Consider the following 72,089-nt stretch of genomic DNA (forward strand, 5'->3'; position numbering starts at 1 on the left):
AAATAAAAGAGCTCAGCATAAAAAAACAAAAAACGAATAAGTAGATAAATAAATATTTTATGTTTTACCTTGCCGCTTGAAGTTGTCTATCCATTTCATTAATTCTGTATAAAAGCAACACAGATGCATTTATCTTAAAAATGCCCCATCAGATCACAGTCATTACAAAACTAGAAGAAAAAAGAAACATCAAAGTCTAATGTACTTTTGTTGAATTGCTTCAGTTTCCTTTTCCTTGTCTTTTAGATGAGATCTGTGTTATAAAAGAAGAAGCAGCTCAGTATAAATTAAAGCAAAACTTATAGACTATAAACATTGGTATCAGATCAGACCATGATCTCAATGACTGTTTCTGCTCAATGTTCAACAGTTCAACTGTCTACCTCAACTGTTGGTGCTTTTGTTCATTAGTTTCCAGCTTCCAAATCCTACAAAAGATGAGAGAGATTCATAAAGTGTTATTTATTTTTGACATATCAGAAGATTAAGCTTTTTTAAAACTCAAACCAATGATTCTTTTACAACATAAGTGATAGAGAAGATTCTCAGTCATCATGGTCATAGTCATTCCAAAAAAGTTAAAAACCAATCCACTGGATTTGGTTTCCAAGTTTAAAGACATTCTGCTTCCCATCCAGCAAGATTTTTCAATTCAAAATATCAAAAAATTAGTGTTGAGTTCAAAGCTTTATATATGAGAACTTGTTCTGGCTCAGAAAACATGAAAATTGAACCAGAAGAATGGGTCTGTCCCTTAGGAATGGTGAGTCATTTTGGGTTCTTTGTTAGCCTGCAATACCCAATAGTGGGCTATGCCTCTGAAAGGGGGGTCGTTAGTGGCAATTGTAAGCTTGGCTGCCCAGGCAAGATGTTTTGTTCCCTGCATGCGGGTGGGGGGTTCAGATGATACCGGGAAAGAATCAACTCAATCGCTGAATTGTAGGATTTTGAAAGCTGAAACCTGAGTCCCTCCCCCTGTTTAAGGTTGTTTTTTCTTTCTTAACATAAATGGCTTCCTACACACCCCTTTCAAACTACCTGTCTTCTTTGTCCAAAATGTAAACATTCTGGTCCTCAAATGAGGGTCCCTTGTTCTTAAGGTGTAAGTGGACAGCAGAGTCTTGTCTGGAGGAGGTAGCTCGTCTGTGTTGAGTCATGCTTCTGTGGAGATATTGTTTGGTTTCTCCAATATAAAGATCAGAGCATTCTTCACTTAACTGAGCTGCATACACCACTCCGCTCATCCTAGTTCTGGGAGTTTTGTCTTTAGGATGCACTAGTCTCTGTTCAAGGGTCTTGCTTGCTTTGACATGTACTGGGATTTTCTTTTTTTTTTGGAGAAAATCCTCCTGAGTTTCTCAGAGACTCCAGCAACATATGGGATGGCAATATATATATATATATATATATATTTTTTGCGTTTAATTTTCAGAAAATCAAACGCAAAAACATTATGGACATTAAACTCAACTCCATTCCATTTATTTACATGTATAAATATACCATGCTGATCAGGATCCAGTCTGCGTTTTTAATGCAACCTTAGTGCTAAAACACGAGGACATGCCAGGATCATACCCAGTTTGTTTTTTTGCACCAGCCCACCTATTCACTGGACTGACGGCAGCTGCAACAAATATATATATATATATATATATATATATATATATATATATATATATATATATATATATATATATATATATATATATATATATATATATATATATATATATATATATATATATATATAAAAAAAAGCCTGGAATTTCTTAGAAGTTATTTCGAGGTATGTCATTTTAATTTTCATCTTATCTCATCTGGACTAAAATAATTCCCCTTTGTAAATTAATGAAGATTTTAAGCAATGTAGTAAATCAGTAATTCAGGACAATTTTACTATGACATGTTAGAATTAATAAATGTTACCTACCTTTGTTTGAGTTCTTCATTTTCCCTTTCCAAGTATTTTAGTGATGATCTGTGTTTGGGGAAAAAATAAACACTCATTAAAGCAAGACTGATAGAATGAACAAACTTTGGCCTCAGTTAGATCATGAATTGAATTACCGTAGTTTGTTAATCTTCAAAGTGACACTAGAGGTCCATTCATTTTGAAATTTTACTCTTAATGTATTGGTAATTCTGCTTTCAAGTCTATAGTTTTCTTTGACGTGTAATGTTCATTTTTTATACTGTAGAGCACTTTGGCCAGTGCAGTAAGAAAATTCAATATAATGTTACAGTTGACTTTTAGAATCTAAAGAACTTTTTTCTGATATCAAGCTTTTAGAGTTTTTCATTAATATTTGATTTTGTGAAAAACAAAGTACCTTTGCTGTAAGGCTTCAGTTTCCTTTTGCTCTTTTAAAGTCAATCTGTCAGGGGGAAAAAACATTAACATTGATATTAGGCTAAATTGTAACATGATTTTTTTTAGGAGAAAAGAAGTAACTGGTGCTTCTTTAAATTTACTGAAATTTTTATTGTATCTGATTACAGGAAAGGAAAATGAATGTTTTATAATAATGCATTCAAGTACCTTCTCTGAAGGGCTTCAATTTGTTTCTCCTTTTCTGCTAGAGTATAGCTATAAAGCAAAATCAACAAATAAAAAAAGAGCTCAGAGCAAAAAAACAACAACAAATAAGTGGATAAATTAATATTTGATGTTTTACCTTGTCGCTTGAAGTTGTCTATCCATTTCATTAATTCTGTATAAAAGCAACACAGATGCATTTATCTTAAAAATGCTCCATCAGATCACAGTCATTACAAAATTAGAAGAAAAAAGAAACATCAAAGTCTAATGTACTTTTGTTGAAGTCCTTCAGTTTGCTTGTCTTTGTCTTTTAGATGAAATCTGTGTTAAAAAGAAGAAGGAGCTCAATCTAAATAAAAGCAAAACTTATAGACTATAAACATTGGTATCAGATCAGACCATGATCTCAATTAATGTTTCTGCTCAATGTTCTACAGTTCAACTGTCTACCTCAACTGTTGCTGCTTTTGTTCATTAGTTTCCAGCTCCCGAATTCTACAAAAGATGAGAGAGATTAATAAAGTGTTATTTATTTTTAACATATCAGAATATTAAGCTTTTTTTAAAAACTCCAACCAATGATTCTTTTACAACATAAGTGATAGAGAAGATTCTCAGTCATCCTGGTCATAGTCATTCCAAAAAAGTTAAAAACCAATCCACTGCATTTGGTTTCCAAGTTTAAAGACATTTTGCTTCCCATCCAGGAAGCTTTTTCAATTCAAAATATCAAAAAATTAGTGTTGAGTTCAAAGCTTTATTTATGAGAACTTGTTCTGGCTCAGAAAACATGAAAATTGAACCAGAAGAATAGGTCTGTCTTTTAGGAATGGTGAGTCATTTTGGGTTCTTTGTTAACCTGCAATACTCAATAGTGGGCTATGCCTCTGAAAGGGGGGTCGTTAGGGCAATTGTAAGCTTTGCTACCCAGGCAAGATGTTTTGTCCCCTGGGGTTCAAGTGATACCGGGAAAGAATCAACTCAATCGCTGAATTGTAGTATTTTGAAAGCTGAAACCTGAGTCCCTCCCCCTGTTTAAGGTTGGTTTTTCTTTCTTAACATTAATGGCTTCCTTCACACCCCTTTCAAACTACCTGTCTTCTTTGTCCAAAATGTAAACATTCTGGTCCTCAAATGAGGGTCCCTTGTTCTTAAGGTGTAAGTGGACAGCAGAGTCTTGTCTGGAGGAGGTAGCTCGTCTGTGTTGAGTCATGCTTCTGTGGAGATATTGTTTGGTTTCTCCAATATAAAGATCAGAGCATTCTTCACTTAACTGAGCTGCATACATCACTCCGCTCATCCTAGTTCTGGGAGTTTTGTCTTTAGGATGCACTAGTCTCTGTTCAAGGGTCTTGCTTGGTTTGACATGTACTGGGATTTTTTTTTTTTTTGGAGAAAATCCTCCTGAGTTTCTCAGAGACTCCAGCAACTTATGGGATGGTAATATATATATCTATATATATATTTTTTTTTGCGTTTAATTTTCAGAAAATCAAACGCAAAAACATTATGGACATTAAACTTAACTCCATTCCATTTATTTACATGTATAAATATACCATGCTGATCAGGATCCAGTCTGCGTTTTTAATGCAACCTTAGTGCTAAAACAGGAGGACATGCCAGGATCATACCCAGTTTGTTTTTTTGCACCAGCCCACCTATTCACTGGACTGACGGCAGCTGCAACAAATATATATATATATATATGTATATATATATGTATATATATAAATAAATATATATATATATATATATATATATATATATATATATATATATATATATATATATATATATATATATATATATATATATATATATATATATATATATATATATATATATATATATTAAAAAAAGCCTGGGATTTCTTAGAAGTTATTTCGAGGTATGTCATTTTAATTTTCATCTTATCTCATCTGGACTAAAATAATGAAGATTTTAAGCAATGTAGTAAATCAGTAATTCAGCACAATTTTACTATGACATGTTAGAATTAATAAATGTTACCTACCTTTGTGTGAGTTCTTCATTTTCCCTTTCCAAGTATTTTAGTGATGATCTGTGTTTGGGGAAAAAATAAACACTCATTAAAGCAAGACTGATAGAATGAACAAACTTTGGCCTCAGTCAGATCATGCATTGAATGAGTTTGTTAATCTTCAAAGTGACACTAGAGGTCCATTCATTTTGAAATTTTACTCTTAATGTATTGGTAATTCTGCTTTCAAGTCTATAGTTTTCTTTGACGTGTAATGTTCATTTTTTATACTGTAGAGCACTTTGGCCAGCGCAGTAAGAAAATTCAATATAATGTTACAGTTGACTTTTAGAATCTAAAGAACTTTTTTCTGATATCAATCTTTTAGAGTTTTTCATTAATATTTGATTTTGTGAAAAACAAAGTACCTTTGCTGTAAGGCTTCAGTTTCCTTTTGCTCTTTTAAAGTCAATCTGTCAGGGGGAAAAAACCATTAACATTGATATTAGGCTAAATTGTAACATGATTTTTTTTAGGAGAAAAGAAGTAACTGGTGCTTCTTTAAATTTACTGAAATTTTTATTGTATCTGATTACAGGAAAGGATAATGAATGTTTTATAATGATGCATTAAAGTACCTTCTCTGAAGGGCTTCAATCTGTTTCTCCTTTTCTGCTAGAGTATAGCTATAAAGCAAAATCAACAAATAAAAAAGAGCTCACAGCACAAAAATGTAATGATAAGTAGATAAATGAATATTTATTGTTTTACCTTGCCGTTTGAAGTTGTCTATCCATTTCATTCATTCTGTATAAGAGCAACACACATGCATTTATCTTAAAAAATGTCCCATCAGATCACAGTCGTTATAAAATTAGAAGAAAAAAGAAACATCAAAGTTAGCTTACTTTTGTTGAAGTGCTTCAGTTTCCTTTCCCTTGTCTTTTAGAAAAGATCTGTTATAAAAGAAGAAGCAGCTCAGTCTAAATTAAAGCAAAACTTGTAGACTCTATAAACATTGGTATCAGATCAGACCAATATCTCAATTAATGTTTCTGCTCAATGTTCTACAGTTCAACTGTCTACCTCAGCTGTTGCTGCTTTTGTTCATTAGTTTCCAGCTCGTGAATCCTACAAAAGATGAAAGAGATTGATAAATTGTTATTTATTTTTAATATATCAGAAGATAAGTCATGCGCGCTGGGAGATCCTGAGCACGATCCCAAGCGAGTGTGGAAGGAGCTGGCGCATGTGGAGGGCGATTTTTCTCCTTTTGAAGCAGCAGTTTCTTGTGCATGTGTGTTGTGAAGAAGTAGAGTAGATAAATCATGTGCAGAAGTAGTTTAACATACATGCAAATATGTTTAGTTTGCTTGGGGGGTGTATAGAAATAAATGTGATGCTATAGTATTTACCCCTATTTTGAATACGTAAAGAAGATGATTTGCCAATAGAATGGTTATTTTTACTATTAAAATAAGATAATTAGATAAAATGCACTTGAAGTAAGACAATGCAATTGTTTTTCTATTGTCTTCTTCCATTGGCAAAGTGTCTCACTTACCTCCTCAGGTCAATAAAAAATGCACTTATTTCAAGAAAAAAATGACTTATTTAGATTTAAAAAATGTGGAATGTTTGGTTTAAGTCTGGCTGAATTTGTAAGATTAGTTTAGCCATTAACATTTTATGAGTATGCATGAGAAAGATGGAGAGTGCTGAGGGGACACTGACCTGGTTAAGCTGGAAAGTACAGTGATGTGTGCGTGCGTTTTAAAAGAAGATTTTGCAAAATATTGGGTTGATGGCAAACTAATATTAAGAATTTAAATGCTGAACCTCTTGCTTCCAATGGTAGTTTTTATTGATTGTCTTGTTTTTACTAGTAATGTTTTTGACACCATTTTTGGATTAAATCCATTTTATTTTTACTACTGAATAAGCACAACCAACAGGCAACACAGCATTTATAGCTCCTTTTTATTATATTATTGACTGTATTTTCCGGAATATAAGCCACTACTTTTTCCCGTGCTTTGAACCATGCAGCCTTTAAGAAGGTATGGCTATTCTGTGGATTTTTCCTAACTGCCAGAGGGGGAAGTCAAAGTTGGAAATTAAAGAATAAGGGGCTAATTTTCATTTCACACAAGAACATGATAGCAGCAGGTACAACAGAGAACAAATGTCCTGAATTCACACATTTTGCCTTGTATTTGCAGCATTAAAGCTGCCCAAAAAATACATAGACTGGGCTCAACTTGTGCAGAGTCTACTTTAAATTCCTAAAGCTTTCAGGTTTGACTCACAAACCCACAGGAGGTCCACATAAAGAATACGAACTACAGTATTTTATTTTTCAAAAGATCAGCCACCGAAGAAAAGTCCAACCACATATAAAGAGTATACGCAGAACAGCTGTCAAGAAACGGTGTTGGTATGGAGGACCCAAATGCAGAGACGAGTAGGTTGAGATGAATTCAAGTGGTTTAATTAGGTTCACAGGTAATGAGGCAGGAGGTTAACAGGCACTGTGGCAGGAGTCAAAAAATCCAACAAAAATATCTCAAGAACAAGAATCTAGAAGACATCAGGGAAAAAACCAAAAACTAAGAACCTGGAAGAGACGAGGCAGGCAGACAGACGATTGTTCAGAGGTTGAAGAGAAGTAAGACGAGGATCCAGCAAAAAGGAACTGAAGAGGGAAGGCTCTTAAAGGGGACAGAGACAAAGAGAGAGCTGACGAGGAAATTGGCAACAGGTGCTGGCAGGACAGAAAACAGCAAGGGAGGACAGAGCAGAAAACAGAGCTAGGGATAGAGGACACAAGAGGGCAGCAGAGGACAACAAATGGAAAACCTGGAGGACAGGAACTAACAAGAAAACAACAAAATAATAATTAGACACTTAAACAAGGAGCAAAGTAAGACTGAATACTCTAAATAAACATAACAAAACCAAGACTGTGACAGTACCCCCCACTTAAGGGCGGATCCCAGACGCCCTAAAATGTCCAGAAACAAAAACAACCCACCCAGGGTGGGCGGAGGGGGAACCAGGAAGGAGGGCACGAAAACAAAACAGAGTCCAAAAACAACCCACCCAGGGTGGGCGAGGGCAACAAAAAGTCTCTGGAGGCAGGCGAGGAAGAGTCTCTGGAGGCCGGCCGCGGGGCCGGAGGCGAGGAAGAGTCTCTGGAGGCCGGCCGCGGGGCCGGAGGCGAGGAAGAGGCTCTGGAGGCCGGCCGCGGGGCCGGAGGCGAGGAAGAGGCTCTGGAGGCCGGCCGCGGGGCCGGAGGCGAGGAAGAGGCTCTGGAGGCCGGCCACGGGGCCGGAGGCGAGGAAGAGGCTCTGGAGGCCGGCCGCGGGGCCGGAGGCGTGGCAGACGCTCTGGAGGCCGGCCGCGGGGCCGGAGGCGAGGAAGAGTCTCTGGAGGCCGGCCGCGGGGCCGGAGGCGTGGCAGACGCTCTGGAGGCCGGCCGCGGGGCCGGAGGCGTGGCAGACGCTCTGGAGGCCGGCCGCGGGGCCGGAGGCGAGGAAGAGGCTCTGGAGGCCGGCCGCGGGGCCGGAGGCGAGGAAGAGGCTCTGGAGGCCGGCCGCGGGGGCCGGACGCGTGGCAGACGCTCTGGAGGCCGGCCGCGGGGCCGGAGGCGTGGCAGACGCTCTGGAGGCCGGCCGCGGGGCCGGAGACGAAGCAGAGTCCTTGGTGACCGGCCGCGGGGCCGGGGGCACGGCAGACGTTCAGGTGGCTGGCCGTGGGTCAGGCGACGAAGGGGGACCATTGGAGGACGATGTCTCCGTTGCAGCAGGAACCTCGGAGGAGGACGACGTCTCCGTTTTAGCAGCTCAGCAACAGTCTCTGAAGGGACCGCAGAAACTGTCTCTGAGGGGAGCGCGGACTGCGGCTCAGGAACAGGCTCTGAGGTGGCCGCCGACTGCGGCTCAGGAACACCCCCAGAGGCTACCGCCGACTGCGGCTCAGGAACACCCCCAGAGGCTACCGCCGACTGCGGCTCCAGGACTGGAACAGGGGAGCCCTCCGATTGCGGCTCCGGATCAGGAACAGGGGAGCCCGCCGATTGCGGCTCCGGATCAGGAACAGGGGAGCCCGCCGATTGCGGCTCCGGATCAGGAACAGGGGAGCCCGCCGATTGCGGCTCCGGATCAGGAACAGGGGAGCCCGCCGATTGCGGCTCCACCTCAGGAACGGGGGAGCCTACCGATTCCGGCTCCACCTCAGGAACGGGGGAGCCCGCCGATTGCGGCTCCACCTCAGGAACGGGTGAGTCCACCGACTGTGGCTCCCAATCAGGAACGGGGAAAACCACCGACTGTGGCTCCCAATCAGGAACGGGGAAGACCACCGACTGTGGCTCCCAATCAGGAACGGGGAAGACCACCGACTGTGGCTTCCAATAAGGAACTGAAGAGACCATTGACTGTGGCTCCACATCAGGAACTGAAGAGACCCTTGACTGTGGCTCCACATCAGGGACTGAGGAGACCACCAACTGTGGTTCCACATCAGGGACTGAGGAGACCACCGACTGTGGCTCCACATCAGGAGTCTCAGGAAGAAGCAGAGTGAGCTCAGGGGTCTCCAGACGGCACAGAGCTAACTCAGGGGTCTCCAGACGGCACGGAGCTAACTCAGGGGTCTCTAGACGGCACGGCACTGGCTCGGGGGTTTCTAGATGGCTCAGAGCAGGCTTACGGCGACGCCGTTTCTTACGTTGGGGTTCAATGGAAACAGGTCTAAAGGGTTCGGGTTGACAGACTGATTCTGGTAACAAGCTATCTGGTGTGCAAGAGGGTTCTGGTTCTAGGCTAGCTGGTTTAACTGAATTGCTAACAGGTGTAGGAGTAGGATTAACTGGTTCGTGGACTGGTTCAGACAAAAGGCTAACTGGTGTGCTAATGGATTCAGAGATTAAACTAACTGGTTGGGTTGTGTTTTGTTTCTTGGACTGTTTTTGGCTTCTTGCCCTCCTTCCTGGTTCCCCCTCCGCCCACCCGGGGTTTTTGTTTTTGGACATTAAAGGGGCGTCTGGAATCCGCCCTTAAGTGGGGGGCTCTGTAATGATCTTGGTTCTGTTGTTTTTTTCTTTAAGTTTCTGTTTCAAGTTTAGCCAGGTTTTTCATTGTTTTCTAGCTTTTTTGGTGTGGCTGGATCCTTCTGTCAAGAAACGGTGTTGGTATGGAGGACCCAAATGCAGAGACGAGTAGGTTGAGATGAATTCAAGTGGTTTAATTAGGTTCACAGGTAATGAGGCAGGAGGTTAACAGGCACTGTGGCAGGAGTCAAAAAATCCAACAAAAATATCTCAAGAACAAGAATCTAGAAGACATCAGGGAAAAAACCAAAAACTAAGAACCTGGAAGAGACGAGGCAGGCAGACAGACGATTGTTCAGAGGTTGAAGAGAAGTAAGACGAGGATCCAGCAAAAAGGAACTGAAGAGGGAAGGCTCTTAAAGGGGACAGAGACAAAGAGAGAGCTGACGAGGAAATTGGCAACAGGTGCTGGCAGGACAGAAAACAGCAAGGGAGGACAGAGCAGAAAACAGAGCTAGGGATAGAGGACACAAGAGGGCAGCAGAGGACAACAAATGGAAAACCTGGAGGACAGGAACTAACAAGAAAACAACAAAATAATAATTAGACACTTAAACAAGGAGCAAAGTAAGACTGAATACTCTAAATAAACATAACAAAACCAAGACTGTGACAACAGCTCAGTTATCCAGGATTGATAGAGGAGGAACCACAGAGATGTTCTCATTTTATTATTACTTAACTTATTCATTTATCCATATGGTCCATTGAATATTTTTAAAACATTAATTTCCATCACATTTTCCAAAATGAAACATCCAGAGATATCATGCTAAGTGTTTATAAAATCTACAGCCTCCTAGAATGTCTAAATTGTTTAGCTGTTTTGTCAATTGTAAAAAAAAAACAAAATAAGAAGAAAATAAGTGAAGCTTTTAATCCTTAGCAGTGATGGGACTAACGCCGTTACCTTGTTTTAGTAACGAGTAATCCAACTAATTACTTTGACTGTAACTATAACACAGTTACCATTGCAGACACCCCGTTACTGCGCGTTACTCAGGTCGCACAATGAACCTTTTTTCATGATAGGACTCGTGCGCAGCTGCGTGAAGCTGACACCCCACCCACGTCAAAAAACTCTGCAAATAGACTGAATGGTTAGTGCAACGTTAGTGCAGATTTGTGCAGAAAAAAAATATTGTTTGTGCTACTTTTGTTTAAGAGATATTAAAGATTATTTTTTTAGGTCATCGAGAGGTGCGCGCCTTGTCATGAGAGAGGGGAGGATGAGAATGGCTGATATATAGTGAGATTCCGTCTGTCAGTTGGGTAGGTGGGTGTTTCTGCTGGCGGGTGTTAACGTACAGCACACAAAAAGAGATGGAGAGTGAGGATGACTCCAGCAGCAAAACAACATTTTCCTGATGGAAATACCGGTGTTACGTCGAGCTGCGTTTCCCCATCACATACGGTTTCCCCTGCATCTCCGCACAGCGCAGGCGGCACGAGTCACCGCGCAAGCGACAGGAAACGCGTATGCTCGCTAAAGGCGCGTAACAGTCGCCCTGTGCTCGCACCACAGGAGAACTATGGAGAGCGTGAACGATCAAATGAAAGGGAGAAATCTGGATGGATGGATGGATGGATGGATGGATGGATGGATGGATGGATGGATGGATGGATGGATGGATGGATGGATGGATGGATGGATGGATGGATGGATGGATGGATGGATGGATGGATGGATACTCTGCCTTTTCAACCTACTGTATTTTTTATTTTAAACATTATTTGATGGCCTTTGTGGCAGGGATGGAGATCCATATTTTATGTCACACGCAGAATATACATCTTGATAGATAGATGGATAGATAGATGTTGCCGTATCTATAACAACCCAAACACACAGGATTTCAGAATTAGACATCCCCAGTTATTAATTTCACCAGATGTCATTTACGTTGAGTTGCAATAAATGCTAAACTCTCTGCAGGTTCTTGTCTTTGTCGTCCGCTCTATTCAGCTGGCTTTGAAACACACGGCGAGAAGGTGGGGGCTGGGTGGTGAGGGTTACGGGGGCGAGAAACGCAAAAGTAACACAATAGTTACTTTTACTAGTAACTAGTTACTTTTATTGTGGAGTAACTCAGTTAGTAACTCAGTTACTTTTTGGGAGAAGTAACTAGTAACTATAACTAATTACTTTTTCAAAGTAACGTGCCCAACACTGATCCTTAGCCTACCAAATATTCATATGCAGTAAAGTTTTCATAGGATTATGATTGCAATGGTTCCTGTATTAGTGCCAGTAATCCTGTAATAGTTTATTAGTTCTGCATTGTTTATTTTACTTGAATGGCTCAGAATAATTGATAAACAAAGTTGTGAAATTCTTAGTTTACAGTATATTTAAGATGCAAATATTTTAGTAGGGCCCAATCTTCTTTAATTAAATTCTCTTAAAATCACCAGAATATATACGATATATGTATTTTGTAGGAAAAATTTTCAAAATATCTACAGATCACTTATTGTTATTCAGTTACATTTACTGTTCTATCAAAAATTCCATAGTTTGCCACTTTGTTTCGGTTAAATCCTCTGAAAACCTTCAACCTTTAGTGCACCCATCCATAGAGCCTTTCAATTACAATGGTTACCTGTCCAAACTTGCATACTGACTGTGAAATATGAATTGCCTTTTTCTATTATAAGTTAAAGTAATCTACTGACACTATGAAACAGCAAGTGTGTGTCCAAGTGATGAATTTATTTTTATTTTAAAAGTCTTAAGCCCCCTGAAAATGAAAATATCACTATTGTTTGATGCTGTAGCGGACATATTCTTTACACTGAGACCGGTCTAATGAGGGAGTATTAATATGGCGACCGGTGGCTTCACTTCCACCCGGTGGTATCAACGGGCAATCAGCAATCCAGTGAATAAATAGAGATCAGTGGTCCAAACTCTTTCAAACAATCATTCCAAGGTTTCGTGAAAAGTTGGCAGCCCTGCCCTACAGGTTTGATGGGAGACAGTCCAGTAGATATCAGTGGCTTTTAGCCCTGTGCAGTTTATATATGTACATTTCCAGTTTTTGAAAAATTTTTTGGGCACGACTTATAGTGAGCTGTGCTTTATAGCCTGGAAAATATCGATATTGCCCACTGCTTGTTTTTTTTTTTTTTTTCTGTGCTTTAGTTCTGCTGCTCTGATCTCAGTCAGCAGATCCTCAATCTCCAGACTCACTGAAAAAATACTGCAACCGTTTATGGCATTTACTTAATCATATTTATTTACTTTAACACAACTGTTTAATGTCCTACACTGCTAACATGACACAATTGTGTTAAAGGAATTAAATATGATTAAGTAAATGCCAAAAACAGTTGCATTCGTTTTTTCAACCATTTCTGTTAATGAACACCATCTGATAAGCACTGAAAGTCACAGCCTTTTATGGAAGTATTGTGGCAGTAATTATGCAGATTTTCAATTCTTATGAACTTGCGTTAACAGACGGAATCCATCGTGTTTATAGGGATAATTTACTGAAGATAACAACTTTTGTTGAATTTGGTATGGCGCACGAGTCCACGGTAGTAGAAAAAGTAAGAGAAAGTTATGACAAGAATATAAAAATGTTGCTGCATGACACTCAAAGTTTTGAATTTGTTTCGTTAAGTCCACTAAACTTTTATACAAACAAATCGAAATGCTTCACATCTATGAATAACTGTACCTTCTCTCCAAGTCTTGATTTTCCTTTTCCTTTTCTTTTAAAGCAGATCTGAAAAGTAAAATACACAGAATAAAAGCAAGCTCAGTAAAAAGAGTTGTTAGATCCATCAGTTGTATATATAAAACTCAATGGCAGTTTATATCTGACATTTAAACTTAATAAAATCATTAGATTATAAATAACAAACAATATGCTGAATCAGTTCAACAAAAAATCTATTACTATATAAAAAGAGTTTAAATAATGTTTGAGATTTTTTCTACAACAATGAATTGATCCTATTAAAAAACTGAGATATTTAAAATTCAATTTAGCCTTTAATTTTTTAGTTTTTGGCATGCCCTAATACATTTCAATAATCCAGGTAGAAAAACAAAAACGTAAAAGTCCTCTGGAAGGTTTCCTCTTTGTTTAAAAGTTTCATCTTTTGTCCATAGGACCTCTTCAGTCTGAGTATTCACAGGTAAGTTCAGCCTCATGAGAAGCATCTTTACAAAGTGGAATCAACGAGTCCCATAAGAAACTGGTTGCTCAAATAATCGATTTAACAGATTTTTTTTTTCTAAACTAATTTTAAGTATTTGATGCCTAAAAAATTATAAAACATTCTAAGATTCAGAATCCTAATTAATGTTTCCAAACTGGTTGGTTTGCATTTAAGGACATTATTGATATTAAATGTTGATATACAATAAAAGAATAAAAAGATAAATACTTACTCTTTTTTATGATGGTGCTGTTGGTAAAAGGCTTCAGTTTGTTGAATTCTTTAAGAAAATAAATCAAGACTTTATTAATTTAAAAAATCTAACAAAATATAAATTCAACATGACATTAAATGTATCTATTTGTAGGAAATAACAGAGGCAATAGTGGCTTTTGAAGCTGACAAATACAGAGAATAAAATAATAATAGTAATATAAAAATAAAAGTTAAAAAAAATTAGAACATATTAGAACAAGCTCTGTTGTGTACCTTTGAATAAGTTTTTCATTTTCGTCATTCTTAGTGTCAAGTTCAGATCTGTGGGATGAAAACAACACATCATAAAGAGCAACAGATTGATATGTGGATTAAACAAGTGACACATAAAACAGTCAATCATCTGGATAAGAAACACAGAATATATAACAGAACTATTATCTTGGATTGCATAGATAGTTTGGACCAAACAGGAGGAAGGAAATTCTAAAAATAGGACTGAGTCTTACAGATTAATTTTTTATATGATGACTGATTATGTGTAATTCATTTATAATGTTGAGCAAAATAAAATAGAAAAATTTTTACCTTGTTCTTTGAACTTGCATATTTATCTCTTTTATGCTGTGGGAAAGTAACAGAGACTTTTAGTCTGGAGGTATTTAATTAAAACACATTCATAAAAAGAAAGGAATATAGGAAGAATATCAGTAGCTGACATAATAAAACATGATCATGTTTAAACAGGATGTTGTTCAAGATTTAGACACACCATTATGTCATAAGTAATAAGGTGCAAACTGAGGGTATTATATTGAAATTGTTTTTTGACATACAATAAACTTTTATTTTCAAAAAAGTTATGTTTAAAATCAAAGAATAAATGTACCTTCTCTCCAAGGCTTCATTTTCTTGTTCCTTTTCTTTTAGAGCAGATCTGAGAAGTAAAATACACAGAATAAAACCAAGTCACAACAACAGAAAGGGAATAAGAATGAGGGAAACAAAGAAAGATGTTTACCTTTTTCTTATATATTGCTCTTCTGCATCATTTATTCTGTGTGAAAACATCAGCATAGTGTCAATTACAGCTAGATTCATCAGTGGTGCACATCAAACTGACTGTCACTACCTCGACGCCAGAGTGTTTGCTAGTTTTGGGTACTCTAGCCAAGCTGAGTTTTGTTGAGTCAAACTGAGTTTTTGTCACCTGAGTCGTAACCTTGTTGTTTTTTGTCTTTGCCTCTCGGCAGGAAGTCATCCTGCAAACTTGATTTTTTGGACCTTCTCCCCCTGGAAGGATTGTCTGAGCGTCAAACTGAGCTAAGGATTCAAACAGGTGGTTTGGATAAACTTTTCCCCTAGGATTGTTTGGGCATTCATTTGGGGATTCATTTCTACAAGAAACCGTTCAAGTACCATAGGAAATCTAAGTGGCAGTCAGCTGCTCCGTTCCTCAAGGAAACACCTCAACCTCGGTAAACTCTGTCCACCCTCCAACGAGCAAGTCTATTACTGGAACAAACCACACCTACTGGATTCAAAGAAAGACACCTTTTCTGGAAACGTGAGTCCTGTTGCCTTTATTTCCTTTTACAATCGAAAAACAAATTTCCCTCTGAGCCTGAACTAACCGCATGATCTTCCCCTTCACTTTTCAGTCCCGGTTCGCCAGTGTTCAGAGCAGCACTGGACCTTCTCTACCAGTTCATAATAAACCTGTTAAACCTTCCCCTGTTCTCTCCGTTTGGTTTTCTGCATGTGGGTCAGATCTTTGGATAAAATCATGACAAGTGGTGGAATAAGCCGGAGGGTGAGTGTGACTGAGGACAATCTGAGAAAGACAGAGGACATGGGATGGAGGTGGGTGAAATTTTGCTTGCATACGGGGGAGAGAAGCTGGGCCAGGAGCTAAATAAAGGGGATCTTGAAAGCTGATTCGGAGAAGGTGCGGCCCCAGTAGTTGATTGGCTGGAACTGAACGAGGAACATCGCAGGTGTTTTAGGTGAAGCTGATAAGAGTCTTCCAGATTGAATTTTTGCTTAAGCTTCATTTCTCTGACTCCCCAAGTTAGTTACATTTTACTGTGACATGTTAGACTTAATTAATGTTCCCTACCTTTGTTTGAGTTCTTCAGTTTCCCTGTATTTTAGAGATGATCTGTGGTGGGGAAAAAAAAAAATCATTCATTAAAGGAAGACTGATAGACTGAAAAACCTTTGGCCTCAGTCAGATCAGTTAGTCGATCTTGATTATTATGCTGAGTTCATTGATAAACAATTACATTTAATTAGTTTGTTAATCCACTTCATGCTTTCATTGTGTAGCTTTTTCATTTGACCCGAAACCAAAAATCATGTTAAAATCATGTTAAAAGCCAAACTAGAGGTCCATTCATTTTGAGATTTTTCTCTTCATTATTGATAATTCTAGTTTCAACTCTTTAGTTTTCTTTTTTTAATGTGTTCTGTTCTTCATTTTTCATGCTGTCATGCACTCTGAGCAGCTTAGTATGAAAATTCAATATAAGTGTTACAGTTGACTTTTAGAATCTGAAGAGCTTTTTCTGATATCAAGTATTTAGAGCTTTTATTAATATTAGATTTTTTGAAAAACAAAGTACCTTTGCTGCAAGGCTTCAATTTCCCTTTGCTCTTCTTTTTGAGTCGATCTGTCAGGGAAATAAAACCAATTGAAATTAGTTTTAAATAAATTGTAACATTATTTTATTAAGAACAATAAATGTAACTGGTGCTTCTTTAAATTCACTGAAACTTTTGATCTATCCATAAAGGAAAGGATATTAAAGTTTTATAATAATGCATTCAAGTACCTTCTCCGAAGGACTTCAATTTGTTTTTCCTTTTCTGTTAGAGTATAGCTGCAAAGCAAAATGAACAAATAAAAAAGAGCTCACTAAAAATAAATATATAATATAATTAGTGGATAATTTAGTACTCAATTTTTTACCTTGCCATTTGAAGATGTCTACCCATTTCATCTATCCTGTATAAAAGCAACACAGATGCATTTATCTTGAAATTCCCCATCAGATCACAGTCATTACAAAAATAAAATAAAAGAAACATCAAAGTGTAACATACTTTTGTTGAAGTGCTTCAGTTTCCTTTTCCTTGTCTCTTAGATGAGATCTGTGTTAAAAAAGAAGCTCAGTCTAAACTAAAGGAAAACTTGTAGATTCTAAAAACATTAATTTCACATGAGACCATGATCTAAATAAATGTTTGTGCTCAATGTTCTACAATTCATCTACCTCAACTGTTGTTGCTTTCGTTCATTAGATTCCAGCTCCCGAATCCTTCAAAAAATTACAGAGATTCATAAAGCATTATTTATTTTTTACATACCAGAAGATTAAGCTTTTTTAAAATTCTAATTATCTTAAACAGATACAGTAGAAAAGAATTTGGGTTAATTTTTTTAATTCAACATTTTCTATCAATATCATCAGTTAAATAAATAAGTGAGTCTAATAATTATATCTAGTTTCTTTCTGTTTTCATGTCCACTCAACACTTTGTCTGTACTCTAGATGTTTTTGGAATTTGAACCTTTAACTTTGTTCTGGTTTTCATCTCTGATTATTCAGTGAAGTAAATCTTTGCATGAAACTGTAGTCCACTATCACCGCCTCAAGTTTTGAAAAGATCACATTATATGTCCTATCACTGATTCCTTTTCAGCAATATCATGTTAAAATTTGCTTTTTTTCAAACACATTTAGACACACTGGCATCACAGATCTATTTGGGGCAAATTTGGGACAATTCTTTGAAATAGGTTCTTTTAATCCCCTAAACTTGAGGGATTGCTGTTATACAATTTGCTGGTTTTCTTTAGATAGAAACCAATCTAACTGTATGATCTGGTTGAATTGTTTCTGGAAATTGCATTGAGTTGACATGTGTTGTGAATTGGAGCTTTATAAATAAACAATTTAATTAAATTATCTTTTATAAAAGCAAAAAAAAAAATGTTTCACATCTATGAATAAAAGTACCTTCCCTCCAAGGCTTCATTTTCACTTTCCATTTCATTTAAAGCAGATCTGAGCAGTAAAATATACAGAATTAAAAACCAGCTCCAAACACACACTAGAAATAAAGAAATGAAATAAGAAAGGTTTTTACCTCATCCTTTGATATTCCTCTTCTGCATAATTTATTCTGATTAAAATCAACAGTTCACAGTTATTAGTTAGATCCATCAGTGGTGTACATTAAACACATTGGCTGGCATTTAACCTTGAATATAGTATATATAGTTTTGTATAAAACAAGCAATATGCTGAATAAGGTTAAATAAAAAACACATATTACTAAAACTAAAGACATTAAATAACAGTTGAAACACTTTTATAACAATGAAATGATCTTCAGAAAAGAGTGCAATATTTCAAATTCAATTTAGAGTTCCTTTTTATATACATCTCAATAATGCAGGTAGAAAAATCTAAAGAAAATCCTCTGGAAGGGTTCTTCTTTGTTTAAATGTTTCATCTTTTACAGTATCTCTTTAATTGTAAGTTGATCCTTATGAGCAGTATCTTCACAGAGTGAAGTAAAAGAGCCAACAGAAACTGGCTGCTCACATCATCGGTTTAACCCACTTTCTGTTTTTCTTCACTCTTTCAATATTTTTCAGTATCAGACATAAATAATATGAACATTCTAACATTCAGAATCAGCTATTCCCTAAAGAGTATACATATTTGGTAATAAAATTAAAGTTGAAACATATCAGAGACTCCCAGCCTTAAAAATATACTTTTGTTTAATTAATCTCATAATCCTCACATTTAAAGCATGAATGGGCTTCTAGAAAGAATCTGAAAATAATTTACCTCCTCAAATTTCTTTTTTCAGAGCCCACTCATGGTATCTATAAACGCTGTGGTATGAGAAGGTATGCTAGGGTGAATTACTATGGTCTGAACTGAATAGTGTGTCATCTCGCACAGGCTTCTGTTTTAGTTCCAGTTGCGACCAAAATCCAGCCTGGGGGCCAATTAAGGCCCTTGGACTGATTTTGACAGCCCTCAAATGTTATGTTGAAATAATACAGGTTTAAGCAGCAAGCACAGACATTTGATGCAAGTGGACACTTTTTATTTTTCAATGACAATAAGAGTACTACGGACAAATCGAAAGATTTAGCTACGCTGACAATCTTTTCTTTCTTTTTTTCATTTCATGATAAATAGATCAAATAAAGTGCAATGAATTTTTTCCCAACAAATAAAAATGTCTCCTCCTGTGGAGGAGTTGTTTGTTGTTTATCCCTTCTGACCTGTGGGTCGCTGGATGTGTTAAATTAATCAACTTAGACGAACACCTGTTACACCTGTCAATTATGCCTCTAAACCATTTTGGAAATCTTTTATCAGGTTTATAATGAAACTTAAACTAAAATAAACTTGGCTATAGATTGGTCAGCAAGTTTAGTTATGTAGTTGGTTATTCTGCATCTATACTTTAAAAGTCGTAGGGTAAACGGCCGCTCCAACCGTTGCATTTCCGAATTCTCCCGAGTGGTGCACGACTTTACACAAGTGAATAAAATGAATGCAATCAGTCGATTATCAAGGGGGCGGGATTGTTGTGGCGGAAGGTTCGCAAGCAAGTTTGGTTGTGGCCGGTTTCTCGGAAGCCTCGTTGATAACCAGTTAGCAACTTAGTGCTAATAGGTTCCCAATGGGAAATTACATTGGGACCAAATAGCACTTAGCAACGACACTTCCAAGGAACACTGTGGACAGCGGAAACATGCAAGAGGAAGAGAGTTTAGTACCGGAGGGCGTGGATGAGTCTCCTCCGTCATACATTTTTTATTTACAGGAGGAAAGGAAGTTGGGGACGAAGTTGTTATGGAAGACGAAGTTCTTATGGAAGAGGACGCCAGGGCGGCAGAAGCTTGGTTTGGTGTAGAAGGCTTACAGCCGTACATGTTTGAGCCCTTGCCTCACAACGCTGACAGTTCTGTTAGCTCTACGCCTGCCGAAGACACAGATGTCTTTCCCCGTGAACACTGGGACGGAACTCAATGGGAAAGGAAATGATTCTAATTTCAACCGTTGTGTATATTAGCTGCAACATTTGAATCAAGGTGCTATGACTGTGTAGCAGGATGAAGCCTGCTTCAGGATTGAAGACACCTGGCACCTAATCACCTGAGTGGGTGGGAGCATAAAGGCAGACTCCCTAGCCTTCTCTCTTCATGCCTGTATTTGGTCACAATTCAGTTGAATGTCTTCTTGGTTAATTTGCAGTGGTCAAACTCAAAAGCTGAAATAGTAAGTAATGTTTCTCTTTCTGTAAAAATCTCAATTTGAGTTGGCTAATTCAAGTTGTTTAAATACAGAAGCTGCCTGAAGCCTCCTGACTATACTGGGATGTGGCAGTAATTTACCCTCCCAATGCTACTTGGCAACATAAAAAGGGTATGTACCTGTATTGTTCTGCACCCATGCAGTTCACCATCACAAAATAACAATTATTTGTACATAGCTTGTATTGACAAGTGGATCCTCCTGCTGTGGGGCCGGAAGAGGCTCTCTGGTTGAGGTGGAGTCATCCAGCTCTGGTCTGAAGCTGCTGACGCTCGCTGGAAGCCCTGCTGCTTTGTTTTTGCTTTGTATTTGCTTTGTTTTGCCTCCAGCTTGGCTGGGTGTGACTGCTGTGGGTTTTTTTTAGACCATTTGATCAAACTGCTGATTTTAATAACTGGCTTTATCAGAGGGTAACCTCATTTTAGCACCCATGTGTAAATTGTAGTTTCTTTCTTTCTGTTTCGTATTTGCTTTGTTCAACCCCACCCTTTTGTTTCCAGGCTGGGAGCTGAAGGCAGTGGGGGGGGCATCCAGAGGGACTGGACCAGTGTGCTGTGCGAGTGACCGGTGTTGGGGTTTCTTCACGGATTGAGTGTTTATTCACAAGTGCTTGGGGTGATTTATTTTGATTTATTAATTTGTTTATGCCCAGTTTCCACATTTGGACTGCCCTCCCCCTTGCTGGTAGGCCCCAGCACTGCACTCCCTTTCCTATCGTGCTCCTTGAATTTTACTGGTTGTTTTTAAAGAGAGAAAATAATAAAATTATTTTTTTGCATTAAAAGAAGTCTTGTTCCCCTTGGGTACAAACCAATCTATTTCCTTGGGCGCAATTCCCAAGGTGGCGCTGTGACACCCGCTGGCTACCCTGCTTTGAAGGGCAGAGTAGCAGCTTCACCCTCTCGTGCTGCCACAACTGAAAAAAATTGATTGACAGATGACCTTTGATATATGATTGGCCGAATTTAGGTGTCCAGACTGACGTCTAACTAACTGGCGTACATAAGATGACGGGAAAAAAGATCAAACAGATTTTAAGACAGGATTTGTAAAAAGAAAACAAATTTCCTAAATTTCTAATAAAGAGTACATTTATATACACGTTTAAGCCAGAATGATTTGACATTTAAATATGATTTCGCTACGACTTTAAGGTTTAAAAATATAAAGATTTTTATTTCCTGCATTTGATAATTGTGGTTTTTATATCATGTTTATATGTGCATACCTTGAGCTGAGTAAACTCTGTTTTTCATCCCCTTCTTCTGGAGAAAATCTGTGGAATAAATTTTCGTAAAACGTTACTGGTTGGATTTTTCTCTTTCCCAATGTGCCATTTTCAAAAAAAAAAAAAAAAAAAAAAGGATGATATTGATGAATATCATAACAGGTAATATTAGATTTAATATGTAATGTAATAGGAAACATGATTTGTGTATTTCATATTTTTTGGAGGGTAGGTGGAAGAATAAACATTACATATTTACATGAATGTTTTTTTTTTTGGCAGATTGAAGCATAAAAAGGGCCACCTAAAGGTAAACTTTCATTTAGTGTAAATAACAACATACTAAAATAGCTTGTTATTTATAAAACTTTCCTGTTTTTGATAGTTGGTGCAGAAAATTTATTCTGCAAAAAAGTTTCCAATGCTGGACCCAACTTTAAAGAACCAAACTTTTACATCTCATATTTCTAGCCCTAAAATTCTGTATGAAGATCTTTGGACTGGAGCAACCAACTTCCATTCAAAGAAAATCCAAGGAGGAATAGACTCAATATTCCTTCTTGTTTTTCCCTTTAACTAAACTAATCATGGATTATCTCTGTTTCCTTCTTGGTAAAGGACTTAACTGTTAGACACAATAAACACTCTATCACATAGCTGATGGCATATTTCTAGTTTGCCCCTTTGTAGATGGTTGCAGGTGGGTCAACAATTGTGCTAAAAGAGAGGGGTTTGTCTCTGTCGTAACAGATGCAGACAACTCTTTGGGACACATCTTCTCTATAACTGTTCCTACTCTTTAAATAGTTCAAAAAAATGTATGCTGCCTGACAGTCAGTGTTTTTTTCTATTACAGAATCTATGCATTTTTAATTGTATTTCTACATGAACAGTTGTAAAAATGAAGATAAGCTGAAATATAAATGATTTAAAAACGTTTTTATGTTCTAAGTAAGTCCATTGCAGCTCCTTGTACTTTGATGAACGATCTCATCCAGAGCTGGATGCCATTGCTACAAAGGTATGATATTAAAAAAGTACGTTTTGTGAAATCAGAACCCTATTAAATGAAATCATGTAAGTTGTATGACATAATATTAAACCTTTAATAAGAGTGATAAACACACAATTGTTTTTTTCATATATTAAAGTAATGTTAACTGACTAATCCTGAGATGTTTGTGCCACTATTTAAAGTCACTTCATTTTAAAGAGGAATACATGCATGAAAATGCCCATTCTTGGTCCACTTTAGCCTCAAAAACAGATCTTGTTTATTTTAGCAAAAGGTTAAAAAATAAATAAACAGAAAAATGCTTACCTATTAGCTTCATTCCGTTCAAACTGTTTAAGCCTTACAGAAAAAGCAGATGAATGATATTTGATTACATGTTTATTGTGAATCTGGATAATACATTTTAAAGATGAGAGGCAGATTGGTGCAGCGTCTGCCGTGAAGCGGGCGCTGTACCGGTCCGTCGTGGTGTAGAGAGAGCTGAGTCAAAAAGCGAAGCTCTCGATTTACCGGTTGATCTACGTTCCTACCCTCATCTATGGTCATGAACTCTGGGTCATGACCGAAAGAACGAGATCGCGGACACAAGCGGCCGAAATGGGTTTCCTCCGTAGGTTGGCTGGGCTCTCCCTTAGAGATAGTGTGAGAAGCTCGGTCATCCGGGAGGGACTCGGAGTAGAGCCGCTGCTCCTCCACGTCGAGAGGAGCCAGTTGAGGTGGCTCGGGCATCTGGTTAGGATGCCTCCTGGACGCCTCCCTGGTGAGGTTTTCGGGCACGTACCACCAGGGGGAGGCCCCGGGGAAGACCCAGGACACGCTGGAGAGACTATGTTTCTCGGCTGGCTTGGGAACGCCTTGGGGTTCCTCCTGAAGAGCTGGAAGAAGTTGCTGGGGAGAGGAAAGTCTGGGCCTGCCTTCTTAAGCTGCTGCCCCCGCGACCTGACCACAGATAAGCGGAGGAGGATGGATGGATGGATGGATGGATGGATGGATGGATGGATGGATGGATGGATGGATGGATGGATGGAATAAAATTTTTACGTTATTTGTAAAACTTATTTTTTTTATTTTCCATTTACATTTATTTATGCATTAATCACAAAAGCAACTTATATGCAACTTTTATGCTTATTAAGTTTCAACAAAGTTAAAAAACTGCGAAACCCGATACTGGCCCATGCCTCTAAAAACGGAGTCGTTAGGGTCATTGCTGGCCTGGCTGACCAGGTGAGATGACCACGACTCCCATAAGTAAGGAATGGACCTGCTTTTGTTGGTTCAAGTTGCATGTTTTCTAAACCATAAACAAGCTTTTATTTGTGCGACTCTATAAGCCTGGAACTGAAAGTTCAAAGCAACGAGCAGTGGGCTGCCACTGTGTGGCGCCCGGGAAGCGTGTGTTGGTTAAGAATCTTGCTCAGGGAACCAGAGTGGCTGTCAATGGGAGTGGGACTTAAACTCTAAACCTCTGTGATCCAAGCGCAATGCCCGAACTACTAGGCCGCTGTTCTGTCAGATAAGCATACCTGGTCAGACCAGCATACCCATAGTCAATACCTGTTTATCCCTTTAGTTTTGTACGAAAAATGGACTTCAAACTACCTTAACGGATAAAACAAAAAAACAATTTAATTACTTATTTTTTTGTGTTTTTTGAAGCATCTGGCGATCTAACCTTAAATTTTCTTTGGACATGACTGAAGAGATACACGCCCGTTGAGGAAGTTTAAAGTCTATTTTTTGTACAAGTGTACAGGGATAAACGATGTCCGCCACTCTCCTTGGTAAACACCATATGAAACTCTCCTACTTTCAAACCATTAATGGAGAACTGAGAGGTTTATTTGAACTAACATTTTTCACACACAAAATAATATATATATATATATATATATATATATATATATATATATATATATATATATATATATATATATATATCAAAATAAATAGCATAATGTACTTACCTTTTCACTAAGAGTTTCACTTTTTCATCTTTGTCTTTCAGATAGGACCTGTGAGGTAACAAACATCATAGTAACATACACTGAATCACACTGAATTAATGCATAACATGCAGATTCAGTAGTCAGTAACCTCAGAAACAGATCACCAGGATTAGTCCTGCTTAATTTGTCACTGTTTGGATGGAGTGAAAATTAAATATTTTAAATATTAATACATTTTAAGTAAGATACTTACATGAGCTTGACATGTTTCTGAAAGTCTTCCATCCTTTGTATTCTGAACAAAAATCCAAAATGTAAGTTTAGTCTAAATTGCATCTTAGAGCTGTTTTGATCAAATATAATTTTTTGCTCTCTCTATTGATATTAAAGAAAAAAAACAACATCAGTACAGTAGATGGAGATTACCTTTGTTGGAGTGAAATCGAATCTGATGGATCTCTCCTGTAAAATAAAATAAAATACATTTTTATTTCGAGATTCTGTATCAGCTGAAGCCATTTTAATTATCAAGCTATTTTTGATGAATGAATATCGATATTCTAAACCGTTATGAAATTCACTTTGTATATTTCAAAAAAATATATAAAACATTTTACATTTTTTTTTACTTTTATATTTATGATTTTTTTTTGTATTTTTGTAACTTAGGGTTTGTACATCTGTTGCCAAAATATTATTATGAAAGTATCCTCACAGTCTTAATGAAAAAAATAGGATACACGTAAGAATTTTCTAAAGGAATTTTATGTGTTTCTAATCAAGCCCTGTATGAAATAATTTTTTCAGGTATAATAATCGAATGCTAAATGACAGGGTTTGATTTGCTGTAGACTTATTGTAACTAATGGAAAAAAACTAATTAAGATATTAACCTGTAATTTAACTCTATAATGTGCTTCATTTGGTGATGAAGTTACAGAAACAAATTTACATTTTAATATCTTGAATATTGAACAGGCTGTTTTACCAATCATACTATATGGTATAGTGAGAAAAATAAGTGACTGAACACTCTGCAGTGTTATAAGTTCTCCCACTCATAAATCCTGGAGGGGTCTGACATTTTCATTTTAGGCGTATGTCCACTGTGAGAGACATAATCCAATAAAAAATAAAAATTACAATGAATGATTTTTTAATAATTCATTTTCATGTTACTGCTACAACGAATCAAATTTCCCACTGAGCCTGAACTAACTAGTCTGTCTTCCCCTCGCCTTCCATTTCCGGCTGAGCAGAGTTCAGGGAAACTCTGCACCGAGCTTAACATCTTTAATAAAATCCGTCAAACTTTTCATCCGTGTCTCTCTGTTTGGTTTCACTGAATGTGGGTCCGAGCCTTAGATAAAATCATGACAGTCTTCTCCATCCACCACGTCAAAATATGGAGCCAAGCTATTTTTTGCTCCGCTCCAGTCTTTTGGAAGCTGATCAGGTCAAGATCCGCAACTGCAATCGCACCAAACAGGAAAAGAACTTTGAGAAGATTTGTCAAAGTAAAATGGGGTAATACCTGCTTAGGAACTCTAAATTACAGCATAATTCCTCTATATTCCCAAAAACCGTTTCATTTAATTATTGGATGCAACTATTAGTACTTCAAGATACCAGGAAGCAGATTGCTCATCTCGATCAAAATACTTATTTTTTACTGACAGGCTTAAAAGTTTCAGCAAATCCACTCTAAACAACTTCCAAGAGCGGATCTCACAACTTCAAAAGGAAATTCTTAACGCAGGCATGGATGAAGAGATACAGATTTTGGAAGTAGAGAACAAACCAATTTTGTATGATCCTAGTTATCCCGGTTACAAAGACCCACAATGAAAAGAAAAGGTTTGGGTAGAAACTGCATGCAACCTCATGTTTTGCTCCAATGAATTAACAAATCATAATGAAACGCATGATCTCCTCGAGCTCCAAGGAATTCAGAGTGGAGCAAGACAGGATGCGCAGCAGATTCTGTAGGCGTTTCTGGAGTGGAACAGATATGGAGGATGTGGAATTTCGGGGAGAAGGTGGTAAAATACTTATTTTCCTCACTGTACATTGTACTGAAAATATGGAGCTTCCCTGAAAAGAGTTAGGATATATTGTAATGTGAAACATTTTTACTTCTAAAAACTCTAAACAGTTTGTGAAAACAAAACATTGCAGATATAATTTTAGTCTTATGCTGATTTTGCCAACAATACCTTTGCTGTTTTCCATCACATTCGAAAGTAGATCTGTGATGTAAAAAAAACAACGGCATGAAAATGACTCAAAATCATTTCATAAATCAGACTGTAAGAATAAACAATCATCACAGTCTGGTCTATTGATTTAATTTGTTGAACTTACAATGAAAACCCAATAACTGTTGCTGTTAATCTAAAATTTAACACTAAAACAAGACATACCTGAGGTGATCATTTTCTTCCTGCTGGATTTGGATAATCTGTCCAACACTTTTGATGTAGAAAAAAATTTTTTTGTTAGATATTAAACAGTTTATCTATATTGCTGAGAAAATAAAGGTTTTCATACATTTTGATCATGTTTACAGATGTTGTTTTGTGAATCACTTTAGTTCTTTATCAGCTGCTAACATCGCAGTTCACCACAACAGATAATCTTCTTGCACCCTTCCCCATCTTCTTCTTCTGTCACTCTATATTATCGAATATTTTCCTTTATTACATCTGTTAACAATTTCTGTATTCTGCTTCCCAACACCTCCATATAAAACATGCACTGTATGTTTTTTATCCTCTCTCGCTCTCACAAATTCCCTAACCAATAAAGCCCTGTCTCCAAAACATTTTTCTAAATTATTTTACCCTATGTCTAGATTGTTTTTAAACCCTTTTTCCAGAACCTAACAATAAAAATCTGCCCTTAATTTGATGTTTAAGTAAATCTATCTGAAGAGATGCATGTTGAAAAAGGAAAGAGAATCTCAAAGCTTTTGATCAATGAGCTTAAACATACTGTACATAGAAATAAAATATATATAAAAAATGCCATTAGTTTACTGTATTTATTTAACATAAACAATGTAGTGATCTAACTGTGTTGAAGAGAAGATAGGTTTGCATATCACACTTCAATACATTATTTTCTATTTAAAGATCTGGCTGGGTTATTTTTTTTAGGTTATCAGACCTAAATCAAAGTTAGCCAGATTGAAAATTAGAAGGGTCATACCCAGACTGAATTTTAAAAAGTAATGGACACCGTCCTCATGGGATAACAGGTTTTTTTTACAATAGGAAGGCATCTAGTTGGAAAATAAACAATAGAAACTGTGCAAAGTAGACCTGAATTATTTGCATGCACTACTCTTATCTGCCTCATAAAGTACACATTCATCCATTAACCTAAATGTGGGTCTGTCTAAACCAAATTTAAGCCACTATTTTCTAGAAGTCTTTTTGACTGAATCCACTATTGCAGCTCTCCTTAGAAGTGCCTGTAGGTCCTACTGTCCCCTTCTATCCTCCAACCTTTCCATCTAAAGAAACAGTTCTGATAGATGTTTTTAAGGTTTATCATCAGAATTTTATTATTTAGATGTCAGATCACCTAATTGAAATTACCTTTGATTAAGTGACTTCAGATCCTCATTTTCTTGGTCCAGATTAGATCTGTAAATTCAAAGGAATAACAATACAAAAAAAAACAAAAAAAACAAATGATATCCTTTCAATGAAATAATGCAACACGTGGTGCTTTGCAAAAATTTTTTTGGACCAACCCAATGTATAAAATCTGATTATTAGTGGAGGTAATAACACATCAATAATGACAAATATGTAAATTAGCAGTCAATTTCAGGCAGTAAAAAAGAGAAAGTGTTACCCAATACTCCTTTATTTTTACCAATTTATAGTTTTACATCCTGTTGGTTGGTTGTTCTTTGCAAGTACTTATATCTATTTCATAGTCTTGTAGATATTAAATCACTCAGGGTCTTACCTTATCTTATGATGGTAATCAATTGCTCTGGTTGAAAGACACATAGAGACAAGTTAGTTTGGCTTAATTTTATTGCTTGGCTTCAGTTTATTTGTGGGTTGTTTTTTTGCATCAATGCTCAAACGAGGGATTGTCCCAAAACAGCATTAAACGACCAGCAGATATACAGAAGAATTTAAATGACTTCATTCTTTTGGCAGGGTGGTATTTAGTAGTCCAGCCTCAAATATGCAATTTTCCTGTGAAATAATCTTTTTATCTGTAGGGGTTTACACAGTATTGCTCCATCCTGTTTAGGAGTGTCTGTATGCATTTTCTACTTTCTTTAAAAATTCTTAGCTTGATGTTTATGCGTAAGTAGGAAATTGAACGCACTCCCGGTGTTAAAGGTAAAATAGAAAAGAGTGCGTCTAGAGTGGTTTTATCGTGTTTGATTGTAGATTATCCTTTGTTTTTTCTATATGGCTGGTCTAAATTGCACTAAAAATGCTCCAAGTAATTAAATCGAGAGAATTTTAAGGTATGCTGGGTGCTTGTAGCGATCCCCAGCTGCCACCAGCTCTGCATTCAATCAAAGATCATTTAGCAGCGGTGATTAAACCAGGGAGCATTAATAAAACCTCTATGACTGATTGCTTCGTATTTGTCTTTATTAAAGGATAAAAACTGCATCACAAAGGTGAATAAATATTGACATGCTATGAAAAAATGTCTTCTTCCTGACTGAAGTGACGTCAGGGCATCCCTTAGTAAATTCCTCATTTGTGACCGAATGAGGAATTTTACGTCGTCTGCTATCTTAGTGAATTATTTTATGCTATAAACAACAAAATGCTGCACATTTTTACATTTGTGATGTATTTAATTTTGTAGATACTATCAAATTAGAAACTATAAGTATGTGTTTCTATTTGAACATTAAGACACTGGGAGAATGTTTCACTCTCTGACTGCAAAGGCAGAGGAACAACAAAGAACCTTGGGACTCAAACAATGAACATGCCAATGTTTCTTTGCCTAGCTTTAGAATTAAAGCTTCACACTCTCTTGTACATAATGCCTAAAAGTTGGGAAAGTTATTTGATTAAATAACATGTTTGCTACCAGGGGGTTGAATATAAAATAATTGCATAACAAGTAACAGTGACATCCATTATTTCTTTTATAAACATTTCTAAGCTGTGAGACATTCCTGTGCACATGCGGGTTGCATTGTGGTTGTGAACAATTCAGACAGAAACTTGAAGCACATTAAAAACAAAACAAATAAACAAACAAACAAAAATAATGTATAAATATAAATAATGTATTTTAAATGCAGCACCTGCAAGCATACATTACCTGTTATTTTGGTTTTGGCTCCCATTCCAGGCACAGGTAAAAAACCTAATCAGCCATCTTAATATTCTGCTGAAGCATGATGGTCTGAAAAAATAGTTCAAAGAAATACAATTATTTTTTTTTTTTTCAAATTCTAAGAAAGTCTTAGAGTTATTCTTTTTTAACACTGCTGATGACAATACATATGGGGCAACTTAATCTGTTACAGGTCTATACTTCTGAGGATTTTTTTTTTTTTTTTTTTTTATGAAAATGACTACTTTAAGCCCAATTTTTTTATTTCAGTTTGAATGATTTAGCATTTGGTGGTTTTTGTATTTGAAAAACAAAATCTGAAATAATCTTAGGTAATATATAGACTACCAGTTAAATATTTGCTGCTACTTCTGTGGGTGACCGTGCCTCAGTGGAATTAACTGTCATCTTGCAATTGGAGGGTTGTAGGCTCTATTTGCACATCGATGAGCGTTTAGTGGAAAGGCTCTTTATCCTAAACGTTGTTTGTGAGTGTGATAGAAAGAGTGTGGCTCTGTTATGCCATATTATAAAAACAGCATTTTATTTCAGTGCACTTAACATTGTTATGAAATGAAAATTTGTCCAATCCATACCTTACTTTGACTGGAAGTTTTTATTAATCATAAAACTATCTCTTCATAGCTCTTAGTTCTTACCTTGATCTTTGTTGCTTTAACTCTTCTTCCAGAGCAGATCTTTTAAGTAAAATCCACAATGTTTACAAAGATTCAATTAACTAAAACCCTGGTTCAAAATCTGTCACACACAATTTTAGAAATATAATATGAAAAAAACAAACCTTATCAATTCATGCTGTTGTCGTTGAAGGGCTATTATCTGTTTAAAACTTTTGAAAAATAGAACGAAAAGTTAGCTCAGTGGGTTAAGAACCACACACACACAGCCATATATTAGACTTAGACAGATTTATTTGTTTTGTTTACAGCTGTGTAAAACAAAAAGAAATTTCATTTGGAACAGCTCTCTGGACAATTTCATATATATATATATATATATATATATATATATATATATATATATATATATATATATATATCCATGCCCTAACCACTAAACCCTCATATTAAACCCACTGACATTAAGCCAAAGTCTGGTTCAGAGCCTGTGGCTCTGTTCGAAAACCTGGGCCACATCCTCCAAGGACCCGGTCTACCTAGACTGGATCCTTCTAAGTCCTCGAAAATAAGGAGACCGGAAGTGTTTTGGCTGTGAATTCGAACAGGTCTATCCTTCGGCGGGTTTTACCGCCTTAAGCTCTGTTGCTTAGCAACCGTGAAAGTTGAAACATAAAACATGAAAAGAATGAATACCAAGGTTTTCAAAACTGTTTGTTTATTTATTTCTTTTTTATTGTAACGTGAACAAAGACTACATTAACAAGAATCCAGAGTGGAATAAATGTTCCAACCACCGGGAGCAGGAACAAATAAAACCAAATGTAATGATAGAAACTTTAGTCAGTTAAATAACACGCTGCTGTCATTTTGCACATCTCTGATGTTGCTGCTATTTGCTACGGAGCCCCTCTGATGACATGGTCAAAAAAAGTTTTGAATTGTGGCCACGATGTAGTATTTCGTGGCCATACAATAAGTTTAACTTGAGCACAAAATACTTATTAATAATATTAATATCATTCATGGACAACTGGGTAAGCAAATCGAGCGCGTCGTAGACCTTAGAGAAGGCGCGCTCCATTTGCTTACCCAGTTGTCCAGGAATGATATTAATGAAGTGATATTAATCTGATGACATGGTCAAAAAAAAAAGCCACGAAGTAGTGTTTCGTGCGCACGTTATACTTATTGCATGGCCACGAAGTAGTATTTCGTGCGCACGAAATACTACTTCGTGGCCACAACTAAAAAATTTTTTTGACCATGTCATCAGAGGGGCTCCGTAATTTTCAAATATCCATTACTGTAAAAATGTCCATAGCTGCATATTGGTTATTTATTCTCCAGTTTTATATTGTTAAAGCACTTTACAGAATTGTATTTTTTTCTAACTCTTCCCTATTATATTATTCTTATACATTTTTCTAAGGTCCACATTTGTGTGACCATTTTCAGTAATCTTTCTGCTGCTGTAAATTTGCCCATTGTGGGACAATAAAGGGATTTTCTATTCTATTCTATAAAAGGGGTAGAAAGATAAAAGTAAATCTAAACAATGTATGTATAAAAAATATATCTGCAAAATCTCTAATATTCAACAACAAAAAATACTTGGTTAAACATATTGTGCAAAACAGCAATAAAAAGATAAAAACTCCTATCAGATTTATAGTCCCCACACTGCAGATATATTAGAATCTGTCCTTAAATTACAGTCAAACCCATTTAACCAGTAACAGATAGAAACCTTTAGATAAATCAAACATTACCGCCACATATCTGACACAATAACCATTAAAACAACAATTTTCATTAATCTCAGACGAAACTATTCACTGACTTGTATTATATTAAACTGAACTTCCAATTTTCACCACTGTTCAGCGCCAAGTAACCTTTCCTCTGATCACGGAACAGCCGGCTTGCTTGGTCTCGCAATGAATCCTGGGATATCCAAGGATACCAAGGATACATCGGACTCATCCTTCAAATCGGGCAAAAAGAAGGACGCATTTTAAGGCCGCATAACGAGGACTCTTGGAATCCGACCAGACCTCGGCGCCGTGCTATGACGTAATCGCCCTTCGAATCTGGCCTTCTAAGGACGCGTCCTAGGTTTTTCGAACAGAGCATGTATTTAAAATGTGTAAGCAGGGTCTGTGTCTCTGCTTTAACACACTTGAGTCAAATAAACAGTTATTTAGAAGGAGATCTTGACTGCACGCTGAAAAGGCCAGTCAACCAGGACCTCAAGGTTAAGGTTATGCAGCAGCTTATGCAAAGGACTAAGCTTATATAAAAACAAAATGGGGAACTCATTCTTAAGAACTAAGAGGAACATTTGTATAATACCTTTCTTTAACTGTAGCCAGATTCTCAGTTTCTTGATCCAAAAATGATCTGTTAAGTTAGAAATACATAATTACAACTGAATTAATACAGAATATACCATCTAGATTATACTTTCTAAAATTTACTACAGGTAATTTATTTACATTCATTCTCTTCAAAGAATATTCAATTTTAATTTAAAAAAAAATTAATAACAACCTTAAATGTTGATGATGCTGTTGTAGTAATTCGTGAATCTCTCTGAGCCTTTATTAAAACAAAAAAATATAATTTAAATTAATACTTTCATACAACACTCAATAAAGCAACCAGGTATCTAGAGCTCATATTTTTGAATTCCATCACATTCCAAAACTTACAGTAATGATAAAAAAATGAAACTGATAAAGCAGATTACGCTAATATTGATTATATGCAGTAACTACTGAAACTTTACAAATTCAATTTTGAAAACCAATCATATTTTCTTTGGAATATAATCAGAAATTGTTTTAGAGATTTTAAATGTGATCATATCTGGAATGAGATTTAATTTTAAAAAGAACAAAATGAAATATGTGAAATAAACGTTTTGAATGTTACCTTCTTTTAGATGCCCCCAGAGTATCCCTGCTGGGCGAATTTCTGTGGAAAACACATGCATGTAACTTTGGATGAGGAGAACATCAAATTATATCATTAATAAAATACAAATTATAGCATGAGACCGACAGGAAAATGTGTTCTAGGGATTATGAGTACTGTTTCAGTTAATATAAATAAATATTAATGAAAATACAATAAGGTAGAAGAGATAATGGCATATATAACCACCTGAAATTGCAAATAGCAGCTTTCTTAAATTTGAAATATTACTAATTGGAAAAAAAAAAGTTGTTCTGATAAAAGTTTTACAACAAATCTCTTAAAAATCATAGGCCTGGTTCAATAGAGGACAAACTGACAAGTAAAAATATATACAAAATTGAATACATTCTCAATAATTAAAGAGAAAATTAAATTGACAAAAAAATAAATAAATAAAAGTGCAATTAGTTATTTCTCATTCATGCAATCACTTAAAAAATATAATTTGAGGGTTGAGAATTTTTGTATTTTTCAAATGTTAAGCGAAGACAGAAGAGTAGATCTATAAAACAATAAGGAGACTCTGAATGGTTTGGATAGCAGACTATGCTGAGTATACACAGACATATGCAAAAACAAGCAATCAGTGCAGTTATTAAATATAAACTTGTATTTTTTGTAAATACATGTCCATAAAGGGAAAACCATGTCACCAAAAGATACACTGAGCCACGCACCTGAGCACAGAGGGAGCTTACTTGTTTAGCATTTGTTTGTGCTCTGCATATATTCTCCAGCGGCCACCTGGTTTGTAATCTGGCTTAGCTGCAGTTGAGCCAGGTGCTTAACACATTGTGATCAGAGCTTCAGTTTAAAAGTGTTTAGTTTGCTTTGTTTCTCTGATAAATTGGATGAGTACTGCCTGTATAAAAAAAGCTGTAACCATACAGTGACATTAAAAGACTTTGGTTATAATTTGTTCATCATCTATCGTTGTGCTCCTTGATGATTATTCAGTAAAATCAGTTTTGGCTGATATTTCTTTTGGATTTATTGGAATAATACTAAACTCTGTTTTAAAATCTTGAAATCCCAATTCTGAAAGTATTAATAGAATAGATACTAAATACTGCAACAGCTCTGTTAAGCAGATGGTAAACTTATTGAAACAGAGAGTGGCTGCATGTCAGCTCTTTGCTTTTCCTCATACAGTAGGAGCACAACCTGTTGGACAAACGCTGCAGAGCCTACAGCCCTGAAAAACTTGGTTGTTAATTTTTTTTTTCCTCCATATGTTTTACAACTATTGTGCAAAATTACAGTTACATTGATGCAAATATATAGAAAAGCCACTACATGTTACAGATGATTTGCCTTTCCATTCAGACAAAGCACATGATACTAGTATTATCGGAGCAATACAAAGGTATGGAGGGGTGGTATACAAATAAGTATTAGTGCCGTTTAATTTTAAAAGATAATAAAACAGGCATTTTCTTTTATTTCTTACAACAACAATGCCAGTTTTATTGAAAACTTTGTGATATGTCCTCTATATTTTGTGCTTAAAATATATCTTGCTGTCAGGCACTAACAGAGTTTTATTAAATAAAAAAATGGAAGAACCAAAACAGGCTGAAGAAATTACAGAGCAGAATGGTTGGTTTTCATTTACTGCTTTTTAACAAAAGAATGAAAATAAAACAGGTAAACTTTTTTACCTTGTCCTTTGGGTGGATCCATCCATCTCATTTACCCTGTTTTAAAAGTAAAGAAGAATAAGATTTTCCTCAGATAAAAAAAAATATATATATATCATAATAGCAATATGACAAGATTTATTGTTTACTTTTTTAATATATAATAATAAGTGCATTTTCAATACTGAAAAAAAGGAGAGGGATAAAATATATATCTATCAATCTATATATATATATATATTGTTCTCAATTTTCCACACTAGCCCAGGTTCCTTCTCCCCAAGCCATTGACTTTCCAGTTCACCAGATCAAGTTTAGGCATATTTAGATAAGGTTTCCCGGTTTTCCTGCAGACCAGTCCCCTTTTCAGCTGTCACTCCTTTTCCCCCTGAAAGTGTTGGGCCCCAGGTGGGATAACCTTGCATCTCTTATGTAAGGTTTTGTTTTTTATTACTTAGAACAAAATACCTAATCTGCAAGAATTTTGAGTTACGTCTGGTTTTGATGTGAGGGGAAACCATTTTTTTTTATTTATAAACAGCTATAAGTCTAATAATTCTGTTTACTTTAAAATGCAGGGCTGCAGGATGGTGCAGATTGTACCACTGTTGCCTTGCAGCAAGAAGGTTCCAGGCCTAGTGTCTTTCTGCATAGAGTTTGCATGTTTTCCCCTTGCATGGTTACTCTGGCTTCCTCCCACAGTCCAAAAGCATGACTTTTAGGTAAATTGGCATCTCTAAATTGTCTTTAGGTGTGTGTGCATGGTTGTATAAGTTTGTCCGTCTCTGTGTTGCCCTGTGATAGACTAGAGACCTGCCCAGGGTGTACCCTGGGCTTTCTGCATGGAGTTTGCATGTTCTCCCTGAGCATGTGTGGGTTCTCTCCAGGTACTCCAGCTTCCTCCAACATTCCAAAAACATGACTGTTAGGTTAATTGGCTTCTCTAAATTCTCCTTAGGTGGGAGTTTGTGCATGAATGGCTGTTTGTCCTGTTTGTCTCTGTGTTGCACTGCGATAGACTGTTGACCTTTCCAGGGTGTACCCCGCCTTTTGCAAGTTAGACAGCTGGAGATAAGCACTGCTCCCGCCCGTGACTCTGCTTGGATAAGCATGACAGAAATTGAATGGATGGATGATTAAATCCTGGAAAACTAAAAAGTATTTCAAGCAAAAATAATTATCTAGCAAGAAAATCCCAAACAACAAATCAGGGTTTAGGGCGTGAGCAGTTGCTGCGCAGTTTTGTGTGCAGGAACGCATGTCCTCTGCACACAATGTTAAAGTGGTTGTGGGGTTATCAAATAGGTGATTTGAATGTATGTTGTCAGGCATGACTATAGGAATGGCTTGGTGTTAATGACATCTAAACACACTGCCAAAAATGTTTTTGAGTGGGAGACTTAAAAAATATTTTTTTCAAAGATAGCTCATTAAGTCCAAACTATTAGATTGTACATTTAATTTAGCAATTTTGTTTCTCGTCAAATTACCGTTTTATGAGTCCTTTGATATCATTTTCTTCATTTTCTAAAGCGGCTCTGTGGAGTAAAATACACAACATGTAAAACAGATGATACTGAACTTAGGTAAGACCGAGCAAACCTTATTTGAGTCAATTTAAGTAATGTATAAGACGGATGCCTTCTGTTAAGTTTACTATAGAGTATTTGCATCATATTGTTTGCGTGAGTGTTCCCCCCACTTTATATTTCTGAGTCTGCAGGGAATTTAAAATGAGTTACATATTGGTTCTGTCCACCTCAACGCATTTATCTATAAGTTATCAAAACCCTGCACTAAAAGAAAACCTTGAAATATTCATGAGACATGGAGTCATCTCACTGTATCTATTATCAAAAAAAATAACCTAGACCTGTAGTCTTTATGTTCCAAAAGAGTACAAAAAATATTATGTTTGATTTAGAAACAGACCCCTTTCTCTTAACCCTATAGACCATATAACATACACAACTACGAACAGTATACCCTTTCAATGGGGCTACAATCTGTCCAGGACTGAGTGTGATTCATTGGAACATGGTTTGTTAAAACTCTGGGTGCCTGAATTATCCACTAGAAGGACCAACTTCTACTTTGAGATTAAAAGATATGTCTTCTCAGACTTGGTCTGAATCCAATTTTTTAAAAATGGTGGAAAATACATTTTTCTGTTGTCAGGCTCCAGGTGTTTGCATCATTAAAGCTTGACTGCAAATGCGCTCTTTCAACTTTGGATCACATGACCTAATCTGGTCTTTTTCCTTTTTTTGCTCACTGCCTTACCCTGCCTGAGAGAAACAAACTGGGTTAGAGAAAGGAAACTACTGACATTAATTTAGGCATTGAAGACTGAAAACGGATAATAATATTCTTATTGTTGTAAGACCTGATTATAAAAAACATTTAATACATAGAGCCATGCAAGAGGTTAATGTCAATGCAGTAGGAAAAAAGATAAGTCTCACAATGGTAGTGCTGTTAGCCATTTGTTAATAAGGAAGTTAAAACATCCACCGTTGCAATGAGTGCAGTAAACCTGACCAAAGATTGATAACTCATAAAACACTAACCTTTGTACCATAACTTGACTAACATTTTATACCTCTTCTCTCAGTCATTTCTGGAATGTCTTGCTTGTCGATTTTACGTGCACTGTATTTTCTTTTTAGTTCTGTGTAAATTAATTTAAAAAAAGGTTTTACCTTATCTGCTTATGCTGTTCTCGTTGATTGTCTCCGATCTCTTCAATTCTTCATGAAAGCATGAGATAAATGTAAGTTAGTCTAATGTAAATCAGAACATTAATTCATGATTAAACTTGAGTTTAATCAATAAAGGATATTCTATTCTGTTCTATTCTGCTTTCTATTTTATTATATTCTGCAAAAATACTGCAGTAAATATAATGCATTCTGTATCATAAACATAATTCAAAAAATGTATTGAAAAGGTCTGGAATTAGGTTGGAAATTTAGCTCTTTTCTTGTTACCTAGGTAAAGGAAGGTAAAGTAATAATGCTAAATGATAAAATGCTGATAATATTTCTGTTTTATACCTAAAGCCTTTTACAATACCTTTTGGAGAGGGATTTCAGTTTTTCTTCTCCTTCATTCAATGCATTGCTGTGTACAAAAAGAACAAAACATGAAAAAATATCCCCATATATTTCCCTGCTGAATTTGCTTAAAAAAACAAAACATGTTATTGTTTTGCATATATGGAATTTTAAATTTTTATTTATTTAACTTTGATGGATTTTGAATAGGCTCGACACTTTTTTAATAACAACATCAAATATTTACCTTATTTCAACATGAGATTGAGGATAAGAGCCTTCCATTTTTTCCAACTCCTAAAATTGACAGATTATTAATTTTGATACCACCCATTAAATTATTTTAAAATAGCAGTTATGGAATCAGTACTGAATTGTTGGATATAAAATACACATAGCTCCTGTATTTAATATTCCACCCACATAGAGATAAAACACTAGTTCATAAAAGGACACCAGGCTGCTTATTACCGACAGTCTCTTGGCATTCATCCAGCTGTATTTATTCTAAAAAAAAAGTCCCATGAAGTAAAATATGGCACTCTTAAATAAACAACTTTTAAAAAACAATGACGTTACTTTTCAGGATTCAGTAATAAGCACACATTTTTTTGGTTTTGGTTGTTGCCTTGTACTGATTTTTGCTTTAGATTCAATTGTAAAGCATAAGGTTAAAAGGATAATGTTTTTGCAATTAATATTACAGCTAGCTTTTAAATCTGGTGCATTTACCTGGAGCTGCGTACAGCCGTCTTACTTTCTGCTGCTTGTCTTGTTCAAAGTGAAACCATCTGGCATATTGCATTCATAATAGAGAAAAATTCCATTCATTCAAAGGCTGGACTTTTATCAGTCCTGCCCACTTATCCTACATATAAATATTTACCTAAACACAAGCCTCTCAGTACCTCATCCTTTGCTCAGTATACAACCAGCAGGACCTCTCCCTACAATGGAGGAATCTTATATCATAGCTATAGACTTTGGAACAGCATATAGTGGATATGCTTTTAGTTTAACATCCAGAGAGGAAAACATAGATCCCCATGTGAAATCTTGGGGTGAAGAAGTTGGATGAGAAACCCCAAAGACTCCTACCTGTATTCTGTTTGATGAGCAACAACAGTTCCTCAGCTTTGGATATGAAGCCAGAAAGACTTATCAAAGTAAATCATGCAGAGAATCCAGAGAAAACTTCTTCTTTGATTGCTTTAAGATGTCCCTCTATGACAAAGTGAGTAAAAAGTACTTTTCATCGTTTACATATTCAGAATTATTATTATTATGTTTTCTCTACAACTAAATATGTCTCACTTGCAATTTTATTTTCTTTTTTACTTAGAAATTCATGTTCATACTGCCAAGTGAAAGAATGTCTGATTAAAATACAGTGTTCTAACTCAAGTTATTAAAATTATTAATTTGCCTATTGAGAATTGTCTGCATTTTGCAAACATTTCAACCTCAAGCTCTGGAAAAGATTTAAATTACAGTATACTTCCAACTCTAGATAACTTAGATAGTTTTCATCTTGCCCGTGTTTTAAGTGTTTAACAAGACTGAACTAATATTATTGACAAATATCGACAGAAAATTACCAAAAACATGAAAATTAAAGCAGCCAGCGGGAAGGAAATGGAGGCAATAAAGGTTTTTACAGAAGCTCTAAGATTCCTGAAAGACGACGCTATGAAAACCATTGGAAAAAACACTGAAGGAGTGACATTGATTGCCAATGACTTTACCTGGGTTCTGACTGTTCCTGCCATCTGGGATCATTCAGCTAAACAGTTCATGAGAGAAGCTGCAGTCCAGGTAACATACTGACTGTTAGACACTATAATGGGGAGATTTCCTCATTATAGTAAATATATGTACTTTCTCATTGTTTGCAGGCAGGTATTGTGGCAGATGGAAATGGGAAAAATTTGGTAGTTGCTCTGGAACCAGAAGCAGCTTCAGTCTATTGTAAAAAACTACCAGCTGATGGCTTCATAGCAGAGAAGCAGGGAAAAAACAGATTCGACCTATTTCCTGGAACGAAGTACATCGTTGTTGATTGTGGAGGTATGGCACCTTTAAAAGAATATGAGGATAGTATAAGAATTGGATAGAGTGCTGGTTAAAAATTTTCCAAAGCACTTCCAATTATAAGTATTTACTCTCAAATAGTCCAAATTTATCTGGTTAAAGTGTTGGGGACATATGTTTACTTTCATTTAAAAATTATAACATTTACTTTTACCATTAAAATAGTATTTGCTCTACTTTATTCATATTTTATTCAGAATACTTTATTTATGTCTATCATACTGTTTTGGGGGGAGATTGAAATACTATCATTAAAATGTTATTATATGGGTAAATAAAAAAGAAAGCGGTTTTACTCACTCTTATTCCCTTACTCTGTTTCATATTATATGATTCACAGTAAAGGAATTATATGACACACAATTTGTGTTTTAAATTAGGTCTCAAACCACGGCATGTCATGTCATTTGATAAGCTATCATGCAAGAGTTCTAATGTTGTCACCAAACTGATCTGAAAAGAGGGAGCTAAAGTAAAGTGTTTGATATAATTTATCTGCTTCACCAGTTAGAGTTAGAAAATCAGTTAATTAAATTCAGTTCAGTCTGTCTATTTAGCAGCAACTCAAAACACATGTCATTTTAAGGCACTATACAGGGACAGTTCAAATAATTATGCAGACAAATTGATCAAGGAAGTCATTGACTTCCCCCTAAATTTCTCTGATCCATTCTTTGACTAATTTTATCTTCCATTTACTTGCTCTTTCAGGTTGCTTCTTTAGAAAATGTAACATCTCATTTCATACATATGCAGATGGCAGAAACTAAATCAAGTTGAGCACAATTATTATTTTTTCCACTATAACCAACATTTGACCGACAAACTGAGATAAAATCTGGAATAGTTTTATATTTTCTAGATATCAACAGGCATAAAACAAGTTTATTATTTTGAGTCACAATGAAAATCTTCTTCTTCCTCTCCTTCTCATCTAGGTAGTCTAAAAGTGTTTTCACATCAAACATGAACTTTGCTCCCAGAGTAAAAGATTTACACGTTAGCACTGTGAAGCACAGCGAGGCAAAGGTTGTTTATTCCAGCAAGGCTAAAACACACATTTTTGGTGATTGCAGGTTGGTGAGAATTCCCTGCCGAGTAGGCTATGCGACATTCACAGCAGCTGAACAATCTGAATTCTTGTTCACTTTCGTGTTGAGAAAACTAATCAGAGACTAGATGTGACAGGATGAAGGAGGCAGCAGAGATTTTTTCAACCAAAATGAAGACAGACTTTTAAGAAAGAACAATGAAGGACTTTTAAGACAAACAGTCCTTCGTTTACCATTTGAAGGACTGTTTGCCATCTTCCCATTTGCTTCAGTGCAGATAGCAGCCAATGACAGCCTTTTCCCACCTTTGCACTCTCTCTGCTTCTCGGATCTATCTCTGTACCCCTCTGATCTCCTGTTGGGGCTCCTTAGCTCCAGAGGGGGACAAGGTCAACTGCCTCATCCCAGTGCTGGTGCTCTTTCTGATTTTCCTGCTGCTCCTTTCTGAGCTTCTGATAGTGTCTCACCTTTTTTACAAGTTGGTACAGTTTGTAAAATCTTGTGTTAAACTATATTGGATATATAGTCACAAGATCCCTTTTTAAACTTAGACTTTTACCTGAACTAAAACTTATTTATCATTTGATGATTTTAAACATCTGATTCAGTGTTGCCTTAGCTACCAACTTGATTACTACTACTCTGTAGATTGGTGTTAAGGTCAGAACACATTGTACAAGATGTAGCACAGCAGAATTGTAATTACTACATCTATGAAGTTGTAGTAATTATACCCTCATTGAAATTTATAGGGCTGGACAGACCCAACAATATTCTCTGCAGTTGTATTTGTGTAACTTTGACCAAGCTCTGGTCTATTTTGGTTTGATCTATTTAACAACGTGACACGAATGCCATGTGTCAGAGAGAAAGAACATCCACATTTGGTTGTGTTTACAGTTGACAAGTACAAGGTAACATACAAGGTAAAATCTCCAGGTTCCACCGCATATATTTTCATCTGGAAACACAGTTTGTATTATGCAAGCGGGGCAGACTTGGAAGTGCTCTAACAATAAACGATTTTAAAAAAGTCTACTTTAATCATGGCGCTTGGCAATCAGTGTTTCATCACCTCCCTCTGTGTCTTTCAGGAGGAACCATTGACATCACCGTTCATGAAGTCCTTGAGCACAGAGTTTTGAGGGAGCTGCTCAAAGCCTCTGGGAACAATCTAGGTGGACAAACTGTGGACAGAAAATTTAAAGAGTTTCTCAGAGATATATTCTCTCCTGAAATATGGGATGAATATGAGGAAAAGTATCCCCATGAGGTTACAAGAATTGTTAATGACTTCACACTTTTCAAAAGAAATGATGATAATGTACAAATCATCTGTCCACTAAATCTAGGAACGATGGCTCAAAAAAAACAAAACATGGAGGAGTTCTTTAAAAATGTGCATGGAGCATCTTATGACGAGGGATCAATCAATATATCGAATGAAAAACGAATATCTTTCTTTGAAGAGTCTCTTTGTAGCATCACTCGGCTTCTCAGAGGCATCTTGAGCCAACTACAGAACATTGAGTACATTCTGTTAGTTGGAGGTTTTGCTGAAAGTCAGATTCTACATAAACACATTACTGATGAGTTTATAGATATCTGTAAAGTTCTGTGTCCACTAAGGCCCCAAGAAGCTATAATGAAGGGAGCAGTAGAGTTTGGAAGAAACCCAGGAGTAGTTGTATCAAGAAAAAGTGCCTATACTTATGGAGTTAGTCTTTTAGAGTGGTTTGATGAGTCCAAGCACAGGGCAGACAAGAAATACTCAAACAAAGAGGGTGACTTGTGCAGGGACATTTTTGGAAAGCTGGTTGAAATTGGTGAGGATATTGGCTGGAATGAAACCAGAGAGCATTTCATATCACCTTTAGAAAGAGATCAAACAGAGATAACCCTTGCGTTTTATCGCACAAAGAAAAGAAATCCCACATATGTGGATGAGCCAAAAGTAGAAAAAATTGGTTCATTGGTTGTTCAGTCACCCGACACCACAATTGGAATGGATCGTGTGATTGACCTAGATATACGGTTTGGCTCCACAGAAATGACAGCGACTGCCACTGACAGGGAGTCAGGGATCGTACACACAGTTGACCTAGACTTCATGAGAAACTAATTGCCATAGCAATTAGAATTACCTAATCTATTTGAAACCAATGTATGCACTTACTTGGCAACATTTACATTTTTTATCTGCGAATATAAAACCGTTTTATTGGTAAAATAATCTAAATTAAATGCAGCTGAAAAGGTTGAGGAACCGGGCAAAGGAGCAATTCCTACTGTTGGCAAAACTCCTGTAAAGAATAAAGGAATGTTTAAAAGCTGCATCTGGTCCTTGGACTAGAAAGCGGATGAAGAAGCAGAGTTTGCAGTGCATTTTCTAGCAAATCCATGCATCATTGCCTCTATTATTACTTATGAGCCTGAAATGTTAAAAGCACTGGTATGTTCTGCCATAACAAGCCACAGATTTGTTGCATCATATAAGCAAACTCCTTCTATGTGTATAATGTTTATATTATTGTATTTTTTCTTGTCTGGATTATTTATTTATATGTATTATGTGCTCTTTCTGGACTTGTTCCATTTTATTTGATCTGCTCATCTTTGAAAGCATTTATAGTCTGTAAATGATACCTAGATTTTTGTACTTTATTGTTTCTATATATTTTATAACTATTTATATTTTCTGTATCCTTAAATTTACTTTACTACCGATGCACATTTTACGTGTCCGGCTGCTAAAACAATTTACTTGTTCCTGTAGATGGCTAACAAAGTTGTTTTTATCTCAGAGATTGGCAGAGTACACAAAAAATTGTACTGATGTAAGAGTAGACATTCTGTAGAAAGTAATCTACTGAAAAATTATTCAAGAGAAAAAAAGGATTTGGTAAGTAGGCTAATTAAGCACAAAGTAACTAATTATAACAGTTAATTTAGTCATTTTAAATTGATAAATCTGACAGGAAAAAATATAAAAGTTACGTAGACATTCAAATTCTTAATTTTTAAAGACTAAAAAAAGAAAGTGCTCACGGTGAAAAAAAGGGAAAAGGTGCATCAATTAGCTAAAGAACATGTTAAAGGTCCCATTTCATGCTACACTTGAAAATAAAACAAATAAACATTAACAATGAACCATCAAGAGCATGTATTTGCCATCTGTGCGGGAAAATTCTTCTCAAATTAGGCAGATAGCCTATACCAAAAATCTTCTCATTCAGCTCTTTTGGGGTTCCACGTCCTGCTGAAGGCTGCGCCCCCACGACTCGTAGCCATGGTAACCAGTCAAAGTTCTTAAAGCTGCAGTCTGTTACATTAAGAAGAGAGCAGACTTCGACTGAAAATTTTAAGAAAAACAGGTTTCACGCCACTCCCCCACCCTCTCTACTTCACTCATGCCCCACCTCCAAGCTTCACCCCTCTCACAGCATCTGCGCGGCTACCGCATGCGACCAGAAGCGTCCAAGCAGCGTACGCGGCAGCTCTTCCATTGACATCTTCTTTTTTGAAGTCTTTGCCATGTAAGCAGATGTCGGCAGGGGCAGTAAGGGCAGTTTCTCTTTCGCTGGTGGCTGTCGCTTTGCCATGACTTCCACGTGCGTCCTCCTGACTGCAGCAGCCGGGCGGCAGCGGCAGGTTCAGCGGTGAGAGGGAGGGGGCGGGATTCAGCGTGTGTGAGCTGTGATTGACACTCCATCAGACGCTCCTCTGGCTGTGATTGGTTGTTTTGTGTCGTCCCGAAATATTCTTTCCAGATTGCAATACAGACAGTAGGTGGGACCAATTGAAGCAGTTTTTTTCACAGGTTACATATCACATGTACTGCTGTCTGGGCATAGGGACAGTTTTAGCCAATATGACAAAAAAGTGATTTTTAAAAACTTACAGACTTCAGCTTTAAAGATAGTCTAGGTGCGTGGCATAATTCATAACATGAAGGCTACAACCTGGTCTGGACAGCTTATTTCCCCTTATGACATCATAAAGGGCTGTGTTTTTTTGAAAACATACCTTTTTGATCAAACATTAGCTACGTGGGGAAGAAAGGCAGTCAGAGAAGTGAGAGTGTCTTGCAAGTTTAATGCAACTTTTTTTAAGGCAACCATTGTGTTCCACAAAGGAATCAAAGAGCAAAGGAATATCTAGCAGTTGGTCCTTGAGGACTTGAGTTTTCCACATCTAGAGGTGCCTTGTGTGTGATGTGAGAGGACTGGACATAATACCATAGTTGCTGAACAAAAGAAGGACTCAGTAGGTGAAAGTAGATATGAATACCTACGTTTCACCATGAAGAGTACAGGATTAGAATTAATCCATTTGAAGTCTTTAGGACATTTATAAAAAGTCAAAGCTGGGAGCAACAGTGTTTTTGTATCCAGCTTCAGCATCTGTGTGCTTCTGTGAGAGAGAATGAAACATAGAATTCAACAACAGCACAGATCTTCCAAACCGTAAAGCACATTGATGCGATTCCAACACTGATTTTTTTTTCAATTCCATACCTTCTTTTCATTTAATCTGTTGCAATTGCGTCTTCTTTACACGTATCCTGCTTTCTATAAACATTGACCTCATAGCTGATTTATTCCAGATGTAAACTGCACATGCATTATCTGTTTAAATATTACCAGCAGACCTAATCTTTATTGATGTTAATAATTAAATAGTGCATTTCAAATGAAGATACAATTGCTTTTGATGCAGCACTTTACATTCTTTCCTAAGATTCTTGTAATATAGAATATTACATAGTTGCAATTATAATTACCTTGTCTCTTACAGATGTTAAATGATGAAGTTATGTCCCCTAAAAAGGCAATTGCGCCTTGGGACTTCCCCACCGGTTCTTTTCCTGGGAGCAAGTTACTTACTACTCTTAACTCAAACTGGGTAAAACCAAATAAAAAAGGACTATAAAAACAGGAGTAAAAAAGTAACAGATTTTATTCCAGATCAGGTCGTTACAGGACAAAGAAAAATGCTTGGAGCTTGCACAGATGTGGGCTCAAAAATCACGTCTGCGAGCATCCGGCAAAGATTGAGCCCCGAGCAAGGTCTTCTTCTCCTTCTTATAGCTCATGAGTCTATGTGTTGGATCATGTGGATGTTAAGCAGTCCGTATCAGAAACTGACACGCCATCCATGCCCTGACCTGTATGCATCTTGCCACTATTCCCAAGAATTACAGATAGCTACCCTTTATCAGACAGGCTGCAAGACGTGCCTATATGCTGTGTATCTTTAAAAGACAAGAAAGCTGTCCTATTTAGATGACCTACTTACACACAGTGACATCCACAATGTGAAGGAAGGCCATCTACTCTCTCTAACCTGGCTAACAAAGTAACAATGCCCATGATGTATAAAGATTAAACCTAACACAGATAACCGGTAAAAACCAAGCAGAGGTGACAAAAAACCCTATCTTATCTTATCACAGACTTATCTCCCTGAACATAAATGTGAACAAAGTGTAGAAATTATCTCCATCGATCCTTTTGCCAACTGGTGTCAAAAATCAGAACAGAAAACTCAGTATTTAGACAGACAGACAGTATGAGCATTTATTTATTTATTTTTTCCCCCCCTTTCATGTTCACCATTATGGCAACAGAATTTAAATTCGAGTGCTGTGCTCTGCCAAAACCTTTTTTTGCCAAGGAAGGCTTGTCGGGATGAAGACCCTCCTTTGATCATCCAATCCTGCTTTATTGTTCATTTAAGATTTATTTTTATTAAATAAGTAATATGAGTAATGCCAAGCCTGACAGGGGGACAGGGTAAGAGACTGAAAAGAAAGAAAGAGAAGAAAGAAAAAACACACACACACACACACACAAATAGCTGCTGTATCCGTAGAAGACAAAAAATGTCCTGTGGTCACTCTGGGCAAACCCGAGGGAAAACCTGTAGGAGCGCCTGCAAACATACATGCATAGGGGGCCCTGCCACCGGCCCCGCTCAAGCAATCTGGAGAGGGCAGAGAGGACCTCAGAACCAGTCCACCAGCGGCCAACCCAAAGCACATAGACCAGGAAGACCACCGCAGAGACAATGGGCCCCCACCCAGAGGGTCACAAAGGAAGCCCCCTAATAGAGCCCCCCAAGACCATAGGGCTGTGGTCCCCCCAGGAGCCATGAGAGACAGCACTCCGTCCCCTCAGACCCCGGTCACCCAGACACAGGACAAGGGCCGAAACCCAAGCCCCACAAGCCAGAGCGCCACCAAACCACCACAGCAGAGCCCATACTCCTGAGCATCCGAGAGAGCCAGGCACCCCGGACAGCCCAATGCAGCGGACCAGCTCATACCCCAGCACCACTGACCACCTCTGTGCCCCGGAAGCCACAACATGGCTGCAGGTTGGTGCAGCAGCAAGGGAAAGCCAGGGCGTGCCCAGTCCAACGCCAGCAGCAGCACAGGTGGGCCCGGGGACATTCGAACCAGAACCAGATCCAATCATAGCCCCAATCACACCAATCAGACTGTTACGGCCCGCACAGGGCACACAACATATGAAGTCCAGACCAAGTTACACAAACAAAAGGTTTGATTCAGACTGTGGCTGGACATAGAGGTACTGGGGAATCGTGGCAAATAAACAAAAGGGTGGGAGCATTCGCGAACCAGCCCACTTCAAAAACGATCTAGAAATAACAAAAAAACAAATTTCTTAAATTAAGTGTATTCACCCTTATTTTGAGTAGATAAATGAGATAGTTTGCCAATGGAATTAGTAATTTTACACTTAAAGTAAGATAATTAGATAATATGCACTTAAAATAAGAATGCAATTGTGTTTTCTTATTTTAAGTGTAAATTGTCTTGTTCCATTGGCAAAATGTCTCCTCAATTCAAGAACAAATGCACTTATTTTAAGAAGAAAGGACTTACCTAGATTTTGATTTTTTGCAGTGCCAGCAGTTGACTGTCAGATTCGGGCCGCTCCCCTCACCCTGCCTTGCCGGATCACTCGCCCTACAACCAAAAACCGGAAAACCCCAGCTCGGCCAACGATCCCCAGACCTAACAACCTGAGGGAAAGTTAACAAACAGAAAAACACATCGAAGGAGCGGGAGTGAGGCTTGGAGACACGCCACCAAACAGGAGTTCTCCCAAACTTCCTCGCTTACTCTGGTGGGTGGGGCTTGATCCCTTTAAACTCTCCCCAGCCAATCAACTGCAAGAAGAAAACAGCAATTAAACAGGGATTTATTCACAACAGTGACAGGAGCGCGTCACACCTCCACCCCTAAATGCTGCATGGGGACTTTGGGTCACCATGCACCATCAGTAGTAGGAACGAGACAGTGCGTCAGCCAAGATGTTATCCTTACCCTTTATATGCTTTACCTCTAAACAGAAGGACTGAAGATAAAGGGCCCACCGCATCAGCCGTTGATTGGAGTTACGCATTTGTTGAATAAAGACGAGCGGGTTATGATCGGTGTAAACCACAATTGGGCCACTAAAGGAGCCCACATAGACCTTGAAGTGTTTCAAAGCCATAATCAGCGCCAGTGCCTCCTTTTCTATTGTACACCTTTTGGTGCCTATTACACCTTTTGGTGCCTATTAAAGCTACAGTGTGTAATAATTACAGGGATATACAGTCAGAAATGTAATATATTATACATAACTATGTTATTTATCATCATCTACGAGCTCAGCCTCTTTACCTTAATATTTGCGTTGCCTTACAATTCGTTATTTATAATTACATAGGAGCGGGTCTCGCAGCCATGGAGGCAGACATCTTTGTGCTACGGCAGCGCAGAGCCAACAAACTAGCGATTGCGAGATCGCCCATTACGCTCGAAAGTAACTACGGCAAGTTGAGAGAGATGAGATGGTACTGAACAATAGATGGCAGTATTAAAATTATCTATGTAAACAAACCTCATCACTTGAGAAGGTAGGTGATGCGGACGTCGTGGAAGACATTTTGTCTCGCGGTACTGTTGGGGGGGAGAAGCGGTGGGGGGGAGATGTTCATGTTGCTGCGGTCTACAGTCTGGACCTTAGATGTCGCTGAAAATTACACACTGTAGCTTTAAATTTCTTTGAGAAATAGCACACAGTGTGTTCTATCCCATCTGAGCCGTCTTGCAAAAGAACCGCACCAGCTCCTGTATCACTGGCATCCACCGCCAGTTTAAAGGGGACCGTGTACACTGGTTCGGCAAGCACCGGTGCATTACTCAGGAGTGCTTTGACGCATTCAAATGCATGTTGGCACTCCAGTGACCACTTAAATGGAACCTTTGGACTCATCAAGTCAGTGAGAGGAGAAGCGACGGCGGAAAAGTTCTTACAGAAACTCCTGTAATACCCAGCCATTCCAAGAAAGCGCTGTAACTCACGTCGAAAGGAAGGAATAGGAAATGCTAAAATAGCCTCTATTTTTGAACCCACCGGTCTCACTTGTCCATTACCCACCATTTTACCCAAATAAACCACAGTGGGAACAACCAAACTCACATTTTGCGAGATTAACAGTTAGATGGGCTTCATTTAATTTCTGAAATTTTTTCACCTGTTCTAGATGTTACTCCCAAGAATCTGAAGAAATGACAATGTCATCTAAATGAGCCTCACGCCCCTTCACACCAGACAAAACCTTGTTTACCAGACTCTGAAAAGAATGCATCTGGAGTCACAAATGTGTAACGGGTACCGTAGCAACGGCACCTTGGCTGACAGATGTACTCCTGACAAACAGGAGAGAGATGAGGAGACGGCTTGTCAGTTTAGAATATCAAGCAGTAATTTATTCAAGTTTCATTTTTAAATACACTCATGTGTTAAATTTCTTTGTTTATGTTCAACATATTCAAAGTTCAATGTCCTCTAAACATTCTCACTGAATTTCAGTATTCATCTCAACACATAACAAAAATACATCTCTTCCAAAAATACATATTCACTTCCCTTTCAGTTTAGTATTTTAACCTATTTACCACAAATGAAATACATAGACAATGGTGTAATAACCAGCTTAATGTTAACGTTAATTTTTAACTCCTCATATATCTATTTTACTTAGTTTTGAATCAAGTCATTACTGCATTTTAACCTCATAAACCTTCAGTGCTTAATGTAAACCAAAACTCATTTTAAACAGTCACCTTTTTCCCTTCATGAACTCATTTAACAAAACTAATGTTTGGGACCTTACAGCCGGCAAAATAAACAATAGACATGGACGTTGTGAGTTTCTTTAACTTCACTTAGGCGCACGTTCACGTAGGGGAGGCGCGCTCATTACACCGAGTTGGTCTCTACCAACGGGCAAGTTGCGCGCGCAACCGCCACACCGCGGCCGCGCGGTGCGGCACAACATAGACTGGTCAACCAGCATCCCTGACACATTTCAGCATGGGTCATCCCTAACTTCAAATCATATATGTACATTTACCCATTACCCAGTGATTTCCTTGGCTCGCTCAGTCATTGGCACCTGCCAATAGCCTTTCAGAAGATTTAACTTTGTCACAAACACTGCGGAGCCTACCCGATCTACACAATCCTCCATCCGAGGAAGTTGGTGGCAATCTGGTTTTGTGACTCCGTTAACCTTTCTAAAATCAGTGTCATGGTCTTGGTTCTGCTGTTCTTTACTTTGCTCCTTGTTTTCTAGATGTATTGGTTTAATTCCAGTTTTGTTGCAATTTCTAGATTTATATTAGTTCTCATGTTCTTGTGTTGTCGTCTATTACCCTCTTGTGTGTGTGTATGTTCCTTTCCCCTTGGCTCCTCGTTGTCTCCTCTCACACCTGCTCCCTGTCGGCTCGTTAGCCCTCCCTTTGTCTCTCTCTGCTATATATGCTCTCCCTCTGCTCTCACTCTTTGTTGGTTCCTTGTCTTTGCTGTCTTCCCATGCTGTGGTCTATGTTTCTCGTCTCTCCCTGGCTCCTCGTGTTTGGTTTTCCCCAGATGTCTCCTCAGTTCTGGTTTGACTTTCATTATTAGTTGGATTTTTGGATTCCTGCCTTTGTTTACTCTTTTTGCCCCATTAAAACTCCCAGAAATCTCCTCAGCCTCTATATCACCAGAAGATAAACTCAAGCCAACAGAGTGGTTTTCACTTCGTTCATGATATTCTTTCAGCATGTTTACGTGACACAAGCGGCTGCGCCGCACACGGTTAGGAGTAGAAATTATGTAATCTGTGTCACTCACTTTACGTATAACCACGTACGGTCCGCTGTAGCGTGCCTGCAGACTAGCAACTTCAACAGGTAAAAATACCAAAACTTTATCTACCGGTTGAAATTGCCTGTTACTAGCCTTAATATCAAACCAGCCCTTCATTTTGCTCTAAGCGGCTTGAAGATTTTCTCTAGCCAACTCACACGCCCGATGAAGACGAAAGCAAAACGCACTAACATAGTCAAGAAGGTTCTGTGAGTCAGTGCCCATCCACTTCTCTTTTAACAATTTCAATGGGCCACGGACAGAATGGGCAAACCAAGATCTGCTGGGCTAAAGCCGAGTGATTCCTGCACCACCTCACGTGCTGCAAAAAGCAGCAGATGAACTCCTTCATCACAGTTTCTGTCAAACTCCAGGCAGTATGCACGGAGCATGCTTTTTAAGGTCTGATGAAACCGCTCCAGCCAAACCAAACCAAACAAGGAGAAAAATTTCACCAAGGCCGACACCACCAACGGCGCAGTTATTTTGCGCAATGGTATAGCTTCTGGAAACTGGGTGGATGCACACATCACCGTTAGCAAAAACCTATGACCCAATTTGGTTCTTGGAAAAGGGCCAACACAATCCACCAAAACACGGTTAAAAGGTGCATCCACAGCAGGAATAGGATGTAAAGAATAAGGTGCAATTGTTTGATTAGGCTTCCCGGAGATTTGGCACACCCCGCAGGTTTTACAATATTTCCTTACATCTTTTTTTAATCCCGGCCAAAAAAATTGTAGCAAAATGCGGTCATATGTTTTAGTCACCCCCATGTGCCAAGCAATAGGATTGTCATGAGCAAGACTTAAGATGGCAAGACGAAATTTCTGTGTTACCACAATTTGACATGACATGTTGTCGTGATGAGCCTCCCCCTGGCCCACATCACATGAAGGTGCCACAGGTATAAAAGACACCGACGTACCCGCAGAATCCAAGTTGCTTTCCTCAAGGTCGATCACATCACCTGATGCCCGGTTCCATATTTTTCCGGGCCATAGCACGAGTAACCGCACACGGGGAACACCTTTGGATATCCTCTCTGCAACTCATCTGGTGCATCTGAAACCACTGGAACTGCCGTGACTTCCGGATTACTCAGAATTTTACCCCCGGCCAAATCGTTTCCCAGAAGACAATCAACCCCTTTAATTGGGAAAACTGGGCTTGCGGCCACCACCCCCTCACCAGAAACCAACTTTGAATTCAAACAGATGCGATGAAGAGGGATGCGTAAAAAATCCATCCAAAGACCTTGCACCAACTCATGTGAATTTAAAAAGGTCTCATCATTTAACGACAGAACACTATCAAGAATAATGGATCTAGAAGCTGCCGAGTCCCTCAAGATTGTTACAGGTACTCTTTCTCAACCCACTATGGAGACACTCCCTGTCATGAGAAAAGGTGCATAAATTCCCAGCTCTACGTTCCCCGGCTCGCAGGAAACTAAAACTGGGGGTGACTTAGCTGCCGTGGCCGCTGTAGCTGACAAAGGCTTCTTGTTAAGCAAAAAACAATTGGCCATAATATGACCATGCTTATTGCAGTGAACGCAAACTGGCCCCCTACCAACTCCACTTTCAAAGCGGCGTTCCACCTCAAGGCTTTGCAGGAGGCGGGGCACTACGCAGCGGCACACAAGGCTGCCTATCAAATACATTTTTATGAGTCAAAACATACTCATCCGCCAATACAGCCGCCTTGGAAATTTCAACAACCTTCTGTTCATTTATATATGTTACAATCTGCTTTGTTAAGCAGTTCTTAAATTCTTCCAGCAGAATCAGATCACGTAACTAACTGAGATTTTCCACGCCCAGTGCCAGACAGCAACGATCAAAGAGGACCTCCTTATCATGGGCAAGTTCTACATAACTCTGACCTTCAGCTTTAACAAGACCGCGGAACTTTTGCCTATAGGCTTCCGGCACTAGTTCATATGTTTTAAGAACAGCTGATTTCACTTAATCATAATTCACACTGACGTTAGACTGAAGTGAAGCATAAACCTCCTGAGCTTTCCCCGTAAATACGCACTGCAATAATAATGGCGGAAAATTTTTTGACCATTGTAATGATGTAGCCACTCTCTCAAACAGGACAAAATACATTTTCACATCCCTTTTGGAAAAGGATGGTATCAAACGAATGCACTTGCTCATATCAAAGGTAGAAGAACCCCACGGGGCAGTCGAGCTGCTCACCTCAAGCGAACTTCTCTATTTGCTTCAGTTTCCAATTTACGCAGCTGAAACTCATGATCCAATTCCCGTTGTCTGAGATCCAGACGGCGGAGTTCAAGCTGTAATTTCAATTCACGAAGATCAAAAGAAGTTTTTTCAGTCCCAGCGCCCTGACAGGCTTGACAGCTAGTCTGAGCAAGAGGGCCAAGTAGAGGAGCCGGGTCAGAGTTAGTTTTAATGTCAGCATCAGAGTTAACCTGTGGACCAGCATCAGAACCAACGTGAGGAAGAACGCCAGCGTCAGTCAAAGCAGAAACAATCTCAGATTTCATTTCCACCTTTTTTAACTGCTTAGAAACGGAGAACGAAAACTCACCAGCAATTAACAAAAGCTGTTCCTTTGTACAACAATCAATTTGCTCAATTGTAGGATTGTCCAAAAACTCTTCCAGTCTAAACTCCATTTCAGTTTTGAAAGTCGTAACAACGCTAAAAAAAACAAAAAAACAAACACAAGAACCAAAGACGCTCCTTGCAACCCTCAAACATCAATAAGTGCCGGAAAATCCGCCGAGCCACCTAGGTGGAACGTCCCAAACCAACGCCCCAGCAAAAATGTAAGTGCATTTCCAGACCACCACAAGGATCCCACACAAAATTTTAACGGAATTAAGTCCTCCAAATATGACAAGCCCCCAATATGTTACGGCCCGCACAGGGCACACAACATATGAAGTCCAGACCAAGTTACACAAACAAAAGGTTTTATTCAGACTGTGGCTGGACATAGAGGTACTGGGGAATCGTGGCAAACAAACAAAAGGGTGGGAGCATTCACGAACCAGCCAGCAGTTGACCGTCGGATTCGGGCCGCTCCCCTCACCCTGCCTTCATAGTCGTTAATAAGTTACTGTTTTTTTTGACTTGTACTACCATTTTATGAAATGTAGGAAGCAATATGGACCAAAATTCTCTGTAGAACTCTGCTGGAAAGCATTCTGGTCTTGGAGCTTTATTGCTATGCATGTCTTGCAGAGCATCGTTGAGCTCTCCTACTGAGAGGGGTAAGTCCAGATCCATGGCCTGTTCAGGTTGTAATTTCGTTAGAGTGATATTATTAAAAAAACGGATCAATATCATCATCTGCAGGATTATTCTGGGATGTATGTAGATTTTTATAAAAGACTCTAAAAGTGTTGTTGATTGACTCAGGGTCATGCGTAATATTTCCCTCTGAGTCTTTGACTGAAGTAATTATTGTTTTCTCCTTAACTGATTATTCAAATCTGCCAGATTAATTGCTATGTTAAAAGTTCTCCAAGCGAAGTCTTTCAATCATAAACTATGTTTATCAATAATTCCGTTTAATTCAAGTTTAATTTTTCTCAATTCAAAAATTAATTCTTTAACTTGGGACACAATATACCGTATTTTCACGACCATAAGGCGCACCGTACTAAAAGGCGCAGTCTCAGTTATGTATGCCATTTCTGTATTTAACACACACATACAGTGGGCGCTGGTTGGAAATGGACACTTCACTCACGCGCCCCGTGTTTCACAAATCGCGTGAAAAACATGTGACTGCTATAGCCACTAGGTGGCAGTCTGAGTCCATTTCTGCGTCCCATGAGTCAGGATTAGATAGGTCGATTAGCAAACTGGGAGGGGTGGCATGTGTTGCGAGCAGTTAGCTTAGAGGGTAGAGTGAGTGGTCTGCAGTTCTGAAGGTGGAGGGTTTGATCCCAGCTCTGGCTGAGTTTATTATTCTCAAATATTTTTCTATTTTTTTTCATCACTTTTTTATTACATTAGACCATAGGGATTATCATTCTACATTTTTATCTTACTGTATATATAGGTCTATTATATTGCATGCCTTATAGCCACAGTGTTTAGATATTTTTATAATTCTATTTTATAATCCCTATTCCATATTATATGTGTCATGGTCTGGCGGTGTTTGTGAATGAGAGATGGTGCGGCTCGGCTCATGTTCACGTGAAGCAGCAGATATGCAGCCCAGATGTGGAATTACTCGCAGTGAGTTTAAGACTTTATTATCTGCCGCGGGAGTTTGGTCACGTGATCGTGCTGTGCGTTTCCAAAGCGTGGTAAACAAGTTTCAGACTAGAGTCTGAGACGGGAGTGGATTTTCACTCCTGTCCCATCCCGCTCCAATTCAGAATGACTCCCGCTGCTCCACCAACCCCATTCTTGTTTTTTTTTTTTTTTTTTTTGAGCTCGGGAGAAAAACTCAGAGCGGAAGCAGTGATGGTTTTTGGGTCGTGTAGTTTTTTTGACTCGCATTATAGTGTAGGCTTCAAGGGAAAAAAAACTACAAAATGGCGGCGCCGCGCCAGTACTGGATTTTTTTTCTTTCTATTTAATTTTATTTTTTGGCATCGATCCTAGTTTTTTTTTTTTTATTATTATTATTGGTTTGCTCCCGCTCCGGTCTGCTCCCGTTAGTGTTTAATCCTGTACCGTCCCAATCACGTGATTGTTACTAATACTGACTCCCATCCCACAATACTTCAATGTCTTTTTTAAATTTTTTGACAATATGATCATTAGACGGGTAAAACTTATGGATTATTTTTAAATGATATTGCTTTACTTTTGGTGGTCAGCAAATATCGGTTGGGTAAGAGCCAGACCTTCTTCCAGTCAATGTTTTGCACAAATGTATTCCAGTATGCAGGGCCGGATTTAGGATATATAAATATATATATATATATATATATATATATATATATATATATATATATATATATATATATATATATATATATATATATATATAAAAAAAAACTGTTTTCTCACCCCTCGTGGGGTGGTATGTGTCATCCTCAAGCTCGGGTCCTCTACCAGAGGCCTGGGAGTTTGAGGGTTCTGCGCAGTATCTTAGCTGTTCCTAGGACTCTGGAATCTGCTGTAGCCACTCTCCCAGTTTGGGGGTCACAGCCCCCAGTGCTCCAATTACCACTGGCACCACTGCTGCTCTTACTTTCCACATCTTTTCTAGCTCCTCTTTCAGCCCTTGGTATTTCTCAAGCTTCTCGTGTTCTTTCTTCTTGATGTTGCTGTCGCTTGGGATTGCCACTTCTATCACTACTGCCTTCTGCTGTTTGTCGATCAACAATATATATATATATATGCCATATATATATATATATATATATATATATATATATATATATATATATATATATATATATATATATTAATCATCAGACCTTATTTATTGATTAATAAATAATTTATTAATCAATAAATAAGGATTTATGTTTAAACAATATGTCTTTATCGTTCCAGATGAAATATTTGTTGGGTGAAAAGTTGTGTTTGAAAATAAGGGACCATGAAAGGAAGGCCTGGCGGTGAATGGCTGACATTTTTATCGGGACTTTATCAATATCATAGTTACAGGTTAAGAAAAAGCTCAAACCACCCAGTTTTGACAGCAAGTGACATGGTATGACATTCCAAATAGAGTTAGGGTTTTTAAGGAAGTGTTTCAGCCAATTTATTTCAAAGGTATTATTTAGAGTACAGAAATCGTAATAAAATTTAATCCACCCTTTTCATAGGGATTTGTTAGAACAGACTTCTTCACTCTGCTCCACTCTCCCCAGGCTCACACAATACGTCACATGCAACCAGGAACAATAAAAGGCTGGACCTTTTTTATGCAAATGTTAAGGATGCATACACCTCCGCACCCCTCCCCCCGCTGGGTCGTTCAGATCACAACCTTGTCTACCTGCCCCCCCATGACATTCCACTGGTGAGCAGTGTTGGGCACGTTACTTTGAAAAAGTAATTAGTTATAGTTACTAGTTACTTCTCCCAAAAAGTAACTGAGTTACTAACTGAGTTACTCCACAATAAAAGTAACTAGTTACTAGTAAAAGTAACTATTGCGTTACTTTTGCGTTTCTCACCCCCGTAACCCTCCCCACCCAGCCCCCACCTTCTCGCTGTGTGTTTCCAAAGCCAGCTGAATAGAGCGGACGACAAAGACAAGAACCTGCAGAGAGTTTAGCATTTATTGCAAGTCAATGTAAATGACATCAGGGGGGAACGCCATGTGAAGTTTTTTAACAGGGCGTTCAGATCTGGTGAAATTAATGACTGGGGATGTCTAATTCTGAAATCCTGTGTGTTTGGGTTGTTATAGATACTGCAACATCTATCTATCTATCTATCTATCTATCTATCTATCTATCTATCTATCTATCTATCTATCTATCTATCTATCTATCTATCTATCTATCTATCTATCTATCTATCTAGATGTATACTCTGTGTGTGACATAAAATATGGATTTCCATCCCTGCCACAAAGGCCATCAAATAATGTTTAAAATAAAAAATACAGTAGGTTGAAAAGTCAGAGTATCCATCCATCCATCCATGCATGCATCCATGCATGCATCCATCCATCCATCCATCCATCCATCCATCCATCCATCCATCCATCCATCCATCCATCCATCCATCCATCCATCCATCCATCCAAGCATCCAGATTTCTCCCTTTCTCCATATAGGCTATCATTTCTGACTGTTATCAGGTTAATCATTTGATCGTTCACGCTCTCCATAGTTCTCCTGTGGCGCGAGCACAGGGCGACTGTTGCGCGCCTTTAGCGAGCATGCGCGTTTCCTGTCGCTTGCGCTGTGACTCTTGTCGCCTGCGCTGTGCGGAGATGCAGAGGAAACCGTATCTGATGAGGAAACGCAGCTCGACGTAACACCGGTATTTCCATCAGGAAAAAGCTGTTTTGCTGCTGGATTCATCCTCACTCTCCATCTCTCTGTGTGTGCTGTACGTTAACACCCGCCAGCAGAAACACCCACCTACCCAACTGACAGACGGAATCTCACCATACATCAGCCATTCTCATCCTCCCCTCTCTCATGACAAGGCGCGCACCTCTGGATGACCTAAAAAATAATCTCTAATATCTGTTAAACAAAAGTAGCACAAACAATATTTTTTTCTGCACAAATCTGCACTAACGTTGCACTAACCATTCAGTCTATTTGCAGAGTTTTTTGACGTGGGTGGGGTGTCAGCTTCACGCAGCAGCGCACGAGTCCTATCATGAAAAAAGGTTCATAGTGCGACCTGAGTAACGCGCAGTAACGGGGTGTCTGCAATGGTAACTGCATTATAGTTACAGTCAAAGTAATTAGTTAGATTACTCGTTACTAAAACAAGGTAACGGCGTTAGTAACGCCGTTACTTTCAACGCCGTTAGTCCCATCACTGCTGGTGAGAAGGACAATTGCACAGTCAGTGAAAGTTTGGTCAGATGACGCCACTGAGGAGCTGAGGGATTGTTTCAGCACCACAGACTGGAGCACGTTCCAAAGCTCTCATGGTGAGGACATCAACAGCCTGACTGAATGCATCACTGACTACATGACCTTCTGTGTGGAGAGCATTGTGCCTACACCAAGTTTGCAGATGAGTTAAACAGCTTCTTCACCCGGTTTGACTCCCCTCACACTGGTCCCCTCCCTGCCCTCAACTCTCCACACACCTCCAACCACCAGCCCCCCAGAGACCTTTACCCCCCACCGCCGCCACTCCCACCAACCCCCGACCCATCCACACCTCCAGTCGTGCCTTCCTCCCCCCTCACAGTAACACCAATGCAGGTGAGAAGGCAGCTGAGGAGGCTGAAACAGAGGAAGGCCTCAGGACCAGACAGCCTCCCCCCCAGGCTGCTGAGGACCTGTGCAGATGAGCTCTGTCAGATCCTCAGCAACATGTACAACCTGAGCCTCAGCCTGGGGGTGGTCCCCACCCTGTGGAAGACCTCCTGTGTGGTTCCGGTTCCCAAATCAGCCAGATTGGAGCAGTGGTTCTAGAGGAAACCTATTTGGAAAATTCCTGAAATGTTTGCATTTCTGGCCTCTAATAGTATCTTTGATTCCAATTATCTCTAAAAGTAATAAAGCCAAACACTTCAAACTTGGTAAATCTATGGAGGGTCCTAAAAATGTTCAATCCCTAAAATATCGGCCGGATTGGAACAGTGGTTCAAACTTATTTGGAAAATTCCTGAAATTTTTGGCCTCCAATACTAGCATCTTTAACTTCAATTATCTCAATAAAGCTAAACACTTCAATTTTCACAATCGATACAAACATTCCCACATATGTCCAATGTGAAAGATTATGAGGATATGAGCAATTGTTGTGAAGAAATCTGTATTTAAAAATCTAAAGCAGCTTTGTTTCCAACACAGTGCTACTTAAACAAGTACACAGCGGGATCTAATTTGTCATATTGATAACATGTCAGGTTTAGATTATGAACAAAATTAAAAACAAATATGTTGCATATACTCTATATTTATTATCCTAATTATGTACAGCATTATAAAACAAAATTACAAGCAGGTTTATCAATACAGAAGATCCAACAATAACTGCCTTGCTCATTCTCCGACATTGTATACTGAGAAAAGTGGTTTTCACAAGCCTCACCATGCTCACTGCACTAAATATTAATATTAAGAAAATATTTACAAATTATACAATGTCTAATAAGGCATCATTATGAATGTCAATGATGGTTACAATGGCTGCGTCTCAATTCGGAGGCTGCCTACTTCGGAGTGTATGTATGTATATATATATATATATATATATATATATATATATATATATATATATATATATATATATATATATATATATATATATATATATATATATATATGTGTGTGTGTGTAAATGTAAATATAGGTGTGTGTGTGTAGGGAAATAACATCTTTCATTTATTATTTTCATGTTAATTTACACTTTGAGTAAGCTTGAAAAAGTAATCTCCAGGTTACCATTCCAAAGTCTTTTTCTGTAGAATTTCATCAATCCATCCAAATCATCAAACATTCCTTTTTTCTAGCTTTATAGAAACACTACAGAAAATATCATTTGTTGATACAAATTGTTTTCCTCTACTTTAGGAATGCAAAGATACAGGGACAGGGCAGGGGGTCAGTGGGAAGCCCACTGCTGTCACCTGGCCCTGGTTTGTCCTCATGGATGAGGTATTAGGACAGAGGCCGTCTTTTGCCCCACCTGTCCTAATTGCCTCCATCCCTGAGGACACACCAGGGCTAGATGCTGCAGAGGCTGAGCAGCACACAGATGAGCTTGGAGTCTTCTGACTGCGAGTGGGACATCATCTGGGGGGTCGGGGGTTCCTCTCTCCACTGTTCACCACATCGTCCATCAGGGTTTGCAGGGCTGACCCAATCGACGGCTGCCATGTTACTAAAAATGTTTAAAAAGACGCAGAAAATAATGACTTTACTAAAACTGTTTTCATAACCCTAAAATGAGAACAGCTAAAATGTGATTCTACTTGCCATCTAAATGTAATGGTGGTCGGGTAGACCCTCCTCCAGGGCAGACACCTCGGCAGACAGCTGGTCCCTCCATGGAGCACCACTGACTGCCTCCAACACATTCTCCCCCTCCTCATCCTCTGGCATGTCATCCTCTGGGGCCGTCATGTCACCGGCTCCCAGGCAGATGTTGTGCAGGACAGCACATGCCGATATGATCTGTAGAAAAAAAAAAGACAAAAATATTTACTTTTATTCATTCATCTATCTTTTTTTCATTATCTGTATTACATGATTTATTAGAATTCAAATGTTACTTGATCTAGATCCACTATTTAACTTATTTTTTTTCCTGTATTATGTTTTTTTATATATATAATTGCAAATAAAATCAGGCAGTAAGGGGATAACAATTAAGACAAAAAATGATTTATTTCTCAACAGTTTGGCTTCTGAACACAACATTAGTGATAGTGAAAGCAGTGATTTAAGTCAGTTATTTACAGGGTTTGTACACATTTAACTATTCAATTCAAATTACTAAAGTTACAAACACATAAATTACAAATAAATATAAAATTTGATATTTAAACATATTCATCAATCTGCTGACAAGCGTTTATCATTTAACTATCATTTAATGCAGGAAAAAATTGCAGACATTTTTATGTGTGCATGCATTTTGGTTGTATTAATATTTATGCCAATTCAAATCAAATGTCCTTGTAATAGTAATGTGCAGATAAACAGAGCAGCATTTTATGTCGCCAAATAAAGACATTGGGAGTTTGCATCCCTGCAGTGGTTCCCCTAGCAATGTTGTGTATGAAAATCTAGGTTAAAGTTGTTCTGAATTATGTGTGGCATATTATTTTTATTTTGTCTTATCCTGATAAATAGTTTCAGTTAGTTTTAGCATTTAGCATACATGTGTAGCTGCCGAGGTGTTTTGTGTTAGCTGTAGTTCACTTGCAGCTCCTAGATTACCTAAAACGTCTGTCTGCTTTAATCAAACTTGCGATTTAACTGAAACTATAGTTGCCCGGCTAGTATAACATATCTAAGTTAGCATAAATTTAACTTCACATTCAGTTCTATCAACAATTGGCTACGGTGGCTAAGTGCTAACAAGCTAACGTAACGTAGCCAGCCTGGATACTAAATGCTATGAAAGTTAGCCAACATTAGTTAGTTTATCATTGGGACAATATAGCCGTTGATTTAATGTTACATTATAAACAACCACCACCAATCTTTCTGTTAACTTACCGTAATGTCTTTCTGGTGAACTGCGACGTGTCTCTTCAGGTTGTGTTTTTTCCAGCTATCATGTGGCCATATTCCTTCCCTTCCACTAAAATCAAGCATTTAGTTTTGTTCTCCACTTCAATGAAGTGAAATATATCCATAGATCACGTCTCCTCTTTCTCCCGAGCTCCGGGCAAAGCATGTTTTACTTTTTAACCTGTCGCCGCCTCACCTCTGTGTCCGCGTGTGTGTGGTGGAGGAGAAAGGATTTGATAAAAACAATAACGTCACTACTGGAAAGTTACTTGATAAATAAAGCAGCGACGCTACGGTCAAGCTACTGGAAAATGTAGTTAAACTAATAGCTTCGCTACATGTAGCGGCGCTACTGCCCATCACTGGAAACTATTTAATGATAATGATAATGAGCAGTGTGGTTTTCGTCCTGGCCGTGGAACAGTGGACCAGCTCTACACCCTCTGCAGGGTGCTTGAGGGTTCATGGGAGTTTGCCCAACCAGTCCACATGTGTTTTGTGGACTTGGAGAAGGCATTCGACCGTGTCCCTCGTACTGCCCTATGGGGGGTGCTCCAGGAGTATGGAGTCGGGGGCCCTTTATTAGGGGCCATCCGTTCTCTGTACAAACGGAGCAGGAGTCTGGTTCGCATTGCCGGCACTAAGTCGGACCTGTTCCCAGTGCATGTTGGACTCCGACAGGGCTGCCCTCTGTCACCGGTCCTGTTCATAACTTTTATGGACAGGATTTCTAGGCGCAGCCAAGGACCGGAGGGGGTCTGGTTTGGGGAACAGCGGATCTCGTCCCTGCTTTTTGCGGAGGACGTAGTTCAGCTGGCTCCCTCCTGCCAAGACCTACAGCGTGCGCTGGGGCGGTTCGTAGCCGAGTGTGAAGCCGCCAGGATGAGAATCAGCTCCTCCAAGTCCGAGGCCATGGTTCTCGACCGGAAAAAGGTGGCTTGTCCCCTTCAGGTTGGAGGAGAGTCCCTGCCTCAATTGGAGGAGTTCAAGTATCTTGGGGTCCTGTTCACGAGTGAGGGAAGAATGGAGCGGGAGATCGATAGACGGATCGGTGCGGCTGCTGCAATAATGCGGACGCTGCACCGGTCTGTTGTGGTGAAGAGGGAGCTGAGCGAAAAGGCAAAGCTCTCAATTTACCGGTCGGTCTACGTTCCTACCCTCACCTATGGTCATGAAATTTGGATCATGACCGAAAGAACGAGATCCCGGATACAAGCGGCTGAAATGAGCTTTCTCCGCAGGGTGGCTGGGCTCTCCCTTAGAGATAGGGTGAGGAGCTCGGTCATTCGGGAGAGGCTCAGAGTAGAGCCGGTTCTCCTCCACATCGAGAGGAGTCAGTTGAGGTGGCTCGGACATCTTTTTCAGATGCCCCCTGGACGCCTCCCTCGGGAGGTGTTCCAGGCATGTCCCACCGGGAGGAGGCCCAGGGGACGACCCAGGACACGCTGGAGAGACTATGTCTCTCGGCTGGCCTGGGAGCGCCTAGGGCTTCCCCCAACAGAGCTGGAGGAGGTGTCTGCGGAGAGGGAAGTCTGGGAGTCTCTGCTTAGTCTGCTGCCCCCGCGACCCGGTTCCGGATAAAGCGGGAGATGACGACGATAATAATAAATAATAACAACACACAAAAACAGTATAACAATACGCCTGTTATTATCATAGTAAGATGTTGAGGCTGTAGAATGATAATCCCAATGGTCTAATGTAATAAAAAAGCGATAAAAAAATAGAAAAACATTTAAGGCAACAATAATAAACCCACAACTGGGACCGAACCCACAACCCTTTGACTTGCAGCTACTCAGCTTACCCTCTACGCTATCAGCTCGCAACATGTAACACCCCTCGCAGTCTGCTTCTTGACCAGACTTGGAGGGGTGTCACGTATTGCACAGCAAGAAAGTAACACACAAAAACAGTATAACAATACGCCTGTTATTATAAGAGTAAGATGTTGAGGCAGTAGAATGATAATCCCTATGATCTAATGTAATAAAAAACGGTGTGGTAGCGACAGGTGGCTGCTTTTTTTTTATATTACAGACCAAGCACAGAAACTCTCGATGGATTTTAATGAACACAGTTAAAGATTAGCTTGACTTTTGAACCTCAAAGCTGTCAACGGCACTTATATTTTACAAAACTAAAGAAAATATTATTTTCTTACATACCCTTTTGAATAACTTTGGCTTATCTTAATGAGGAATCAACTTTGGATATGATTTTAATTTCAACATCACCAGCCGCAGCACTGTCTCTGTCGCATTTCTCTGGTTGCGCCTCAGTCCGTATCCCTGGCTCCAACTTAATTAATTTTATTTTTCATTAAATTATATAGATGCAGATAAATAGAAATAAACAGTTCTCAGATAAGATCGGAGGTGTATCTATAACTACGCAACCAATTTCATAAAATAAGATTATGCAGTCTATGTTAAATTAATTCATTAACTTTATTTTAATCAAAAACAAAATAAAATAGCACAATATCACACCAAGATCCCCAATAAACCTGCTTTTCACAAACGTCACTTTTAGGACGGCAGAGGCCCCAAGCGCCACCTGGTGGTTATCCGGGTACATTTCAGTTCTTTTTAAAATACAAAAACTGGCCTCAGGAAATACATCGTGATTCACACAGGAATCACGCAGGAAACCGTCTATTTCCAACCAGTGCCCACTGTAAGGCGCACCGGACTACAGGGCACGTTTTTTATATACAGGTACATGTCCTCTACTACCTTTAAATACCTCTACTGCGTATTTAAAAATAGAGCGGGAGCAAAACTGAGTATGACTGTGCTTTATTCATGTATTTATTACAAAGTATTAATCAAACCTGGGAGCTGGCCGTGAGACATTCCTATTGTCGTGCACCGCTGGTATTTAGGGGTCTGAGCGCCTCCAACAGAAATAATATTAGAAGGCAGGATGATAATCTGGATGAACTGACTGCAATGTTTAAGTTTTCAGGTGGATTTTCTCACTTAAAAACATATTAAAACTACTTTATTCCCACTGATCACAGCAAATATAGCTACAAGGTGTATTTATTACAAAGTATTATTCAAACCTGGGAGCTGGCAGTGAGAGACAAATCGCTGATGACACAGGGCTGTGATCACTCCTCTGAAACAGTTTATTGACGCATAAATTAACTTAAAATCCTGAAACCTGCCGACAGAATATGTTCGCTTTTATTATCCTATTATCCTTTTATAATCCTTTAGATTATTTAGATGAAAAACAACTACCAGCCGCCACGGTGAACCCGGAGGCGACCCGGCCCAGAGGCTGCTGTTGAATTAAGTTTTCAGGTAGAAAAATAGAGCAGGAGCAAAACTGAGTATGATTGTGCTTTATTCAAGTATTTATTACAAAGTATTGATCAAACCCATCAAAGTCATCATCCTCTGTTTCTGAATTAAACAGCTGCGCTAAATCAGACATGCCAATTTCCCCTTCTTCGCTGTCAGAGTCACTTTCCGTGCCGGGCGGCTCCTCGGAAATGATGAGTCCAAGCATCAACAAGCCATCCGCAAACGGTGGCGTAACTTGCCAGGCGCTGCCTTCCACTTTTCATGGAATTATTCTGCCGGCAGAATATGTTCGCTTTTATTATCCTGCTGTCTGCAGTTAGATTGTACCAGTTCTAATGCGCGGCTGAAGCAGCTTTGCTGCTCTGGCTCCGCGTTGCAAAAGTGTGTCTGACGCGCGTTGGGCGGAGCTATCCTATCCTTTCTTTGCCCTGCAGCTATATTTGCTGTCCAAATATAGCACAATGAGGTATCAAACCTCCAAGTCCTGGTGCATGATTTGGTGCATGATTTGGTGTCTGATAATTCACACACCAAAGAGCTACTAATTAAGAAATAGTCTATTCTAATATATGAGTTTTGCACTGGTGAGAAAACAGTGAATTCTCTAAAAGTGGGATGCTGGGAGCTCCATGCATCACAAAGACCAAAATCACCCATGTACTGTTTAACCACGTCTGTGCACTGCCATTTCTGCTGACTTCTGGTGTTTCTTAGCCTGTCTACTCCCGAGTAAACTGCCAGTTGAAGTCCCCTCCTATGACAAGTGCATTGTCTGAGTGATCAAAGCGAAGGGAAGAAAGAGTGAAAGGATGAAAGTTCATCAACATTTGGGCCATAAATATTATCAATACCCAGATTACTATCTTGGATAGACATGTTAATTATTATAAATCTGCCTTCAGAGTCAGTAACTGTGCTGTTTACAGTGAATGTTACTTTTAAGTTTAGCAAAATGACTACTCCTCTTTGCCTAGAGTTCTAACTGGCTGAATATATGTGAAGAAACTCTGCTATGTATAAGCATTTATTAAAGATGACGGCTCTGCAGTAAACAGCTAAGGCATCTAAGGCAGGAACCTCTGCAGGAAGAAAACCCAGGTTAGTGACCAGGTCAATCTGGCAGAGGAAGATTGTGAACGTGTGGGTCACTAACCTGGTCTTAAAGTTCACTCTTTGCCTAGAGGAAGAGGTAGATTCCAGTTTGCCCTCGACAAGACACAGCAAATGCTGCCCAGAGAGTCCCAGACATTTAAGCCCCGAAGACTGGAGAACAGGGAGGAGATCAGATCCAAGCATATAAAGGAAGGCAGGACAATCCGGTGGATGAGGCCAAAGCTGGTGTCAAGGAGGTTCACAGGAGTCCGAGCCAGAAGATCAGAGATGTGAAGTGGTACCGAAGGGAATACCAGGACTGTGTCAAGAAGCAGTTCTAGGTTCGGCACAAAGGTAGAATCAAGCAGGAGTCCGAAGACAGGTCAGGCATACAGGCAAACAAAAATGTGAACAGTTGGTCATTGGGAGCTTAGTATAACAAAAAAAAAAAAATGTAAATAGTAGAATTATTACAAAAGCCAAATATTGTCAGAAGGCTCTGAACATTGCACCCAGAATTCAGGCGAGACAAACGTATTAAAATGCCTAATTTCATTAAGCGAGGGCTCATTGGAATCCCTGCTGGGGTAGAGGCTCAGGTCAGTGACTTCAAAACTCAAACAAGGGACAACAATGAGCATGAAAGCCAAAGTTCAGTCTGTGCCCAGAAGATGTGTGTAATTCAGAGGAGCGGAACTCCATTACTTGTTGCTGAGCCGATACAAGAGATCCAGGAGAGAAGAGGAGCATCATCTTACATCAACCAGAGCATGCAAAGGAACTGAAGGATCTAGGAGGGTAAATCAAAGCTGTGGTGAGAAGACAGGTCCAAGGTCAACAACCAGCGGAATCCAGGCAACAGTCTGGAAACACAGGATAGGTAAACAAAGCAAAACATGAGCGGCCAAAACTCAGAAGTCCGTTGGCAGAAAACAGGTCAGGAACAGGCAAAACTAAATGACTAAACTAACTGCAAAGGCTTCATGGTTTTGTTAGAGGAAGCCTGCTCACATAGCAGGCACATCAGCAGATGTATGTTAGTGGGTGATGGAATGAACCCATAATTTGTTTAATTTGTATTTTACTGCCTGCATATCTTCTCGTTTTCCACCATGTTAGACTGTAATATGTGTGATTAAAAGTGGTTATTAAAACTTCTTTAAATAAAACAAACACATACACTACCATCTGGTAGTGTATGTGTTTGTTTTAGGTTAAAAGAGGGAATGATGGATGTCAAGGTTTTGGCTTGGTGTAGTGGAAGGTACTTTTCGGCTTGGTTCAGGAAGTTGAATAGAGATTATTATAAGAGATTACAAAATGGATGAGTACATTAAAACAGTTTAATGAACTCACAGCATTGACAAAAACAACAGTAAGCTACAAATATAATACTCTCATATCCCAGTTGCTTACATAGAATCTGTGACAAGAAGTGACGGAATAAAAGAATATTCCAGATTATTGACTCAGGAACAGTATTTCAAAGAACATTAAAGATTTAACAAAAAGAAAAAAGCAATTTTCTTTGTTGATAGGATCAAGGCAAGATTAATGCTTTATGTTGCATGATGCACTTTATTTACTAAGCCATTAAAATACAAAGCAAATAATTAATAAAAAGTGTATATCACATTTTAAGGTGCAGTTTTGTGAACATAAGCCCAATTGTTTATTCAAATGCTCTACAAATAAGGTACTTTTTGAATGAATTCCATTAGTATTTCAAGTGCTGATGACGATTCCCAGTCATCCAGGTCATAGTCATTCCGTAAAAGTAAAAAAAAAATCCATTGGACTTGGTTTCCAAGACGTTTTGCCACCTCTCCAGGAAGCTTTCTCAATTCAAATGTTTTGAACTTTTACGGATTAGTATTAAGTGTTTTGATATATACACAAACATTAACAGAATAACAAACCTAACTGCTGCTGGCAGGGAAACATTGTGTTTTGAGTCTGTTAAAGCAAGATTTACCTTGATTACCTTATGGTTAAAATGCTTGATGTGGAAAAGAAAAAAAAAAAAGACTCGGTGCAAAACATTTATGGCGTCACTAGTGGTGCACTGAGACCAAACGCGGTGTCAGCTGGGATTTCTGCCAGCACTGCTAGGAATTTACTCCACAGAATTTCAGATGCAAACTGTTTACATCCTGGACTGCATCATTAAATAAGAGGAGCTTGAGGTGTGTGAAGCTGACACCCCACCCAAATGAGAAAAAAAAATGGACTGAATGTTTAGTGTTTTGTTAGTATAGGTTTGCACAGTTAAAATTGTCATTTGTAAACATGAAATAAATACATAAATAAAGATTATGTGTACTTCTGTTTTTTTAAGAGAAATTATTATTTTCTTAGGTCATCTAGAGGTCAAATATCCCCATATTAAGCTCTGAATTGAATCAAAGTTATTTATGATCTGGATTGAATTAGAAAAGCTTCTGCCATTTTATTTTTTATGCTTCTACACATTAAGGTCAGACCCGCGTCAAGAGCAGCTTTGACGCTCCTCAAGCACGTCCAGTAAAGTTTGTCCAGATGTGTCTGATGTTTCTGCTGTGTTCAGCAACTAATCATGTTCCCTGCCTCAACATGCACAAACACACTTGTTCTATCCTTTTTTGGACTGCAATTCACATCTTTAACCCAAACCTAACCCCCAACCCAAAAAATAACCTTTACTCATTGGGAAAAGCCCCTTGTACCTGAAAATGGAGATGTTTAAACAGAAGGAAAAAAAATGTTTTGCTGCTGCATTTTATCTCGATTTGTTCATTTCTCAGTTATGCTGATAGTTCGTGGAAGAATGTCCCATTTGTCCAATGATGGAGGGTGATGTTTCCAGTCAGGTTGAAGTGGAGGATTGTTCAAGGCCATCAGGCAACCCAACCAGTAGCATTCAGAGAGAAGAGGCTCCATAGGATCAAGTGTGTTCTGTGAAGTTAATATTGTCACAAAAGGTGTGAATAAGACAAAGAATCTGAGTAAACATACATTTTTACAGCATACAAATAAGTTGAAATCCTATGAATGGTATTGTTCTTCATGATGTTTCAAAATTAATATAGAGCAAACCTGTGGAACTGAATCATGTTTCTGATTGTACAGATTCAGCTGAAGGTTCTGAATTGTTAACTTTCTGTACTGTTCATCCTGAAAAAAAGTATTAAATTCAGATACGAACCATAAACAAATATTTCCACTGTTTCAGTTTTTCAGAAAAATACCTTATTACTTGGTGCAACATTGATGCCCTTGTTAAATTTAAATAATTCATGTGTCAGTTTCTTCTTTTCCTCCATATCAGCTTTTGCCTTTTCAAACTTCTCCTGTTTAAAAGATGAAATACAGAGAAAAATAAAACTGTATTAAAGGAATAGTACACCCAAAACATGATTAGCCTTCATTTTCTACTCACCCCCATGCTGAACAACAATCTGGAGTACTTTTTTGATATCTCAAATGCATCTGGAGATCTGGGAGGCTTCTTACTGTCTGCTGACATTCAAATAATGGAGGTCTATGGTGCCCGAGGCAGAATAAAAGTCCATAAAGTCCATAAAAGTCCACAAAAAAACTTGTCAATATTCCTCCATACTGCTCGTCCAATGTATTCCAAGTGTCCTGAGTGGGTAGGGTCCATAATTTACTCGAAACGAAGTCATTTAGAATGTTTTTAGAGCATAAACAGTAGATTTCCTAAAAGCGCGCGCCTGCGAGTTCACGAGCCTACGGAAACTGCGGCAGACCAAGCCAGATGAAAGTGCACATTCAGCGTCTGCTCTTGATAATGCAAGCGTAGAAGAAGAAATTTGCTGTTTACCTGTGCAAAGAAAGAAACAACGAAAGAAAAATGTCTGAGGACTTCAGTGTTGAGGAAGAGCATGAGTTCTTTGCCGAGCTGAATGCGCACTTTCATCTGGTTTGGTCTGCCGCGGTTTCCGTAGGGGCGCGCTTTTAGGAAATCCTATACACTACTGTTTATGCTCTAAAAACATTCTAAATGACTTTGTTTCGAGTAAATTATGGACCCTACCCACTCAGGACACTTGGAATACATTGGACGAGCAGTATGGAGGAATATTGACACGTTTTTTGTGGACTTTTATGGACCTTTCTGCCTCGGGCGCCATAGACCTCCATTATTTGAATGTCAGCAGACAGTAAGAAGCCTCCCAGATCTCCAGATGCATTTGAGATATCAAAAAAGTACTCCAGAGTGTTGTTCAGCATGGGGGTGAGTAGAAAATGAAGGCTAATCATGTTTTGGGTGTACTATTCCTTTAAGTCTAAAATTCCAGATGTTTTTGGGTATGGCTACAGAGTTACTGGATTTTCTTCAAATATTACCTGGATAGTCATTTTAACTGTTTCTGCATCTTTTGTTGGTTTCAATCCATCTTTAATTTGTGGCCAGTCACTCCTCAGCTCGTCATACATCTCTTTTATTCTACTCTTAGTAATTGGGCTGTTAAGGCTGATGGCTTTTCCAGTTTTAATAGCTGGAGCAACTTGCTCTGCAACTCTATAATAAAAAACAACAATGATCAAAACTTCTTATACAGTAATTTATATCTTGCACCTTCTGCTAATAGCATCCTCTGAATTGGTAGAAATATTGTGGTAAATAGTGAGGTCAAGGTTTAATCAACTTTAAAAAAATACTGTATGTACATTACCTGTCTTTGAAGGACTTAAGCTCTTCGTGTTTTTGTTCCAGAGCATATCTATTAATTAATATAAAGAAAACCAGCATTCATCTGGCCATTAACAAAATGTAGTAATAAATTCAAGCATGACATTGTTATAAGATGACTGTGACTCAAAACATGGAAAACTGAAAAATACCAATCAATTTGTGTACTGGAAAGTCAACTAAGCTAACTGTAATGAATCTGCTTTTTTTTTTACGAAATCAGTCAATAATAAATCAATTCTTTACTTTTGAATGTGTAAGTAACATAATTTTTTTTTTAAGAAACAAGTTTTAGAAAATGCTGAGTGTACTATTGGTGGCCAAGGTTCTGTTTCACAGAACCTGCAGCTCGGTTGTTTTTTTTACATTACTTTTTTGTCTTTTTTTTCTCATCATAGGTTGGAACTAACATGGTGGAGTATTTGTAGAGATCAGATTCCTCCAGGTTGCACCCGTTTCTGCTGCTGCTTACAAATAGATTTCTTTGCTCATAAGACTTTATATTGATCTCTAGCAACACTGCTGAAACTGAGACGGCTCTTTCCACTGTTGATATAT

The 72,089-nt window shown here is 38.4% G+C and overlaps 1 protein-coding gene and 6 long non-coding RNA genes across 7 annotated transcripts; 1 reads left to right on the forward strand and 6 right to left on the reverse strand.

The window, feature by feature from the left end:
* Positions 1 to 1,932: 1,932 nt before the first annotated feature.
* On the reverse strand, positions 1,933 to 5,333 carry LOC119775144. Its single transcript, XR_005279615.1, has 4 exons — positions 5,298 to 5,333; positions 2,543 to 2,590; positions 2,334 to 2,378; positions 1,933 to 1,981 (listed from the first exon to the last, which is right to left on the reverse strand). It is a non-coding gene; the product is annotated as an uncharacterized LOC119775144 (long non-coding RNA).
* A 7,962-nt stretch (positions 5,334 to 13,295) lies between these two features.
* On the reverse strand, positions 13,296 to 15,008 carry LOC119775143. The gene is made up of 5 exons (XR_005279614.1): positions 14,918 to 15,008; positions 14,617 to 14,652; positions 14,302 to 14,349; positions 14,045 to 14,092; positions 13,296 to 13,373 (listed from the first exon to the last, which is right to left on the reverse strand). It is a non-coding gene; the product is annotated as an uncharacterized LOC119775143 (long non-coding RNA).
* A 1,991-nt stretch (positions 15,009 to 16,999) lies between these two features.
* On the reverse strand, positions 17,000 to 17,352 carry LOC119775146. The gene is made up of 3 exons (XR_005279616.1): positions 17,304 to 17,352; positions 17,134 to 17,181; positions 17,000 to 17,035 (listed from the first exon to the last, which is right to left on the reverse strand). It is a non-coding gene; the product is annotated as an uncharacterized LOC119775146 (long non-coding RNA).
* Positions 17,353 to 24,623: 7,271 nt separating this feature from the next.
* On the reverse strand, positions 24,624 to 27,045 carry LOC119775141. Its single transcript, XR_005279612.1, has 5 exons — positions 26,994 to 27,045; positions 26,787 to 26,819; positions 24,997 to 25,032; positions 24,824 to 24,865; positions 24,624 to 24,636 (listed from the first exon to the last, which is right to left on the reverse strand). It is a non-coding gene; the product is annotated as an uncharacterized LOC119775141 (long non-coding RNA).
* A 3,664-nt stretch (positions 27,046 to 30,709) lies between these two features.
* Positions 30,710 to 33,526, reverse strand: LOC119775142. The gene is made up of 4 exons (XR_005279613.1): positions 33,483 to 33,526; positions 33,099 to 33,146; positions 32,901 to 32,948; positions 30,710 to 30,757 (listed from the first exon to the last, which is right to left on the reverse strand). It is a non-coding gene; the product is annotated as an uncharacterized LOC119775142 (long non-coding RNA).
* Positions 33,527 to 35,188: 1,662 nt separating this feature from the next.
* LOC119775147 lies at positions 35,189 to 37,920 on the reverse strand. The gene is made up of 3 exons (XR_005279617.1): positions 37,870 to 37,920; positions 36,658 to 36,705; positions 35,189 to 35,224 (listed from the first exon to the last, which is right to left on the reverse strand). It is a non-coding gene; the product is annotated as an uncharacterized LOC119775147 (long non-coding RNA).
* Positions 37,921 to 39,143: 1,223 nt separating this feature from the next.
* On the forward strand, positions 39,144 to 44,513 carry LOC119775140 (heat shock 70 kDa protein 12A-like). Its single transcript, XM_038273049.1, has 4 exons — positions 39,144 to 39,457; positions 39,814 to 40,038; positions 40,119 to 40,290; positions 42,461 to 44,513. Exons 1-4 carry the CDS (start codon positions 39,440 to 39,442, stop codon positions 43,486 to 43,488), a joined length of 1,443 nt encoding a protein of 480 aa, XP_038128977.1. The 5' UTR covers positions 39,144 to 39,439; the 3' UTR covers positions 43,489 to 44,513.
* Positions 44,514 to 72,089: the final 27,576 nt, after the last annotated feature.

Source organism: Cyprinodon tularosa, unplaced genomic scaffold (assembly GCF_016077235.1).
Source record: "Cyprinodon tularosa strain WSP-4 unplaced genomic scaffold, ASM1607723v1 ctg852, whole genome shotgun sequence".
Lineage (NCBI taxonomy): Eukaryota > Metazoa > Chordata > Actinopteri > Cyprinodontiformes > Cyprinodontidae > Cyprinodon > Cyprinodon tularosa.

Coding starts and splice junctions, on each gene's coding strand:
- LOC119775140 (XM_038273049.1), top strand. Junction 40,039..40,118: donor TGAGAGAAGCTGCAGTCCAG/GTAACATACTGA, acceptor CATTGTTTGCAG/GCAGGTATTGTGGCAGATGG. Junction 40,291..42,460: donor CATCGTTGTTGATTGTGGAG/GTATGGCACCTT, acceptor TGTGTCTTTCAG/GAGGAACCATTGACATCACC.